This window comes from Anolis carolinensis, chromosome 6 (genome assembly GCF_035594765.1).
Source record: "Anolis carolinensis isolate JA03-04 chromosome 6, rAnoCar3.1.pri, whole genome shotgun sequence".
Taxonomy (NCBI): Eukaryota; Metazoa; Chordata; class Lepidosauria; order Squamata; family Dactyloidae; genus Anolis; species Anolis carolinensis.
Genome location: NC_085846.1, coordinates 38,115,062 through 38,178,581, shown reverse-complemented (window position 1 = coordinate 38,178,581; position 63,520 = coordinate 38,115,062). Strand labels below are relative to the sequence as shown.

Sequence of the window (63,520 nt, the reverse complement as noted above, 5' to 3'; positions counted from 1 at the left end):
TGTTTCTGCTTTCATTCTGTTTGGTTGTGTAGAATGGATACTTTACTGGTGCATGCCTTTTGTCTTTCTACTTTTACATCTTGGTATGTGCTGTGTGTATTGAGATCTCTCTCTGCTTGTGTGTCAGGAGAGATGTGTGCTTGGAGACTTTTCCCTCTCTTTGAAACCTAAAAGGGATGGAGTTAGTCAGAGTAGCTCAGAGCCAGTTCTTTCTTATTAAGAAATGTTACCATTTTTGTAAATAAACCTTTTGTGATTTTAAAGACAGAACTCTACACTTTTGCCTCCTAAGTTCTACATTCTTTACAGCCACATAGCACTTCATCCTCTGCTTGTTGTGAGCTGAATGCTCACCTATAAGTATACTGTTTTTGCATGTTTTGGATGCTCTGCTGTTTTTGGGTAGTTCTCCCCAACACCCAGAAAATCCTAACAATATAAACCCTATTTGCCTAGTTTCAATAGACCTCACAACCTCTGAGAATGCCTGTCATAGATGTGGGCGAAACATCAGGAGGGAATGCTTTTGGAACATGGCCATACAACCTGGAAAACTCACAGCAACCCAATAAAAGAATTGGCACATGTTTCAAACTCATGTGGACTGAATCCGGACCACCATGTCATTTTAAGTGGCCCTAGGCTGGAGGAGGGGATGTTTAAGAATTCAACCCCCCCCCCCCCCCAATGTGTCAGGTTAAAAAACCTTGATTTACTTATAAATTGGTTAGCCAGTTAAAATTCATGAGTAAACCAGTTTTTTTTTTAATTTGACACATTTCGGCAGGATGGGGGGGGGGGGGTTGAACCTTTAGCCCCCCACCCCAGCTATGGGTCTATGTGGCCCTCCAGATCCTGGACTACAACTCCTATATTCCTCATTTACATTTGATAATGTTAAGGGAAGCTCAACTGCTTCCAATGCATGGTTTGGTGTGATGTGTTTCTATGGGTGTACATATCTACATTGTAGACTGAATGCAATTTTATGCAACTTAAAGTGTTGTGGCCCAATGCTATGGAATCAGGGCTAGCAGTTTCGGAAGGTATTTTGGCCTCTGCCAAAAAAGCTCACCAAACCACAACTTCCATTCTTCCATAACATTGAGACATGGCAGTTGTATCAAACTGCATTAATCATTCAGTGTAGATGCACCCTAAGACTGTAAGCAGGCCACCACAAAAGCTGTTTCAGTGGCTTAAACTGTTGTGCCGGCAGGACTGCTGACTGAAAGGTTGACAGTTTGAATTTGGGGAGCGGGGTGAGCTCCTGTCTGTCAGCTCCAGCTTCCCCTGCAGGGACAAGAGAGAAGCCTCCCACAGGATGGTAAAACATCCGAGCATCCCCTGGGCAACATCCTTGCAGGCGGCCAATTCTCTTACACCAGAAGTGACTTACAGTTTCTCAAGTTGCTCCTGGCATGAAAAAAGCCATTAACAGCCACGGCTACACGATATTCTGAGAACACTAAAAGAACTGCATTGGCTATGCTGAGTCCAAAGTAAAACAAAGACTGAATGGGGTGAGGCAATATAGCAATGAAACCAGAAGGACTCCACGCCTGTTTTGACTTGATCTTTAGCAGGCAGAATTGTTTTTGACCTTGGAATAGAAGAATAAGTTACAGAAGGAGGAACTAAGGAGGCAGGAATAAGGAATGAGCTTATGAGAACATTGTGTTGCGACTCTGCATGAAGTTTTATTGTTATATGGCTTTTTTTTAAAGGTAAGGAGACATTGTAACTTCTCAGGTACTTTCCTAGCATTTGCATCTTTTTTCTTACTAGAGAATATAAGGATAAGGAAGATGGAACACCTTTGGATGCACCTTGAATCTCCAAGAACGTACAAATAACATTCCCGGCTATGGAAAAAACGTGTGACTGTTGTTCAGAGCCACTCTCAGTAATTTTTGATAATTCTTGGAGAATGGTTGAGCTGCTGGGTGAATATGAAAGAGGGGATATGTATCTTTGTAAAGCCACAGACAAGCCAACCAATGTTGATGCAAGGCAAGTCTAAAAGAGAAATAGTTCGTGATCACCAGTACAATACAGTTCGACCTCCTTATCTATAGATTCAATATGATTCCACCTATTCAAGCTCCAAAAAGTATTCTCATAGAAGTGTTCATGGGTGCCATTTATGGTGTGCTTCTGACCCAAATATCATCAAAATATAAGGTCTTCTATTATCCACAGTTTCAAACATGTTCCCCCTGTAAACATAGGAGTTGTATGGTATATATTTCTTCCTAGGATGGATTCTGAGTTTATCAACACTAAGAGTGCCAGGCCAATGTTTGGGTTAAAACACTAGAGCAAAAACAGTAAAATCTACACACCTTTTCAGTTACCAGGTTGATTTCTTATGACACTTTTGTTGGCAACATGGTAAATATACTGGAAAATATTGTTCTAAAGCAGATCTGCAGCTAGTCGAGCAACCCTACCAAGGGATGTTCAATATTTCTTCAATTTGAACTTTGAAAAAAAAATTTGAACTTGGACATTTCAAGTGAAGCACCACAGAGCTCTCTTCCATACACTAATTCATGTTTATAGAAATACTAGCATATGATATACCTGATGTTGCTTAGGTGTAGTTGGGACTGCTTCCTGCCTACTTTCTTCCTTCTCCAGCTCTGAGAAGGCCTGCCCCACAACATCTCCATGGCTGGCAATAACAGGCAGGCTCTCTTTGTGACTCTTTCTTTCCTTCCCCTCTTTTCTTCATATACTTTCTCCCTCTCTTCTTTCTTTTCCTCATTCTCCTACTTCATTTCTTTCTGTTCTCTTCCCTCCTTCATCTTCCCTGTTCTCTCTTCTCTACTTCCTTCATCCTTTCTTCCTTCCCCTTCTCTTCCCGTCTTTCTCTTTCTTTCCTCCTTTGCCTTTGTCTTTCCCTTTCTTTTGTCTTCCTTCCTTCCCCCCTTCCCTCCCTCCTTTTGTTTCTTCCCTCATTTTTTCTGTCTACCTTTATCTTCCTTCCCTCCCTCATACATTGTCACCTTTCTGTGTAACAGCACAGAGGGCCACTTCACCCAGCAACAGCCAATCCTTGACCTAGCAGCTGCCAACCCAGTGACATCACAAAGGGCCACTTCACCTAGCAACAGCCAATCCTTGACCTAGCAGCTGCCAACCCAGTGACATTCCATAGGTCCACTTCACACATCAACAACTGATCCTTGACCTAGCAATAACCAACCCAGTGACATCAGAGGGCCACTTCACCCCTCAACGGCCAGTACTTGACCTAGTAATAGGCAAGCCAGTGGCATCCCAGCGGGCCACCTCACTCATCAACAGCTGGTCCTTGACCTAGCAATAGACAACCCAGTAACATCACAGAAGGCCACTTCACCCATCAACAGACGATCCTTGATCTAGCAACTGCCAACCCAGTGGCATCACAGGGGACCACTTCACCCATCAACAGCCGATTCTTGACCTAGCAATAGCGAATCCTGTGATGTCACAAAGGGCCACTTCATTTAGCAACAGCCGATCCTTGACCTAATAGCCAACCCAGTGACATTACAGAGGGACACTTCACCCATCAACAGCAGATCCTTGACCTAGCAACAGTCGAACAGTGACTTCAATGAGGATCACTTCCTTTAGGAACAGCCTTTGCAGCACAAATGAATGTACATACTTTAGACTTTTACATACAGAGATTGCATTAGGGTGTATGGGCGAAGTGTGGCCCTCCTGATGCTCTTGGACAGCAACACCCAAAATACCTCAAAGGCTGCTGGGACCTGTAGTCCCAAACCCAGGAGGGCTGTACTTTGCCCATCTTGGTGCAGGAGCAGGATTAAACTTGCAGATGACTTAAATTTTGGAAGAGGTGACATACGTGACTGCGGTCAAGATGCCAAGCAGACCGGAGCAACACAACACCAAAACCAACGGGGGTGAAACTGAATAAATGTCAAGCTTTGCATTGATGTGCAAATCATCAAAGACAGAGGATAAACATGACTCTTCAGTAAGAGGCAGCTGCTAATTTAAAAACAACACTACTGCGATTTGAGGCTGCACTGCCCTGTTCAAAAGCAGCAATTCTTTTTTCTATATTAGGCCACTTTGGAGCTTTATTGGAAGCACTGGAACACTCTAATCCAATGATTCCACAGCATTGAGTTATGGCAGTTAAAGCGGAGTCAAATTGAATTAATTCCACAGTGTAGATGACTCCTGGGAAAGGTCTGAAAAGTGACTTTTTTTGGACAACCTTGACAAGGATTCTGGAAACTTAAAAAACAAAACCAAGCCACTTCCCCAGCCTCTGCCCTCTGCATGCTCTCAGAGGCACGCTTCTCTGTTACCACTTCCGGGTGTAATGCCTGGCCTGACCCCGCCTTTGTCTTGTCTTCCCTCCGCGTCACGTGCGATCCCTCGAACTGGACGAGATCATGCGCGGCTTTGAAAAATTGAGGAAGAGGGTCATATGACCGCCGGCTGCGGGGGGAAGGGCCCGCGCTGCAAGACCAACCAATCAAATACAAGGAACCACCGTTTTCCCCGCCTACGCCACGCCCCCTGGGGAAAAGCAACCAATCCCCTTGCGGTAGGAAGAGAGTGCATTCTCTGAGCCATCCTGTGCAGGGCTTTGCACAGCTACAGTGGGAAAGCCTGGGTGAGTTACGTTTAGATTATAGTTGTACTATATCATACTTTTAAAAATCACTGTCAGCCGTTTTGAGTTTAGTAAAGAGAGCAAAAGAGGCATATAGAGCAAAATAATGATGATGATAATCTGTTTTCTCTTTGCCTGGCTTCCAGGATGCATCTACACCAGGCATGGGCAAACTTGGGCCCTCCAGGTGTTTTGGACTACAACTCCCACAATTCCTAACAGCCTACCGGCTGTTAGGAATTGTGGGAGTTGTAGTCCAAAACACCTGGAGGGCCCAAGTTTGCCCACCCCTGATTTACAAGGACATCCTTTGGCCTTCTCTGCCAATAATGAAAGTGGTACCAAACTGCATTAACTCTATAGTGTAGATGCCCCCTGGGTTAGATGGAACTTATCTGTGTTATCATAGCGGGCAGCGTCTACACCGCAGAATGAATGCAGTTTGAAATCATTTGAACTGCCATGGCTCAGTGCACTGGAGCTGTAGCTTTACTTCAATTATCTCTGCCAAAGAGTATGCAGAATTGCATAGCATTGAGCCTCGGCAATTAAAGTATTATCAAACAGCATTCATTCCACTGTGTAAACACAATTTTTCTTGCTCCTCTGCCATTCCTTTGAGGGATGTACTTAGAGCCAGCATTTGCCTTCAAAGGGCCCTTGAATCCATGGATGGAGGATCTCTAAGGGCCCTTCCACACAGCCATATAACCCAGAATATCAAGGCAGAAAATCCCACAATTAAATTGATATATATGACAGTGTGGACTCAGGGCCCTTCCACACAGCCATATAATCCACAATATCTGCTTTGCACTGGAATATCTGAGTCCACACTGCCATATATCCCACTTCATAGCAGATAATGTGGGATTTTATTCAGCTGTGTGGAAGGGGCCTCAGGTGACTCAGTTCAAAGCAGATATTGTGTGTTATTCTGCTTTGATATTCTGGGTTATATGGCTGTGTGGAAGGGCCCTAAATTCTTCCTCACAGCTGTATAAAATCTAGATTATCTGCTTTGAACTGGATTATATTGCAGTGTAGACTCAGATAATCCAGGCTTTCGAATAACAGTGTTAATTATTATGTACGCTGGAACTCAATTGACAGACCCAGTCTTTTGAACTGAACACGCCTATCTGTATTTTATAATGTGTTTTAGGAATACTGATGTAAATTAATAATAATTTTAACTGATTTATAGTGCACTGTACAACTTTTATATATGTGTTTTTTGTAAGCCGCCCTGAGTCCCCTGTTGGGTGAGAAGGGCGGGATATAAATATTGTAATAATAAATAAATAAATAAATAAATAAAGCAGACAATGTGGATTAGCTGCATTGATCATCTGGATTATATGGCAGTATAGAAAGGGCCTTAAAGAGATATAAAGGAGGGTTCATTGCCAGCTTGCCCTTTCTAATAATTTCTCTCGAATAATCCAGATGATGTCCTTTTTGCTATATTAATATATACACTTACTATGTGTGTATAGTATAATATATTAAGACATTACTACATCTTTATTTCCCTGCCAATCTGTGGAAGAGTTTTGTTTAAGGCGAAAAACTTTCTTCAGTTGCTTTCTCTGTCTACCTCCACTTGCACAAAACTGTGCCTTCTGTACTTCCTCATTCAATGGCCCTCCGAGCTACAAATCTGTGCTTCTCCTTTTTTCTGCCTTGTGGAAATGGTTTCCATATCTGGATTATTTGAGGATTTTACTACTTGAATGCTTGTGTACCTAACAGCTCATACAGTGTTTACAGTTGATACTCTTGGCTTCTTTTTCCGAGGCTTTCTGCTTGCACCTGCATGAAGATCTCAAATTATATATCTCTAATTTTTTTGTTTCACACACAGACCATTGTTTATAAAGAGCCTATCAATTCCTGGTTCTTTTCATGGCATAATTGGTTTTCGACAGGCTCTGGTACATCATAAGACAAACTCATGACCTCTTGGAAATCCTCAGGAATGGAAAGGAGGGGGCAGGTTGGGACAAGTTGCAAACCAACTTGCCTATGAGTGCATCTACACTGTAGAATTAATGTTGTTTGATTGCACTTTAAACTGCCATGACTCAGTGCTATAGGACCTTTCCATATAGCCATATAACCCAGAATATCAAGGCAGAAAATCCCACAATATCTGCTTTAAACTGGGTTATCTGAGTCCACACTGTCATATACTCCAGTTCAAAGCTGATATTATGGGATTTCCTACCTTGATATTCTGGATTATATGGCTGTGTGGAAGGGCCCATAGAATCACGGAAGTTGCAGTTTTACAAGATCTTTAGCCTTCTCTGACAAAGAGTGCTGATGCCTCACCAAACTTACAACTCCAGTGGTTCCATAGAATGAGCCATGACAGGTAAAGTGCTATCAAACTGTATTAAAACTACAGTGTTGATGCACCCTATCATTTCTGCAGTGGCCTTGAACATGTGTATATTAAATCATCTGAAGGGCACGTGCTTAATATGCTATGCTATAAACACATAAACCACAGTTATACAATATTTTTATTATTATTATAGGAGCAGGGATTACAGCTCTCATTAGCCTCAGAAAGCACAGGCTGTTCGGAGCTGCACTCCAACATATTCAATAGGACCACAAGTTAGTCAACCCTGCAACCCACCCAAAACACTGCCAAAATGAATCAAGTTATAATAAATAATGTGTGTCCCCCATGGTTACCAAAATCCATGGTTGCTCATATCCCATTATCAGAGCTACTTCTCTCTTTTATGATTGAGTTTCACTGTAGTTTCCCCAGAAGACAAGCCTAAATACCCTAAAGGCATAGTAAAATAATGTTCCTTATATAAAACATCAAGATTTGCTTTTATATTGTTTTGTTTTGGAGTATTTTCAAGCCATGACTGGTTGACTGTGGATATGGAAAGTGGATATGGAATATTGCTCAAGTAGTGTTTCTGTATTCTGGAATCCTGACCGACAACTAGTTTTTTTATGATGAGACTCATGCCCTTGTAAGGCCGTATGCTTGTCTCTTTCAAGTTTGTGTTTGCTTACAATACATTATATCCTACATTTCTTCCAATATGTGGCCCGAAGGTCACACAGTCATATAACCCAGAATATCAAGGCAGAAAATCCCACAATGTCTGCTTTGAACTGGGTTATCTCAGTCCACACTGTCATATATTCCAGTTCAAAGCAGATACTTGTAGGATTTTATTCAGCTGTATGGAAGGGGCCCATGATAGCTCACAGTATGAGCTACAGTTCAGTTTAAACTACGGGTAGTACAAAGAACTGAATAACAATATTTAAAATATTAGTTTAAAACAGTTTAAACTGTACTAATACACATCCCAATTAAATTATATAGTGCAATACATAGTTGTGGGTTCATTGAAACAGCTTGCAACTGGGAGAGAAGGTATACTCAACAAACAACATTTGAAAAAAATTCTGTTCCTGGTTTGAGAGCGTTCTTTCCTGTTTAATTGTGCGGTACTTACTTTGAAAGTAGTTGTTCTACTCCAGAAACTTTGCTTTTGTGGCTGCCACAAACTACAGTAGAGTCTCACTTATCCAAGCTAAACGGGGCGGCAGAAGCTTGGATAAACGAATATCTTGGATAATAAGGAGGGATTAAGGAAAAGCCTATTAAACATCAAATTAAGTTATGATTTTACAAATTAAGCACCAAAACTTCATGTTATACAACAAATTTGACAGAAAAGGTAGTTCAATACGCAGTAATGTTATGTTGTAATTACTGTATTTACGAATTTAGCACCAAAATATCACGATATATTGAAAACATTGACTACAAAAATGGCTTGGATTATCCAGAGGCTTGGATAAGCGAGGCTTGGATTAGTGAGACTCTACTGTATGTTGAATTGGCTGCGACTCAGATATTCATTGAAAAACTATAGCAAAATGTGCTGCAAGATATCCCGCAAAAACAAAGATTTTGCAGTTTAATAAACTTTGTCCATGTTTTTATGATAGAACCAATAAAAAATGACATTTAGAACCTAGGAACAAAAACTGTGTTACATCGTGAATGCTGCCAGCTTCTTCCTTCTTTTATGATTGAGTTTCACTTTAGTTTCCCTAGAAGACAAGATCAGAGCCAGGGAGTGTCAAGGGCAGAAGAAGGGTATTTTGAAGTCCTAACTCTACATGACTGCTTAAATATACTAAAGGCATTAGATCCCCGCTGGTTATGGAACCTAAGCAGGGTAAGCCATTGTTAGTACTTGAATGGGTGGCCTCCAGCAAATATCAGGTGCTGTAAGCTGTATTTCTCAGTTTCTCTAACTCCACCTTCCAAAGTATTTCTTGCCTATGGAATTCCCCTAAATCGACAGGCAACTTGGAAAACACACATACACACACAAAACTTTATTGGAAGCCTGTTAACTTTTCAATCTTTTACAGTTGTGCTTTGCAGTTACTTTGCTGCTGTCACCTTTTCCTCCTCGTTGGTCTGAATAGCCTTTGGGATTTGTTTATGTAAATAAACTACATGTATCGCTCATCTGGCACAACTTCATCCCCACTGTCTTTCCAGGCTAGAACTTCATTTTTAAAAAAGGAATTATTTTTATTTTGACAGTTTTATGACTGGTTCATGTTGCCCTCAATTTGCAGGCGGAACAGTTGTTGCTTTGCAACTTTTCTGTTGTGCTATTTTTGTCTTAAAGAGTTTTGACAACTTATTTATTGATTCAGTCGATTTAGATTGTGCCTTTCACCCGAAACTGGGTGTCATGGAACTAGATTGAAAATGGGTACAAGTAAAAGTAGAAAAACAACTTTGTAATGCTAAACCACATTGGAAGAAGTTATATTTCTATAATTGGATTGAAAATAACTTAAACCTGTGCAGGTAAAAAAAGTGCAATGTTCCGCTTGTTTAAAAGCACAGAATAATAATAATAATCTTTATTTGTAACCTGCCCTATCTCCCCAAGGGGACTCAAGAATTTTGCCTAGCATCAGAAGGACAGTTGTGCGAGATCCAAGGACTCACAATCACACAAGAAGCCAGATCAGCACTCTGCAATTTGCCAGAAAGAATGGCTGAACTTTTCACTGCACATGCAAAGGGTTAACGTAGCTGTTCATAAAGTCAGCAGTCTGGCACTGGTGCTAGTAAACTGAAGTTTTCTTACTGTTTCCATTCCATCCAAGTGACTGCAACTACTCTGGTTGGCGCTGATTCCTTTTATTGTCTGCTGGACAAGTCTCTGATTGTGCAAATGCATAAGTCAGTGCAACAGGGCGTCTCTCTGAAAAGAGTCTGAGCTCTTTCCTTTCCTTTCTGCAATATCTCCCCTTTGCCTGTCTGATTTGTTTAACGCAGAGGGTGGTCTGTTGCAGTATCCCATCCTTTCCTCTTCAATTAGAATTGGAACTTAATGGGAGGGGGGGCAGTGATGATAGAAGCAGCTTGTGTGTGTGACTTAGAGAGACATGTTTGTTTTCTGTTGATCTGTACACTAGCATTTATTTAAAACCAAGGTTCAGTGTTCCCTCGGCACTTTCACTAAGGAATCGGGAAATGCGAATAGGTTCCATGAAGCCAGATTCAGCTTTGCTGCATGCAGACGTGTCTGCGTTATCACTAAATACGTGTGAGAACACTCTTGTTTGTTTCAACTTCCCTTTTGTGCAGCTGTATGTGGGAAGTTTTTTCTTCTTTTTGCTTTATGGAGCAACCTGAAGAAATGCTATTCCTCTTGCAAAACGATCAGACTGTGGCTCCTTTCAACCACACAATTATATCACTCTGATTTCACTTGAAATGCTATGGGTTCATCCAATAGAATTTTGGAATGGGTCATTTGGGGAGATGGTAGATCTCTCTGACAGAGGATTCTAAATATACCATGAAATTACAGATACTAAAAGGCCATAGGATAATAATATTCTATACTAATAATATAATATATTGTATATTCATATAATATTAATAATATTATAATGTAATACAATATAATAATAATAGACTATTATAATGGTATATTTATATTACATGGAATATTACTAATAATATTACAATATGGTGTCGTAGTACAATATAGTAATATATAATTCTTATATTGTACTATACAAATAATATAATATATTGTATGTATATATAACTTGTAAGCCGCCCTGAGTCCCCTACGGGATGAGAAGGGCGGGATATAAATGTCGCTAAATAATAGTAGTAGTAGTGGCAGTAGTAGTAGTAACTTTATTTTTATATCCTGCCTCCATCTCCCCAAAGGGACTCAGGGTGACTTACAGGGGACAAGCCCGATCCAACAAAAATTTAAACCAAACATAGATTAAAACATATCTCAATAAAATCAACAACATTGCAATAAGACAATAACATAAAAATAGCATCATCAACAGCCAATAGTCTGAGCAGTAATGGGTACTGAAATTCGGGGGGGGAAGGGAATTGTGCAAAAGATTTTCAGAACATGGCTGGTGGACAAAAAGGCAAGGGCCGATAATAAATTAGAAGTAAAAGAGCAATGTCAGTTTAAAACGCTAAACCTATTGGAGGAAGGACAGGGATAAAGTCCGGGAACTGCTGGTAGATATAGTTGGGGACTGACTATCTTGTGAACTGCTTAATCGAAATGCGCAATGGAATACTCACGTTTTTAGCTCTTTAGGGAACGTGGACAGAGTGGGTGTCAGTCTAACCTCCCTGGGGAGAGAGTTGCAGAGCCGGGGGGCCACCACAGAGAAGGCCCTCTCCCTCGTCTCCACCAAACGTGCTTGAGACAGAGGTGGGAGCGAAAGAAGGGCCTCCTCTGCAAATGTTAGAGCCTGCGTGGGTTCGTAGGGGAAGATGCAATCATGAAGATAGGCTGGTCCTCAACCGTTTAGGGCTTTGTAGGTAACCTGCACCTTGAATTGGGACCGGAAAATTATTGGCAGCATTTACTTTATTATCAGTAATGTTTGGTTTGTATACGTATTTTGTATTGACGTAAAACTTTCTCAGGCATAAAGGGGTCCCAAGTGGGGAAAAAAACTTTAGAAGCCCTGGTCTAGATTGCTATTCTAGATCACAGTGCATGCTATGATGTGCATATACAAACATATGCCCTATTTTCCTCCAGCAACTCACATACATAGTCTTGGGGATGATCTATGATGAGCTATATCCTGAACTCAGATTTAATGAATGTATTTAAATAGTCCTTGCTAGTTGGCTGCTTTGTCAGCAAGCTGAATTGATTATCTCTAGATATATAACTTATAGGAAAAAATATAATGTTGTGACTCCTCAAGTGGAGGTTGTCCCCACTTTGTTGACAAATTATTTTTAAGTTCTCAGGACCGAAGTCATTATATTTGAGCAGGTATGTGTTCTGGGACTGCAGTTCCCAGGGCCAAAGATCAGGGATTCTGGGAAGTGAAACACTAAAGCATCTGGACGGTGAATGTCCAAAATACACTGCTCTTAAAAACAAGCACTGTTTTATATTTGCTATGGATATGGACTGCAAAAGGTTTTGTGTAGTGCTGCACTTTTGTATGATACAATTCTAGAAGACACATAATGCTGACATGCCTTGTTTTTAAGTCTGGTTTCACCTAGGATAATGTTTGATCTCCTTGCCCTGTGATACATAACCAATTCCAAAATACATAAAACAATGAATTTCTCAGGAAGCCTTGGTACTGTTGCATTTGGAGAAAAAAAACAACAAACCTTCTAGGTGCCGTATAAGGAAATCAAATCAAATAGTATCCCAGTGATAAGGTGCATTTGACAGTGTTTCAATCTTCTCTGCCTAAGAAAGGTGCAAATAGCCTCATCCAAGACAGAAACAGCCTGGATCCCAAGGGGAGTTATTTTTTTCTTCCGCTAATGGATCTGACATTTTATTGCTTGGATTTTATGGCTCTTTGTTTCCCAGTGCCCACAAGAAGGGAGTGGCCTCTGCCTGAATTGATATCTCGGATCATCTTAACCAACAACAAAAGCGGCACCTTAAGTCAAAATGTAAGCCTGTGATTCTCATATCATCCTTTTTGGTGTGATTTTTTTGCCAGATGAAGAAGCCAGTGGAGCTTTATTAGCTTACATGATGTACATATTTCATATTTTCTTTGTTGGCGTACCAAAGACATTTGCTGTTTCTTGAATTTGTCATATTTTGTTGCGTGGCCAGCTTACTTACTTAGGCGATCCCTCGTAGCCCAAGGATGATGGTCCTCCAGTTGTAGCGTCTTGGCTGTGGATGCGTAGTTGGCTGTGGAGACCTATTCTTGATCCTCATGTTCTTCCGCAATGAAGACATCAGTTTCAAGACAGAAGACAGTCCTGGTCAGGGTTGGCTTAATGCGCCTTCCTCTTGGCACGTTTCTCTCTTAAGCCCTCTTCAAATTCCACAGCACTGCTGGTCACAGCTGATCTCCAGTTAGAACGTTCAAGGGCCAGGGCTTCCCAGTTCTCAGTGTCTCTGCCACAGTTGTTAAGGTTGGCTTTGAACCCATCTTTAAATCTGTGGCGCAGCTGGCTAGTAACCAGCTGCAATAAATCACTACTGACCGAGAGGTCATGAGTTCAAAGCCCGGGTCGGGTTAAGCCCCCAACCATTAAATAGCCGGGCTTGCTGTTGACCTATGCAACCCCGAAAGACAGTTGCATCTGTCAAGTAGGGAAATTTAGGTACGCTTTATGTGGGAGGCTAATTTAACTAATTTACAACATCATAAAACTGCCAGCAAAACACAAGGAAAGGAATGAGGAAGTACAGCCACTAGTGGATAGTGAAGCAACAGCTCCCCCTGTGGCCGGAATCGTGAAGCTGGAAAAAAAATGTTAAATGCCTCTGTGTCTGTCTATACTGTATGTTGTTTGTCTGTTGGCATTGAATGTTTGCCATATATGTGTTCATTGTAATCCGCCCTGAGTCCCCTTCGGGGTGAGAAGGGCGGATTATAAATACTGTAAATAAATAAAATAAATAAGATGGGCTGTGTGGCCAATATAGCTATTCCATAGAATCATAGAATAATAGAGTTGGAAGAGACCTCATGGGCCATCCAGTCCAACCCCCTGCCAAGAAGCAGGATATGTTTACACTTTGTTGTAGACTATGGATGGCTAATGCATCAGGAAAAATTGGGGCTATTGAATTGGATCCTACAGTGTCTGAATAGAATATAATATTCTGTACTGGTTTTCATCCTTCCCCCTTGAAATGTAGCTCTCATGCTACAGCCATTTTCAATCCAATGACACATAGGAGGCAGTTGAGAGGGTTGAGGGAATAATATCTTTTCTCCCAGTTGGAAGATTGCATGGAAATATTGCATGCTTGCCTCCAGACTCCACAACCCTGCTTAGTAAATGACTCTGGCAGTATGTTCCAGAGCTTTAAAACTGCCTTTTTAGATATTTGAAAACTACCTTATTGGATGGAGTGGAATATTTTACAAGGAGATATTGAGTACCTCCTTCTGCGACTTCAGTGAAAGAATATACACTCATGTCACCCAAAGGATTGCAGCCAGAACATCCTATCTTACAATAACTGGTGTGATTTGGAAGGCTACATATAAACTCATTTCCACTCAAATGAATATCTCTCTGTGGTTTGTTTGCTCTGATACTTTCAGAAAGTTTCGTTTCATTTGAAGCCTCCTGGAAATGGAGGGATGGCAATCGTGAAAGAGGTTACAAAAGACACAGGCTCTTCTTCTCTGTCCCACCCCATTCTGCTTTGGGTTCCCTTTTTGGTGTCTTAAGTTCCTCTTTCACTGGAACAGCTGTGCTTTGAAAAAACCTTACAGATTTTTTTCCTTATAATATGAGATAGATATTTTTCAGGTTTATAACCAAAGATTGGTCGGGGTTCTTTTTGGATATTGGAAAGTTCCTACAGTGCACCCCAAAAATCTCAGAGCTAGGAGGGTTCCCTTGCACCCCAAAATAACTTTTGTTGTGCTTCTCCATGATGGGAATGTGGTTTCCATCAAGATCTACAGAAAAGCTTTCTAATTAAAACGACGTATTTGGGAGTATAGTTATCAGAAACCTAAATTGCCGTGGTATTTGGCCATTGTGGCTGAGGGATTCTGGGAGCTGTGATCAAAACTGAACTTTTGTAAACTCATCTGGATGAAAACTAATGTCCCGTGTATAGAAATTAAGTGAGGAACTGCAGAGGTCAACTCCATAACAAACTTTGGACTACCCCGAATGATGTAAGGACAGAACCGAAACACTGTTACAATGTTGTTTTGCATTATTTGTGTCTCAACAAGTACTTTCCTCATTAGTTATTAATATTTGCATATATTAACTTTTATAGGCATGGAATGAAAAAATATATTCAAAAATATATTTCATTATATCTTGAGAATGGCATTTCCTTGACCTTGTTGTATGATGGAGATGTGAAACGTATGACAGACTACAGTTCCCAGTAGATCTTCCTAGTATAACCAATAATGCCAAGTCATGGGCATTGTAATCTAATAATGTAGGAGCCACGGTGGCAGAATGGGTTGTGCTGGCTAGACTGCTGAACTAAAAGTTGCCGGTTCGAATCCACGAGACAGGGTGAGCTCCCGTCTGTCAGTTCTAGCTTATGGGGACAAGAGGTGTCCCCTGGGCAACATCTGTAGACGGCCAATTCTGTCACACTAGAAGCAACTTGCAGTATGTTCTCAAATCGCTTCTGACATGCTTAAAAAAATCAATAATGTATGTATCGGTTATGGTCACCCCAATCTTTGTTGCTAACTTCTTCATATACTGGCAATTACTGGCCAAAAGCAAGGTTTTGTTAAGAAATGATGCATTGAGATGACAATATATTGAGAGAAACAGAGTGATTGATTTGAGGTCAACCAACGTTTATTATAATGAACAGTTCCTTGCTCATTTCTCAATAAGTCGACAGTTATAGCTGCATTTGACTCTATCCTATGCAGCATTAATGCATTGATCCAGATATGATGTTGAGATTCTTTGTACAGAACACTCTCTTGGAAATGTGAGTGTATGACCTATGGAGATCAAAGCTAAATTTGAGAGATACACACTTTCTTATTTGTACATTTTGTCCAGGGTCACCATACTTCAAAAATATGTGTCCTTCTAAAGAATGTGTGCACCTCTCAGAAAGGCTGCTCTTAGGCAGAAAAAATGAAATACAAAGACAGAATAGGGGATTCCTGGCTCGATAGCAATACAATAGAGTCTCACTTATCCAAGACTCACTTATCCAAGGTTCTGGATTATCCAATGCATTTTTGTAGTCGATGTTTTCAATATATCGTGATATTTTGGTGCTAAATTCATAAATACAGTAATTACAACATAACATTACTGCGTATTGAACTACTTTTTCTGTCAAATTTGTTGTATAGCATGATGTTTTGGTGCTTAATTTGTATAATCATAATCTAATTTGATGTTTAATTGACTTTTCCTTAATCCCTCATTATCCAAGATATTCGCTTATCCAAGGTTCTGCGGCCCGTTTAGCTTGGATAAGTGAGACTCTACTGTATGTGTAAAAAGACCTTGGAGTCTTCGTGGACAACAAGTTAAACATGAGCTAACAATGGAGTGCGGCAGCTAAAAAGGCCAATGGGATTTTGGCCTGCATAAACAGGAGTATAGTGGCTAGATCCAGGGAAGCCATGTTACCCCTATATTTCGCCTTGGTCAGACTACATCTGGAGTCACACTGTGTCCAATTCTTGGCACCACAGTTTAAATGAGATGTTGACAAGCTGGTATGTGTTCAGAGAAGGGCAACTGAACGGATCAAGGGTCTGTGGAACAAACCCTATGAGGAGCGGCTTAAAGACCTGGGTATGTTAGGCTGCAGAAGAGAAGACAGAGAGGAGACATGATGGCTATGTTTAAATATGTGAGGAGAAGTCATAGGGAGGAGGGAGCAAGTTTGTTTTCTGCCGCCCTGGAGACTAGGATGTGGCTTCAAACTACAGGAAAAGAGATTCCATCTGAAATTTAGGAAGAACTTCCCAACTGTGAGAGCTGTTCAGCAGTGGGACTCTCTGCCCCGGGGTGTGGTGGAAGCTCCTCCTTTGGAGGCTTTTAAGTAGAGGCTGATGGCCATCTGACGGGGGTGCTTTGAATGCAATTTTCCTGCTTCTTTGCAGGGGGTTAGATTGGATAGTCCATGAGGTCTCTTCCAACTCTGTGATTCTTCCATACAGAAGACCCCAGTAGTTATTTGAGGCTGTAAACTTGAATTATTTATTGAAGCTGCTCATTCAGCTCTGTATCACACTTTGCTTGGAATAAAGAACCTGGAACCTAGTTGTACCTCATACTACAGAAAAGTTAATTGAAGAGCAAATGATTCTGGATGCGCTGAGCCAAACGACCCCCTTACAAGCACAATTGTTTCGGTTTTTAGAAGGTCTGCCCTCACCTTGCATGGATGCTGTGTTAATTCAAAATGTTTTGCTTTGCCAGCTTTTCAGCCAAACAAAGACTCCAGTTGTTCCTAAAAGGTTAAATTCTAAAAACAAACTCAAAACAGTGTGCCTTTCAATAAATTGGAACAGAGATATGCATGGGAAAAAGAGAGACGGAGTAGGATTTAGAAAAATTACTTTTTAAGATTATAACTCCTTACATTTTCTTGAATTGGCACTTCCAGGTTAGGTGGCGGAATCTGGGAGTTGTACATCCAATTTGTAACTTTTCAAAGCTCTGAGAGGCTCAGCGGCATTTGTGAATGATAGCCATTGAAGCAAAGTTGCTTTTTAAGCATTCCACAATTTTTGAAAACAGCTAGCCTACAATGTTTATTGCTAAATGTTTAATTTTTTTTCTAATTTATTGTGTGTGTGTGTGCAGTATGTTTTTAAACTGCTCAGAGACCTCTGGGCAGTCTGAATGCATAATAATTCTGTTACAGAAAAGGAAATTAAACATTTCAGAAATCAAGTTACTCCAACACGGGGATAGCAGTGAAGGCCAGATGCAACCTTCTCAGCAGCCCCAGCTGCGGTCTCTATTTTGGGCCAAGACAACTGTCAGGGAGGAATTTCCCTTAATCAGCCTTTTTTGCACCAAGCCTTTTCACCACGTGATGCTTTTGCACTGATTTCAGGACTGTCACATGAAGCTATTTAAGTCAACTGATCACCCAGCTGAGAGTCGTAATGCTGCTATTGCTACACTGCATCACTTGATAAATGCTTTCTGGTGTTAGGCCTCCTTGAGTCTTGGGCATTTCACAGTGGTGTAGATCTATATTATAACTGACTGCTGCATCTATTTTTTTATCCTTCTAATTTCAGTTTTATATCCAAGATGTGGGCACCATTGATAGTGTATATAGTGTTCTGTGGGACGGCGTTTTCTCTACGGTGCCCAGATGGAAGTCACTGTGATGGATCATCCACTTGTTGCCAACGCCACGGAGAGGATGGGTACACCTGCTGTGACAAACCTCAGGTAATACTACTACTACTAATACTGATTACTGAAATCATGTTTTCTGGGTTAAGCATTTCTCCCACACACTGTAAGTAAATGCCATTCCCTGAAAAGTCAATTATTGAAATATTCATATAACAACTTTTTTCTTCTAGTATTGTATATACTCGAGTATAAGCCAATTTTTTCAGCCCTTTTCTTATGACTAAAAAACCCCCCCCTCGGCTTATACTCGGGTGAGGGTCCTGGTTGGCTTATATTTGGGTCAGTTTATACCTGAGAATATATGGTACATTTATTATTTTTCTCTATTATTATTGGTATTATTGCATTTATGATTTTACTCTATTATTATTACATTTATTATTCTACTCTATTTATTATTACAGGTATTCTTTTCCTGTATTTATTATTATTAGTATTACATGTATTATTTAACTCTATTATTATTTAAAGGATACATAAGCACATTTACATTGAAGAAGATGAGAATAATGATTTAATCAGAGTTAGACAGTCTTATCTTAAATTACAGTTTTATGTACATATTCCAAAACATTTAACCTACTGATGCCTCAATTAATGTAATTTTATTGGTATCTTATTTTTATTTCTGAAATTTACCACCCTCGGCTTATACTGAAGTAAATGATTTCCCAGTTTTTGTGGTAAAATTAGGTGCCTCGGCTTATATTTGGGTTGGCTTATATTTGAGTATATACGGTAAATACAGTAAAAATATTTATTTTAGGAAACATCATTTTCTAGAAAATGCTTTCTCCATTTGTGGAAGACCCCTGGCATATCCGCGGCTTGAATAATTTGGCCCTAAAACCTCCCTTTGACTTGTCACAATGTTGATTTTAAAAGATCAGAGGTCAAAGACCTTATCGTGAACAACAATGGTTTGCTGGCTCCATTCTATGAACATTTTTGTGGTAATTTGTAGATGAAGGATAAGCAGATCATTCACATTCTGCAAGTGGTACACATGTTGTGTTGGTGTGCTTGCCTCTGTTTTTGTATATCTCTGCTTTTCCCTTCCCTCAATAGATACAGAAGATCAATCCAGAATTTGGGTAGAAGGCATTTATCTGAAAAACATACTGGTTATAAATGGAACCTGGCTTTCTGTTTTTGATGAATTGACAACCTGAACATTCAGGATTATTTTCTGATGAAACCTACAACTCTGAAATATATAGATACAGATATATAATGTAAATTAAACATTTTACCAAAAATGATGACTAAATATCATCTTCCTCGCTAGGGAATTAAAATGGGATTCAAGTAATTGAAATCGAGTCTTTCAGGGAAATGATTTAAATCAATTTGTAAATGAATTCACTCCCTTGTTAGGTCCAAACCAGCCAAATGAGTGTATAAGTGGATTCAGTTTGTCAAGAGATTTCCAAAGTATTTCTTTCACTTGCCAATTCACCTATTGTAATCCTACTTGCTTTATTCTAAGACCTTTTATTCCTGGGAGCATGTTTTAATTTACAGTTGCATAAATCTAGCACATTTTGATGTCTTAGTAAAGTAACCCTGAAATTACAAAGTAAAGGATGGCCAATTAAGATATCTCTTTCTCCAGTTAGTTGTCTTCTATGTAATTACTAGTTCTGCTTTAAATTGCCCTCCTCTGTGGGTCAGATGATGAGCTAAATCAGTGATATAATTAGTAGCCAACAGCCTCTTGGTTGAAAAGCAAGAATATCTTGATCCAGATAACATTCTGCCTCTTACTTACGGTAGTTTGAAAAGGATTTCAGCTAGCTGTGTCTCTAGGAACTCGCGTGAAAGCTGAAGTTTGGGAGCTGCAAGATTTCAAAGGTTCACTTAGTCTGCTTTTAACTTAGATCAAAGGTATCTTTATGGTAGAAGTGAAGAAAGTATGCAGGCAGTCTTTGGATCCCACTCAAAAGCTGCCCACAAGTTCTCCCAAACCCCCAATCCACTTTTTTGTTTACATTTTTGGCATGATTTTTGAGCAATTTTTGCCGAGAGACTATGGAGAAAGTCTCCCAAATGCCTGAAAATGCGCACAAATGCCTCTGCAACCACCCTAGAACTACAAACTATTCCCACATACTTCTGCTTTCCTCTGAAGTCCTGAAGTTTGAAGTCCTGCAGAGAGAGAAAAAATGACATAATAGGGATTTCTGTAGGAGATGCAACCCACAAGGGAATGGACATCCTGAAGTTAGCCACACATTCTATATTAGAAGTTCAGTAATATCAGATAGCCTTCCTGGAGAGAAACTTGAAAATACTGGGAAAAATACTTTTCAGGGGTTGAAATCCTCTTTGTGACTTTAGCTGCCAGAACCCCATATGCAAAGTCCAACAAGATAAGTGTAGTAGTGGAACTTTGTATTCCACCCGCTTCCAAGAGGATCTTGACCTTGGAATTCCAGGACCACAAGATAGCATAGCTGGAGACATTCAGAGAGCTGTACTCCAAAAAACAACAAAAAAACCCATTTTCTTTCTTGCTGTTTCTTTTTCTCTCTCGTACATGTAGGACTTGGAATAAAACAAATTTATAGATCACTGTAATATAGGCTTTTTAATGGACAATGGCTACAAACCACCCAAAGAACTATGGCTATTATAAGCAGCTAACCTTCCTTCATACTGTAGATTTACACTGTTATTTCCTTATGGTTGTACAGTCAGCCCTCTACATTTTCTGTGGTTAGGAGCACAGGATCTCAGCAAAAATGGAAAACCAAAAATTGCTATTTTTGCTGGGAGAATGCCTCTCTGAGAATATATAGTTTTGTTGCACCCTAGTACTGAGGCACCCATTCACCCAGCACCACACCAAAGGCCAGTAGTCCAGTAATAAAATGTTTATTGAGAAAAAATATATAAAACGGGGGAAAAGGTCAATTCCAAAAAAGACAGTCAGGATATAACATGCATTATATGAAATAAGCCAGAGTTCAATAGCAGTAATTCAGAAATGCCAGGGAAAAATTTCAGAACCAAGGAATCCAAAAACATAGAAATAATCCAAGGTAATTTCCATGAACATGAACACAGGAATCTCTCCCAGGTAAACTCGTCAAAGGTACATAGGCAAAGACAGAAACATGAAATAATCTTGACAATTCAAGAATCTGGAACTTGGAAACATGAATAGGAGACTGATTCCCCTTTAACAGTCAAAGCACTTAATTTAAGCCCCTGTAGGTTCTCATGAAATCATGTCTAAGGCACCTGGATTTCAGGACCTTATCTTGGATTCACTGGGAAGATCTTGTTTGCCTGCTTTCCATGCCCTACATTCTCAAATCTAATTTACACTCCCCTGAAAACTCCTCAACCTCCTCATCTTCCAAAGGCTTTTTTCTAGGGATCCAGTACTTTCAGTTTCACCGGTTGTCTGGGAACAATCAAAATAATTCAAAGCATCAGCCGGGTCATCCTGACCTGTCTGCAATTCTCCCTGAACACTGAAATGCTTCATTTAGAAACCCCTCATCCTCTGAATCCTCTGACACTTGCCAGATTACAAGTTACTTCATCATGATTTTGCAGTCAACATCTGATGGATTGTACTGGGGTAGCTGGAAATTCCTTTGTTGTGATTGTCATTGGCTATACCAAGGTGTTGGGGACTATTCGACTGTGGATATAGGGGCTTGGATTACAATTCCCAAACTTCATTTGGCATTCTGACTATGGATTCTGGGAATAATATTCTAAAGAAATAAGTCTTTCGAGATGGATTGTTGAGAGAGTGCCGAGTAGTCACTTATGCGCCTGTTTTCTTCACAGTTTGTGGGGACCTCCCTGCGCATGTTGCCCCCAGACAGTGTGAATGAGCTCTCCAACGTTGTGTGTCCCGATGGCAGCATGTGTCCTGTGGACTACTCCTGTTTGCGTACGGTAGATGCTGCCTTTGCCTGCTGTCCCTGGAAAGAGGTGAGCCATGGGATGGATGATGGTAAGAGTGATACAAGGAGCAGAATTTTCTAACACTTGCCAATTTCTTTGAAGTATAGGCATCCCTGCTTTTTGATGGCTGGTTGCTGTTTTAACAGATACAAATAACACTTATGTAACACAATTTTTGTTCTTGGCTTCTAAATGTCATTTCCTAATTGGTTCTATCATAAAAACATGGGGAAAGTGTATTAAACTGCATCCTGCAGCACATTTTGCTATAGTCTTTCAAAGAATATCTCATACAGTCTCAACCAATTCAACATAGTTTGTGGCAGCCACGTAAACTAAGTTTCTGGAGTATAACAACTACTTTTGAAGTAAGTACTGCACAATGAAACAGGAAATAACACTTTCAAACCAGAAACAGAATTTTTTTCAAATTTTGTTACATAATTGGTCTGACCCTTTTCCTGTCTTTCATAGGCCATTTCCTGTGCTGATGGACACCATTGTTGCCCCCTGGGCTCCCACTGCAGTGCGAAGGGAGATGCCTGTATACAGAGTGAAGGTACTTTGGGACATCACGATAGAAGAGAGGGATCTGGGAATAACAATTAAAATATATTAAGCTACACAGTTAATAACATTTCTGGTTTTAACTGTGTGCTTTTGTTTGAACTTGTAGTGGCAGCTCCTCTGGCCACGTTCAGTGCTGTCCAGTGCCCAGACCATGAGTCGGAGTGCCCAAATGATTCCACGTGTTGCCTGATGCCTGACGGATCGTGGGGCTGCTGCCCAATGCCAGAGGTACAGAATGTGGTTCCACAGGAGATGCACATGTAAATTATGTCATGGCAGAGGGCTTCTAATGTGTGCTGTACTTTTACCTTTCTATGCATAATAATAATAATAATAATAATAATAATAATAATAATAATTTATTTATATACCGCCCTATCTCCCAGAAAGGACTCAGGGCGATTTACAACAAAGATACAGACATACAATACACAACAATATAAAAATACATTACTACACAAAAATAAAATTTACATTAAAATAACAATCAGTAAAATCACAGCAGCTTCCAATTGGAGTTAATAATGTCGTAGGTAACATAGACCATGATCAGGAAAAGATGAGACTGTACAGTATATATACGCATGTCTTTTTTAAAAAAGAAACTTTTAAAACTTTTACACAAGAATTCACCCAGATTTTTCTTTGTGTTTTTGTACTCAGCCTTGGTTTTCAATTGGGGAGAAAGGCGTGATATATACTAATGTGCAAGTCTAGAAATATGAGTCATAAAATCCAACCCCAAAACCTGGGTCAGTTTATCCACAGGTCAATGGATGTACCTTCACCTATACACAATACACACACATACACACATATGTGTGGCTTTCAACCTGTGGGTCCCCAGGTGTTTTGACCTTCAACTCCCAGAAATCCTAACAGCTGGTAAACTGGCTGGAATTTCTGGGAGTTGTAAGCCAAAACACCTGGGGATCCACAGTTGAGAAACACACACACACGTGTGTGTGCGTGTGCGTGTGTATGTATATAACCATTCATTCTTTGGTAAAGGGATAAAGGGGCTTTTTGAATGTCTGGGCAGGAAAACAAATATGTATAATATAATATAAATTGACTGCATACATTAAATTCAACAGTAGTCCTTTTTGAAGTAGGCTGATTGAAACAAATGGAATGTGCTATATATACTCTTGCATTCTCAGGTATAGGTCGAGGGCAGGTTTGGGTGCCAGAATCACATTTTGGACCTTCCTTGAAGAGACCGTCCAAAAAAAGTGACCCAGAAGTTACTTCCTTTTTTAAAAGTCATTTTTGAAGATGTGTTTATTTATAAAGACACATACTGCCTTTTTTGTACCTCCTCCATAAGTGCTCTCAAGGTGATTTATAACAATAACATAAAATACAAGAAAGAAAAATTAGACCATAGGAACAAACAAAAGATAGCACAGTTAACAGAGAAATTAAGCCCACTGAAAACCTGGCAGAAGTTACTTTCTCTTGTAAAAGAAAAGCCACTTCTGGAACTAAAAATGTCATGGGGCAGAAATGTCTGACTTCTTGAGGATGTTTGGTGCATTCACGAGCAATATATGTGTCTGTATCTGTATTCATATGCATACACAAACACACACCTATATATATAAAAATGTAATGTGCATAATTAGGACCAAGTTAACAACAAAACCACTGGGCCAAATCACACCAAATCTGGCCACAAAACTAATCACTTTCCAAGGAGTGATCATTAAAAAACCCCAAGAAAACAGAAACAAGGCCAGAAAAATCCCCAAAAATAAAAAATAAAAACATTATGTGCTTGCACAAGAAATCTCCCTACAAAGAAAGTAGCCAGGCTTCAAAGCGGCTCCTTGATTGAGGGTGCTACTCCAGCTCGCCAAACAAGGATTCCCCTAGGTATAATACAGCCAGGCATTGAAGCTGCAAGGATATTCAATGAAATTCAGCCAGACCAGCAAAGGATTAACCTTGGTAGAAGGCAGCCAGGCTTTGAACCAGTGATACTACTCTGTATGATTGAAGCTGACCAACTGAAGATTGGTACTATGAATATTAGTACCAAGCAGCCAAGCTTTGAAGCAGCGAGGCTACTCATTGCAATTCTAGCAGCCCAAAAAACCATTCCCCTGGAACGCAAGTACCCAGCCTTCCAAGCAGCAAGCCTATTCCGTTGCATTCCAGCTTACCAAACAAGGATTCCCATAAGAAGAAAACGGCCAGGCTTTGAGGCTGCAAGGCTATTCACTTCTCTTCCACCTGGCCAACAAAGGATTCCCAAACGCCACAGCAACGCGTGGCCGAGCACAGCTAGTATATATATATTACTCGTGAATGCATTAAACATCTTATAGGAGTGGACATTTTTCCACCTTGTGCTATTTTAGATCATTAAGAGATCTTTTTATATATTGTGTCTCTTCTAAGGCCCCCTGAAGCTAGTTCAGTCCCCTAACCATCTGCTGTTGCTTAGTTATTAAAGAAAACCTTGTTCATGGCATCATGGTTTTGATGGTAGAGCACATGCATCCAGTGTCACCTTAGAAAGTTGAATCTTCCCCAACTCTGTGTAAATGGTTTTTATGTTGAAAGATATGTTATGAAGCAACCCACACTTAAGGTGACATTGGCACGGTCCTCAAGAATGCCATGGCCTCATCCTCTGAATGGAAAGTTTACTGGATAAGGAAAAATCCTGTTGTTCAGTAGCACAGCAATGGTGGTGTTGGATTCGTGTAATGTAGCAGAGCTGTGGTGCAACACTGTGAGAGAACTGCAGATGAAATGGTTTCTGGTGATGCATGTAAGCTTGGCCACATCCTTTAAGACAGTCATGTCCCCCACCCCATATGTATTGGCACCATATGTCTCATCATCCAAACCAACTAGGTTATGAATGGAGGGTATAGTTGATATCTCTGTGGCTGCCAAATTGAGAAAAGTGGGTGAAAGGGAACAAATTTGTTTCCAACAACTATCATCCAGTCTCACCTCCTGGTAAAGGTCTATCAAAGGTCTATGGAGCTGTCTTTAGGAAGTCTTTTGTCAATCCTTGATGTCAAATGCAGAGTCGGTCTGACTAATGATGAAGGACTCAATGAACTGAGAATTTTTGCCCATTATGATACAGTATGATACAATTCTGTCCAAAGAAAATTCTGAACAGCACAATTTGCACCATGTGGACATAAAATAAAAATCTGACCTTGAGTCACCAACCACAGGATGTCTTATTTAGCAACCAATTCCACATTGTTTTAGAGATTCACTGTATGTTTCCTGCATGTTATGCAACATGTGATATTGCAGCAGCAGAGAGCTGCAAATATGTGAACTGAAGAAATAGTTGTTGTTGCAGCTTACAATAATGTATGTAAAATGCCATTTAAAAACATGGAAATTAACTCAAGCCATCAAACTGTAATAAACGCAGCAGGAAAATATAATCCAAATAAATGTTGATTTCTCAGGAACCTATGCCCACTGACAAATATAGTATGTACATCAGGCACGGGCAAACTTTGGCCCTCCAGGTGTTTGGGACTTCAACTCGGACAATTCCTAACAGCCTACCGGCTGTTAGGAATTGTGGGAGTTGAAGTCCCAAACACCTGGAGGGCCAAAGTTTGCCCATGCCAGATGTACACACACACACACACACAAAAACACACACACAGCGCAATTTCTTGGTTGTTTGACATAGAAGCAGAGGGATAGTATTAAATAGCATATTAATAGCATATTAGATAGCATATTAAAGTCCACCATTTTTCCTTTAGGCTTCCTGCTGTTCTGACAAGATCCACTGCTGTCCTCATGGCACAAGTTGTGATCTGGCTCATGCGCGGTGCTTCTCATCCACTCAGGAGCAGCCTCTTTTGAAGAAGTTCCCAGCCAAGAAACGAGCTCTGGTGTTAAGTATGGAGCACTTTAAACAGAAATTGGGAATCTATCACTTGGGAGTGCTTTAGTTATGTATTTCTGCATGACAGGGGGTTGGACTGGTTGGCCTTTGTAGTCTGTTCCAACTGTGGAATGGAATTTGAGGCTGGCACTAACACAAGGCAGAGCGAGGTGGCTGCATGAGGCAGATTTGCTTTTACTTATTTATTACGATGTTTATTTTTGTTGTAAAGACATCTGTAAGATTTTCTGTTTTCTGTTTTGAAATAACACTACCAAACAAAATTTGGAAAAATATATCTTCCTGGTTTGAAAGTGTTATTTCCTGTTTAATTGTGTGGTGCTTACTTTGAAAGTAGTAGTTATACTTCAGAAACTTTGTTTCTGTGGCTGCCACAAACTGTGTTGAATTGGTTGAGACTCTTATGGCATCATCATCAAAATAGATATATTAATTGAAAAAGTATAGGAAAAGGTGCTGCAGGGTGTCCTGCAAAAACAAAGTTTTTGAAGTTTAATAAACCTTTTCCATGTTTTTATGATAGCACCAGTTAGGAAATGATATTTATAAGCCAGGAACAAAAATCATGTTACATAGTGCAATTTGAATGCCTTTGGCAGCTGAGCAACCTGATGTGGGGAATAGGTGCCATTTTTTGCTTAGCAAAATGCCTTCTATCAGCCCTCTTGGACTCAATTTAATGCATGTAGGCTGGTTTTACGTGAAGCTATTCAGTTACTAGCTGCCCGTTCATTTTGCAGAGTCTGCACATATCTAATCTCTTCATTTACCTTCATTCCTGCACACAGGTCTGGCTCAGAAAAATATCTGTCCAGGGAAACAGTCTAGCTGTCCTGACGTTGCCACCTGTTGCCTTCTCTCGACCAGCCAATATGGCTGTTGCCCTTTACAGAACGTAAGTACAAAGAAATGGTTAGGCACTGGAAAGCTGGAGAGTTCCAGTCCAGGAACAGGAGCTTCCTGCAAAGCATTGCAACATTTGTTTTTGGAACTACATCTCCTAAAGCCATTCCAGATGGTTTTGTTTCTATGTCCAGCTGCTTGTATGCCACTTTCCTTTAAATTTCTCAGGCATAGGTAGTATCAGAAGAGAGCCTGGACAGTTGAGGGCAAAGAGACAAGGCATTAAAGCCTACTTCCTGAAGTAAGCATTTCATACAGGGGAGGCCTTTGCTGAAGCTGGAATGGTTGCTTTCACTAATATAGTTTTTGGGAGTTCTTTGTATTTTTGAGTTGTTTGCTTACAAATCATTTCATGGTCTTATATTGGTTGTAAATTATGGTTGTATATTAATGTATGTTGATGTTAGGCTTGTCCCCATGTAAGCCACCCCGAGTCCCCTTGGGGAGATGGGAGCAGGATATAAAAATGAAGTTGTTGTTGTTAAACTCTTGCTAAATCCACAACATTTCATATCTGTTCTACCAAACAACCAAACAGTTTTTGACAGAATTTGGGGGAAAAATGTCTTTTTTAAGACATCTTAAAATTTATGTAAAATATATCTGGCTACTTGCTCTACTTTCAGTAGGCTCACAGCTAATAGAACTTATTGTAAGTTATGAATGTATGATTACGGTTTGAAAATCTAACAAATTATAATCCATCATGTTTAAAGAGCACCAAGTTGAAAAAGAGTGTTTCTGCTGCAGTGTGGATTTATATTCCTTAACGAATTCCTCTAGTGGCCTTTGATCAGCTTACACTCTCTGTTGTGATTTTAGTTTCTGTATTTGTTTTTAGAACAAATTTAATTGCTATATTTCATGGACGCTATGTTTTAATTTTATCAAATAGTTCAACTGTTCATTGGCCCAGATGATTGGATCACGAATAAGTATAAAAATAATATTTATTTGAGCCCTCCTTCCTAATTGTCATATTTCATTGAGATAGGCTTTTGGCTGGCTCCAGTACCCACCAGGCTTGCCCTTTCCTCCTTCTTTCTCCCCATTCAGGCTGTGTGCTGCAGCGACCGTCTTCACTGCTGTCCACAAGGCACCACCTGTGACCTGCTGCATTCGAAATGCACAATGACCTCTCGCTGGTCATGGCCCATCACCCGTCTCTCGGTGGACCTCCAAAAAGGTGAGGAGGGCTTGCTAATAGACAATAGCACATGATGAGAGATACCTAGTAGAATGAGGATGCCAGAAGAGAAGCTCACTGGGATGGTGAAGGACTAGCAGCAAGTCCTTAGTTAGAGCAAGTGCCTAGTAGCCTAGAACAGCAATGTTATTTTAGTAGCAGAATGGAAGACAGAGTCCTATAAGCATCTTTGTTATTCCCTATTTGAAAAAATGCAATGTATAAATGCAGATTGCGGTGGCTCCTCTCGAAAGAGTTGTCCTATGCAGTTAATTTGTTCAAAGGAACTCATATATGGCTTATATCCCATATGGCTGCACCTTACTTACACAGTCTGCATGCTAAAATCTGTGACAGCTCCCTCTGGACTCACTTTGTCACTTTGCTTATTCCCTCATCACTGCTAATCCATAATTCCTGGCGAACAAGGGAGATTGGGGAAGCATCCAGCTATGTTCCCACAGCCTGATGCCAACTGAGGACATCTTCCTCCAAGAACTTCTGGGGTCCTCTGGATGTCTTGGCAGATGAAGTCATCAGTTTGCACCTGGCTGTGGGAACACAAGCCCCTCTGTTTTCCAGCAGCAACAAAATTGCTGTGGGAGGACTTCCAGAATAACACTAGTGAGTCCTAGGTGGAGTTTTGGTTATTGTAGAAGAAGAGAATAGACGTTGAGTTCCCCCTTATCTGAAATTCTTGGTACCAGAAGTTTTCCAAGTTTTGGACTCTTTTTTGGAATACATGTATTTTCATATATGCGGTGATTGAAGGATGAGGAAAGGAGGGCTAATCATACATCTAGCATCCACTGAGATTTTTCTCTTGACAGAGGAAAGAAAAAACAGGGAAAGAGATAGGAAGTCTGTTTACACAAGACCTAGCTGTTGCTTTCCTGGCTATTGGCACATTGTCTACCTTTTTAGCAGAGTATCCAGGAAGGGATGGAGAAATCTTCTGTCCTACCCACTCCCGTGCATCTTTTTAATTCTCCCTGGATACAGGCGGTGTTACTCTGCACTTGCCCTCATGTCCCATTTCCAGGATGCTTTCCCCACCATTGGTTTTTTTTATTTCGTGTCAAAAGCATTGCATAATAAATAAGTTTAAAAGCGATAAAATTAAGGAATCACAAACAGCTAAATAGTTTTAGACCAAAAGTGGGCAACAGCAGTTGCATTGTCCGTAGCTTTGAACAACTCCTCCTCTGTGCATGAGGCAGGGCATTGTGGGCAAGCATACATATGAGGAGTTTTTTGTTCAGCTCCACAGTCACACAAGGTGGAGGATTCCTCCAAGTAGTGCCATCTTGCCCGGTTGTCTTTTGATCTGCCCACTCCGCTTCTCAGTCTGTTTAGGGACTTCCAAGTTGCCCATTCTTGGTTTGCCCCTGGAGGCAGACCCTCATGGGGGGCCATCCAGTTGGGATTGCCTGGTTTAGCTGCCCAGAGGGAAACCCTTGCTGTTGCTGGGGGAACATCAAGAGGAGTGGTGGTTCTCATGAAGCTTCTCCTTGACTTGAGTCTACTGGGAGGAGGCTGATAGTCATGCAGTGGGTGGCTTTCACAATGTTCGAACTTATTTCTCTCACCGTTAGCAGCAACTTCCCGTCGCACTTCAGGGGGGGGGGGGCAATGCCAGCTAGCTTATAGAGTTTATCAACAGGTGTAGGTTTAAGGCATCCTGTGATTATTTTGGAGATTAAAGGCAATCATGGAGGACGGAGCTGTTTATAGCTGCTAATGACCAGTGTATATTACCTCCAGCATGCCTGGGTGCTCACAAGAGGGAGAGGCCTGTTGTGTTCTTATCCTACTTGAGGAATTCCCATAAGCCTCTGACTGGCTACCTTGGGAGATGAATGCCAGACTAGAAGGGCCTTTAATGAAATCCTGTTGTGCTTTTTTTTTTTTGGACCACTGCAGCTCATGATATTCAGTGTGATTTAAAGTACAGTTGCCCATCTGGGAACACTTGCTGCAAGAAAGCCTCAGGGGAATGGGCGTGCTGCCCCCTGGAAGAGGTAAGAAGGGAGGTGGGATCTCATCCATGGTTAGAATGTGGGCTGTTATTCCTTGTGCCCGGGAATTGTGGGGAGTTTAGTGACAAAAACACCTGTTTTGCGTGGTATACAGTCCCATAATCTCATTCTAATATTGCTGAAGGAAGAATCTTCACCAGGTTGAGGGACTTGGATGTAGGGAAAATTTGATGCCCCAAACCCTCTCTGGGCCAAATGATACCAAGGACACAACCAACCCACCAATATCTTTAGAGCTGCGTTTAAAACCCTGGCTACAGCTGGGAACTCAACTTTCTGTTACCTTCTGTATAAATTTGCAACAATGACTAAAAGTTTGGCCCTCAGATAATAAAAATCAGGCTAGAAGGAAGAACAGAAAAACAATGTAATCAAAAGGAAGAACGGAATTATATATGGATGTCTCCAATCTAATGGATGGGAAGTCACTAAATTGGATGGGGTGGGAGAAGGGGAGAGTATAACCAAATACAAATATAGTATAGATCTTAGGAGGTATTGTTCTGGTTCGTGCATATACCAATGTATATAGATTTTATTCACTGTTTTGAACATGTAAATTGAAAATTTAAAAAATATATTAATCTAATTGTTTCCAGTGGTGTGGACACCTTGCATACCCCTTGTATCCAAATTGCTCTATGATTCTGAACTTATTTGCCCACTGTGTGTAATTTCCAGGCTGTATGCTGCACAGACAACATCCACTGCTGCCCAAAGGGCTACCAATGCAATCTGGCAGAAGGCACCTGCGAGAAAGGAAGCAGAAATATCCCATGGGTGGCAAAGACAAGCACAATATCTACAGCAGCCTCTACTGATATGATCGTGCAATGTGATTTCCAGACAGCCTGCCCAGATGGCCAAACTTGTTGCCGCCTAGTATCAGGCGCCTGGGGCTGCTGTCCAATACCACAGGTATATCTCATTCCCCACCTTCTATGATGGGCATTATTCATGTGGCTGCTCAGTCATTATTGCATACTGTACAATCCCCATATCCATGGTGGATATATTGCTAGGCTATGTGTGGATATGCAAAACCATGATAATAGCAAACTCTATTGAAATGGAGGGCTTGGAGTCCAAGAATACTAAAGAGATGCACTAGAGCTGTGGTACTCAACCTGTGGGTCCCCAGATGTTTTGGCCTTCAACTCCCAGAAATCCTAACAGCTGGGGCCGGGCTGTGGCGCAGCTGGCTAGTAACCAGCTGCTATAAATCGCTACTGACCGAGAGGTCATGAGTTCGAAGCCCGGGTCGGGTTATGCCTCTGACCATTAATAACCCCGGCTTGCTGTTGACCTATGCAGCCCCGAAAGACAGTTGCACCTGTCAATTAGGGAAATTTAGGGACGCTTTATGCGGGAGGCTAATTTACAACACCATAAAACTGCCAGCAAAACACGAGGAAAGGAATGCGGAAGTACAGCCACTACTGGACGGTGAAGCAACAGCTCCCCCTGTGGCCGGAATCGTGAAGCTGGAAAAATGTTAAAAATGCCTCTGAGTCTGTCTAATGTATGTTGTTTGTCTGTTGGCATTGAATGTTTGCCATATATGTGTTCATTGTAATCCGCCCTAAGTCCCCTTCAGGGTGAGAAGGGCGGAATATAAATACTGTAAATAAATAATAAATAAATAAACTGGCTGGGATTTCTGGGAGTTGTAGGCCAAAACACCTGGGGACTCACAGGTTGAGAACCACGGCACTAGAGGAACTAGAAAATGCCTAGAGAAGTCAGACTGTAACTATGTCTATTTTAACTGAATTGTTTTGCTTTGTTATGATGTGGTTATTATGTTTGCAGTGTTTCAAGTTGTTGTATGTTGTTTTGACATTTGACTTGTTTTTGCATACATGTTGGAAACGGCCCGGAGTCCTCTCGAGGAGATAGAGTGGTATATAAATAAAGTTTTATATTATTACTATTTTATTATGTCACAGCAAACAAGATAGATATGCTGGATTTTGTATCCAGATTTTGTATCTGATTATTATTATTATTATTATTATTGACACAACAACATTGTATGACACAGCAAACAAGATAGATATGCTGGATTTCGTATCACAAAATCACAAGTCAAACACTTCCCAAGCGTTTAGGACTGTGTGATATATTTTCGGATGATGCGCGCAGATCCCAGTAGGGTGGCCTTTTGCAGTTGGCAGATCGGAATTTTGTCAATGTCTATTGTTTCCAAATGCTGGCTGAGATCTTTTGGCACAGCACCCAATGTGCTGATCACCATTGGGACCACCTGTACTGGTTTCTGCCAGAGTCTTTGAAGTTCAATCTTGAGGTCCTGATAGCAGCTGAGTTTTTCCTGTTGTTTTTCGTCAATGCGACTGTCACCTGGGATGGCAACATCAATTATCCAAACGTTTTTCTTTTCTACAACTGTGATGTCTGGTGTGTTGTGTCCTATTATTATTATTATTGTTGTTGTTGTTGTTGTCAATTTGGACATAGATATATGAAACTGGGGGCAATGGGCCTGTGCATACAGGGATTGTACTGTATGTATTGTACTATTTGCTTTCTAGGCTTCTTAATCATTAATATGGAGCTGAGAAAGTACAGGGCGTGTCACATCTGGATGATTGGAAAATGAACTCAAGATCACAGTGTTGCCATCAGGAAAATAGAAAAGATCACAGTTTTGAGTGTATAAGTAAATAACAAAAGGAAACATCATTACCTGCCAAGGTGCAAATCTTAACTAGCGATCTACAGTTGAACTTCTTGTTAGTTTGACTTATGTCTTGCATTTCTCTTGCCAGCGCTCTGTATTTTCTGAGAAGTTCCCTTCCCTTCTCAGTTTCGTCCCCAGATTGGTTGCCTAGCTTGGCAGTCTGGCAGTTCTCACACTCTTTCAGTATTGACATTCAAAATAGTTGGAGGGTCAGGTGAAGGTGGGTTCAGCTTCTTGGAATGTAATCTTCCTCCTTTTGCTTTTTGTCTGTGTACATAATTACTGATTCCATCTATTTCAGACCTCTGGTATTGGAGGCAGTCCTTGATAATGCCCACTTTTTGGCCAGACAAATAATTTCATGATTTCCAAAAGATGTCTCATTTGTGCTCTCGGGTTCTCTTGTGTTTTACTTATGATCCAGGTTAGGTATCTCTAACTCCATTCTCTTCAGGCCTATTAGACTATATTTCCAAATATCCACAGTGTAGAGAAAAGGAAAGTGTTGGAAATTTGATTACTCTCCCTCAATGCAGTGCCCTTCAGGTATTTCAGACTATAACTCCTATATAAAAGCACCACATTAGGGAAGTCTGACCAAAAGTTTCTACTAGCCTCTTTCTTCCTTTAAGGTATTTAAATTGGAAAGAACAGTTTTGATTTAGGTCCTCAACCAGAATTCTATTACATTTGGTTGATGGGATTCTGGCCTCCCCAACTAGAATCAGTAAAGTGTCCCCTCCTTCTGTCCAGTGGACCCAACAATTGTATGACTTCTCTTTCACTCTGCAGGCTGTGTGTTGTCAAGATCACATCCATTGCTGTCCCAATGGCTACTCATGTAATCCATCGACTGGCTCTTGCTTCAAGAGTGGACACCATCTCCCTTGGCTGGAGAAGAAAGCTGCTATCTCAACCATCACCTCTGAGATCCAGAATGTCCGGTGTGATGATGTGTCAAGTTGTGCGGATGGGCAGACATGCTGCCACACTGCAACAGGTGGCTGGAGCTGTTGCCCTCTGCCAGAGGTTGGTGTGTATGTTTGTGTGTCCTGAAATTTCTAAAATCACATTTTTAGGTGAATCTCTTAACCAGCATGGTTATTGGCCATTTTATCTGGGGGATTCTGAAAATTCCCATCCCAAAAAAACTGCCACTTCATTTGTGGGTTGGGCAAGCATTAGGCCTCTGGAATCTAATGCCTTTCTGACTTAAACCCCAAGAGCCAGCAGGCTTTAAAATGGTAACTTTGAAAGCCCAGAACCTGGGAGTGTTGAGGTTCACCTCACAGTGATTTAGAGCATCATGACTCCTATCAGGGATAGTCTTCTCTTTGATATAAGTCATGTGTCACTTCTTAATTTTCTGTGCTTGTTGAAGGCCATTTTTGCAAGTCTTCCAGGTCTTAAATCAGGTTTTCACTTCACCATCTAAACCATTTATATGTTGTGTCTTGATTTGATTTGTATGCTATTAATTGCCATGAAGTCAACATTGACTTACAGCGAGCCTGCTCATGTCTTGCAGATTTGTGAATCAATTATTTCAATCTTTCTCCATTTCAGTAGGATTTTGCCACTGCTCCTTAATATGAGCAAGAAGTCCTTGCCCATCTACTGGAGATCTCCTAGATCCTGTTTTGTTAAGCTTTCCATTGCCCTAATTAGAAAGGAGTACTTGCTGGTTAGGGCAAGAGTGTTTTTAATAAGTTTTAATAAGTTTTAATAAGTTTTAATAAGTAATACGGCGCTATCATATTGCCCGTATGTGTGGTTACGGCTGTTTTTAGTGTATATGCTTTTGAATTACCTATAATTCTATTTATAGTTCAGTGTTATGTATTCATGATAAAGAATTTGATCTGTCCTTGTAAGCCAGGGGTCCCCAAACTAAGGCCCGGGGGCCACATGCGGCCCATCAAAGCCATTTATCCGGCCCCCACGGCACAAAGGCAGAAGGGGGTTGGGCTAAATGACCCAAGGGTTCTCTTCTTCTCTTCCAACTATTATTATTATTATTATTACTATTTTATTATGACACAGCAAACAAGATAGATATGCTGGATTTCATATCACAAAATCACAAGTCGAACACTTCCCAAGTGTCTAGGACCCAAAATGAACAGTCACAGAAATATACAATGCCAGAAAACTGCACAATTATTATTATTATTATTATTATTATTATTATTATTATTAACATTGAGGCTGGGAGGCCATTTGTCAGGGGTGCTTTGCTTGTGCTTTTGGTGCCCAAAGACAGAAGGGGATTGGACTCAATGGCCCAAAGGGTCTCTTCCAACCCTATTTATTATTATTATTATTATTATTATTATTATTATTATTATTATTATTATTGCTTGGTGGCCAACTATAGACCGGCCCTCCAACTGTCCGAAGGATCGTGAACTGGCCCCCAGTTTAAAAAGTTTGGGGACCCCTGTTGTAAGCCATATGCATTCCAGGCCTGGGAAGATATGAATTATTAACCATTACAGTTGGGAGTTGTTTCAAATCGTGGGCCTGAGAGCAGAGCTTGGAAAAGTTACTTTTGGAAACTAATGCTCCAGCTAACCTTGCTGACTGAGGCCCCTTCTAAATTGCCATATAAAATCCAGATTATCTGCTTTGAACTGGATTATATGGCAGTGTAGATTTAAATAATCCAGTTCAAAGCAGATAATCTGGATTATCTGCTTTAATTATCTGGATTATATGGCAGTGCAGAAGGTCTGAGTGTTTAGGGAATTCTAGTAAAAGATGTGTGTGGAATGGAGGCAGCTCATTTCTCTGAGGTTATTTTGCTTCTAATATTTTATGCAATGGTATCTCAGATAATCTTTACTGCTACGTCTATCTGATTAGATAGTTCCCTGCAATTGGCTTCCTTCAGCACCCCAAGATGCTGTGAAATTCATTCAGTCTTCCTCACAAGTCTGAAATTGGTACTCAGTAGTAGAGCAGAACTTTGAAACTGGGGCCTCTTGAATCAGAAACAAAAAAAATTTCCCCCCACGGCACCATCCTGTCTCTTTATCCACCACTTGCCCAGAGGGTTGGGGGTAACAGTTTCTTTGGATTATAATTCCAAGAATATGTTGTCAATATGGCTATGTTGGTTGGGAGTTTCTGAGAGCTGTAGTCATAAAATCATAGATGTGGAAGAGACCCCAAGGGCCATCCAGCCCAATCCCCAACAGTACAGGAACACATAATCAAAGCATTCCCAAGAGAAGGCAATCAAGCCTTTGCTTAAAAACCTCCAGAGAAGGACATCGCCACACTCCAATGCTGCACCATATTCCATATTCCTCTTACTTTCAGGAAGTTTTCCCTTATGTTTATATGGAATGTTTCTTCCTGCAATTTGAATCCATGGCTCCAAGTCCTAGTTTTCAAAGCAGGAGAAAACAAGCCTGTCCCATCCCAAATACAACATCCTTTCAAATGTGTGTGTGTATGTGTGTATATAATATATGGCTATCTAGCCCTGGTGGTGGCGCAGTGTGTTAAAGCGCTGAGCTGCTGAACTTGCAGATCGAAAGGTCCCAGGTTCAAATCCCGGGAGCGGAATGAGCGCCCGCTGTTAGCCCCAGCTCCTGCCAACCTAGCAGTTCGAAAACATGCCAATGTGAGTAGATCAATAGGTACCGCTCCGGCGGGAAGGTAATGGTGCTCCATGCAGTCATGCCGGCCACATAACCTTGGAGGTGTCTATGGACAACGCCAGCTCTTCGGCTTAGAAATGAAGATGAGCACCAACCCCCAGATTTGGTCACGACTGGACTTAATGTCAGGGGAACACCTTTACCTTTACCTATCTAGTCCAACAGGAGTAACTTTTCAAAGCTGTGCCTCCTAAGAGGAAGGGGTTTCTTTGTTGTGGGTATGGCCATAAAAAGAATGCTTGAAGAAAGAGCCTGGGTATGTGTGGGTAAGAAGTGTGCTCAAACTGTTTGGCTGGCCAAATGGGCGCCGCAAGGGTGTCCTGGAGTTATTTTCATAAACAAGAAAGCAGCATTTTGGCAGCCTTCTGACTTCTTGTGCCATTCTTTTCCAACCTGTGGCTTCTTTCTTCTCCATAGGCAGTCTGCTGCGCTGACTCTTTCCATTGCTGCCCCAGTGGGTACTTGTGTGATGTTGCACATGGCTCCTGCATCAAAAGCCAGGTCCCCTCCCAGCGCCTCTCCATGACTCCTGTTCTGAGAAGGCAGGTTGGAGAAGTGAAATGTGACGACCAAACCAGCTGCCCAGATGGACAGACATGTTGCCGGCTTTCCTCGGGCCAATGGGGTTGCTGTCCTTTCCCACGGGTAAGCAAGTTTCAGGAAGGGAATCTTGGAAGACAAGGCATGGAGGACCCTCCAGATGTCGAGGACTGCAAGTCTCATAGCTCCCAGCCAGCAAGGCCAGAGTCTGGGATTGTGGAAGCTATAGCCCAATGGCTTCTAATGAGACTAAAATATGTTTTATTTTCTTTTTTCTTTGATTGTTTTTATTTCTTACTGTGACTGTGTTATTGCATTGTTCTGTATGAAAATAACCAGTCATTTTACATACATTTGTTGTTTTAGGGATAAGCAATGTAGAAAGTATCGGCCAAAACATCTGGAAGATGCCAGATTGTCTACCTATGTTGCGATAGTCCGTTAAGAATAACTGGCTGAAGTTGAAAGCTTGTATTCTGCCATTTCTTTCTGCTACAGGGAAATCTCACAAGTGCTGAATCCCAGTAATTCTTCCTTGGTTTATAGTGAACTGGGCCTTTGTCACTAGGCAGATAATTTTTGGAGTCCTTGTTAACATCATGTTCAAACATTAACAGCTGTGCAGTAGTGCAGAGAGGCAGTCAGTACCTATGACCATGTTTGCTTTAAAAAACCAAACAAACAGCTCCTGTATCAAATGTTAGCTTAAGGATAGGAAGATATATGAAGGCTGAGAAAGGACTGGGGGAGTGAATTTTCTTTGATAACTTGAACAGTTTTCATAACACTATGTAACAAAATTAGAAACATTTTCTGTTCCCAGTTTAAAAGTATTATTTCCTGTTTAATTGTGCCGTACTTAGTTTGAAAGTAGTTGTTATACTCCAGAAACTTTGTTTTTGTGTCTGTCAAAAACTAGGTTGAATTGGTTGAGACTATGAGATATGCATTGAAAAATTATAGCAAACTGTGCTGCAGGATGTCCTGCCAAAACCAAGTTTTGACAGTTTAATAAACTTTTCCTTGTTTTTATGATAGAACTAATTAGGAAATGACGTTTATAACCTAGGAACAAAAATTGTGTTACATAGTGTAATTATTGACCCACAGATGGGTCACACTTGTCCAATTTGATTTTCTTTGTTTACTTCTTTTGGAAAAGCATGAGATTTTAGAGATCATAACCTTTTGGAAAACCAGAATCTCCATAATCCTTTTGGAGAATAATGGCATTCATAACCATTTGAAAATCATAACCTTTTGTAGAAGTGCCAAAAACTTGTTTGAGTAAAATCTTATTTTCAGTGGTATATTATGCAAGGCAATTTGGCTTTCAGTTAGACTGATTACCTGGTTGTCTCTGATCTCTTAGGAACAGAGATTATGCCAATGCACAAAATATAGCAGTTCTTCAGAAGTGTTTTTTTCAGTGCCCAAAAGCATCTACTCTCCCATAAAATATCTTGTTTCTATATCATGCTCTCAAGAGACAAAAATAGACTTCACTAATATTAACATCTGGTTTACTCACAACCTTCATGTATTCAGCATACAGGTATGTAACTTGTCAATCCAGCTACATATAGATTTGAAGTAATTTATCTGTGCAGATAACACAGAGCATCTTTCTTATAATCAAGAGCAACATTAGTTTGCTCTTAACAGTCCATAGTCTACATGGCATCTGGTGGAGTCTGTGCTTTAATGGAGTCTGAAGTCCAAAGCATCTCATGGCTAAAGCATTTCTGTGTTCTAAAATGGAGTCTGAGATTACAAAGTAGTCCTAGATATGATCATGTGGTATGTAGCCCCTCCCATAACCTCAATAAACATAGAGTAAAGGGAAAACTGCATACCAAAATATACAGTAAGCAAACAGAATCATATACAAACAAATTGTTATCAATAAAACATATGGCAGCAACAGGTGTCAGGATTCAGCACTCCAAAAGCTCTCAGGGCAGCAGTAAGATATGTCAAGGTTCAGCACTATGAAAAACTGTGTACTATTCCCAGTTCCAGCACAGAATTTATATTCCCTTGTGGTTAAATAGGCAATCGTTCGTTAATTGACTGTCTAACTGTCTCCCTTGCAGGCTGTCTGTTGTGCAGACCATGTGCATTGCTGCCCCAGTGGCTTCATGTGTGATCCATCCTCAGGCGTCTGCTCGAAGTCTCAGCATACTCTGCCCTGGGCACCCAAGCTTCCAGCCCAGACGCAGCAAAGCCAAGACATCCGTTGCAACAATACTGCCAGCTGCGAAGAAGGGCAGACCTGCTGCAAGGGTGTGTCAGGGGCTTGGAGCTGCTGCCAACTACCCAATGTGAGTTCATTCTGGTTTGCCATATGTGCTGTGAGTAGTAGAAAATGTGGGTACAGCACTGTGCCTATGTTACAGGCTCCTGAGACTCTCCTGGGCATTGACAAACCATTTTTAGAATTATTTTGGGAAATTTAATAGCGGGACATTTGAGCGCTTATAAACTGAAAGCTGAGATCCTTAAGATGACGATTTGCATGCCCAGGACCTATGTTTGTTGTTACACCCAAAGTATGGTTTAGAAATGTTGGGTGCTATAGACCCCTCATCATACATAATGATAGTGGGTGATAGGAGTTGCAATATTGCAACATTTATTTCTGTAATCAAATGAGAACTGATAATAACATTTCCAGATATCTACTGAGATCATCCTGGTATTCATTCTGCTACATGGTAATATGTTAATGGTGGATTTTTTAATTGGTTATTAGGCCTGTTCGTAGGAGCCCCAGTGGCCAAGTGTGTTAAAGCACTGAGCTGTTGAACTTGTAGACCAAAAGTTCCCAAGTTCAAATCCCGGGAGCGGAGTGAGCGCCCGCTGTTGCTCCAGCTTCTGCCAACCTAGCAGTTTGAAAACATGCTAATGTGAGTAGATCAATAGGTACCACTCCGGTGGGAAGGTAACGGTGCTCCATGCAGTCATGCCGGCCACATGACCTTGGAGGTGTCTACGGATAACACTGGCTCTTTGGCTTAGAAATGGAGATGAGCACCAACCCCCAGAGTCAGACATGACTGGACTTAACGTCAGGGGAAACCTTTACCTTTACCTTGGGCCTATTCCTAAGGTTATTTGGAGCATCAATTCAGAAAATTGTATTGGATCGACTGCACTAGCTCTGGTTTCTTAGATTTAGTTATCCTGGGTTTCTATTTGAGAACATATGGGTGTTAGTATATGGCATATGTTCTATAGCTAAAAAACCAGAGCTGATGTGGGAAAATGGGTGCCATTTTTGGAATCGGGAGGTCAGATTTATCCAGAAACAGGGCCCCCAATTAGCTAGAAATTAAGGCACCAAAATGTGTGTTGTCCAGTGTAATCATTCAGCAATGATAAAAAAGCACATTCAGGCATATGTTGAACTTTCACCTGTGTGTGTCACAAACAGGATGCCAGCCTTTGCTTGCTCTTTAGCTAGGTTAGCAATAGTGTCTGTTCAACAAGTCCCAAACTGAGATTGTTCTCTCCTGCCTTCCACAGGCTGTTTGCTGTGAGGATCACCAACACTGTTGCCCCTCTGGCTACACCTGCAATGTTGCAGCTCAGAGTTGTGAGAAACAGCACAAGCCCACAGTTCTGCCTTCAGGGGACCTGCTGATGTCTTCCCAAGTTGCCATCACCACTTTGGATGTGTCTTGTGGTGACCAACACTACTGTCATTATGGACAGACCTGCTGCAAGGCCAAGTCAGGCGGGTGGGCTTGTTGCCCCTACGACAAGGTCAGTACCTGAGCCAGGCAGTTTGGAGTTGAGTGTTTATAGCATTCACTACGATTTCAACAAAATTTCAAGCATTACAGCCATCCATCTTAGTTTAAAAGTTGCTTGGGATAGACAGCAGCCCTGTTCTTTTTTTCTCCCATACCAATTTGCCTACTTCTTAATTTTTTCATTTTTGGATGTATGTAAATGAGTATTGTGGGAGTAGCTGTAAAAAGTCATTAATAAAAATGGCAAATTATTTTTAAAGGGGTGACTTTGGAACATTGATCAATCAAAGGGACTGAAACAGTAACACAGGGATAAAATCCCTGTGATATTCCAATTGCTCTTGGATTCCTGGTTCCATCAGTCCCAGCCAGTCTATCCAACGGTGAGGAACAACCTCTGCCTGCAGGGGTTTTTTAGTTTTTCAAATTATGAAGAACCAATGGGTTAAACCTTTGAGCCGGTTGAACTGCTGGCCTGAAGTTGGGCCGCTGACCTGAGGGTTGCCGGTTTGAATCTGTGAAACAGGGTGAGCTCCTGTCTGTCAGCTCTAGCTTGCAGACATGAGAAAAGCCTCCTAGCTGGATGGTAATAGATCCGGGCGTCCCCTGGGCAACGTCTCTGTAGACTGTCAGTTCTCTCACATCTAGAAGCGACTTGCAGTATGTTCTTAAGTTGCTAAAATAAAACCCATGCCCCAAAAGCAAAAGGGAAATGAACCCTACCTTAGGGGGCTAGAAATTGGTCTAGTCATGGTACTGTTAGTGAGCTTCCAATTTTTACAAAGGAACTTCATGTGTTTAAAGAAAGGGTTTTGTCAAGACTAGTACAACTTCTGGACCTGCAGGAGAAATGGTCCTGAACTTACTCCAAAAACAGTAAACTAGATAATGGTGAATCTGCTGGAAGTTACCATATAGTTGCCCTAGCGGCACCTAGCAATATCTTTCCATACATTTTGATGTCCTTCAGGACAGCTCTATCATAACCTTCAGCATAACTTGCCTGGAAGGCCTAGAAAATTCCTAGAGACGACGCCTCTTGTTGGGTGTGAGTAGATGAAACTTTGGATACAGGTCCCATGGCTACTGGGGCTGCACTGTACAAATTAATGGCATGGGGGTTTTTTTGTGTCAGTGGTGACTTGAGAAACTGCAAGTCGCTTCTGGTGTGAGAGAATTGGCCACCTGGAAGGACATAGTCCAGGGGACGCCTGGATGTTTGATGTTTTACCATCCTGTAGAAGGCTTTTCTCATGTCCCCGCAAGAGGAGCTAGACCTGACAGATAGGAGCTCACCCCGCTCCCCGGATTTGAACAGTCATCCTTTCGGTCAGCAGTCCTGCCGGCAGAAGGGTTTAACCCACTGTGCCACCGGGGGCTGCAATGGCATGGTGTGGGGTGAATATCCTGAAGGTCATTTGAGGCCACTGGCTGCCATAGCTTCATGCTGTAACGTTCATGCCCCTTCTCTTTTCTCCCCTTACAGGGAACCTGCTGCCGTGACGAACTCCATTGCTGTCCACCTGGTTTCTATTGCTCCATTTCGGGATTTGAATGTTACAAGAAATGGCCCCTCCGTTGGGACGCTGGTGCCTTCTCCTCTCGCTCTTCCCAAGCGCGCCCATTGCTTTGAAGTGCCTTTTGGGGTGGACTTGCCCCATGTTTGGGGGCTAGAGTGCTTCTTTCAGGGAGGGGCTTTTCTGGCCCAGAGGGAGTCCTGGTTTTTTTATACTTGTTGCCTCAGGGGTTGGAAGAGGCTTCTCCTTTCTCCTGCTTTCAGGTATTGCCTGAATAACAAGCCCACACTCCTGTGGACAGTTCCTCCTTTTCTTGCCTTCTGGCATTTCTGGTTCACTTCCAAGCCCAGAATCATCCTGGCCGCCTCCTCCAATCTTGAAAGAGTTGTCATGTTTCCTTTCTCTTTGGAAGATTTATGGGGTTTAGTGTCTTTTAAAAAAAATTGCCATTGCTCTTCCAATATTTTTTAAAGTTTTGTTTTACTTTCATGCACTTTCTGAAAATAATAATCTGCACACTGGATTAGCAGCTGCCATTTTTCCTGCCATGTCTGAGCGTGTAAGGTTCCACATATCGTGTTGCAAAGGCTTTTGCTGGGAGAGAAAGCCAACCCTTTGTCTTTTTTGTTATACACAGAGTTTTTGGGAAAGAACAGGGGTCCATTGCTCTCAGGGTCAGGTTTCCCAAGCATCTTGAGCCTCCTTAAAACTAAGCCCGCCTGCAAAGACATCCCTGCCTCCTCCCATCTTGAGATCTTGCAGTGTTGTTTCCCACTTGCCTTTTTCATTCTGCAGCCTTTCCTTATACACATCATACAATTTTTAAAAAAACTGTAAGGAGATACAAGTTTGGTGCCGAAATCGGTTGGGACAAGCTGTGTATGTTAATATACTTTGGATGCAGGTCTGGATTTTACCGCCTAAGAACCTGCGGGAACGTATCTTAAAACCCCTGCATTTAATGGCTTATCCTGGGGTGCTATATGCCCCCCTCCCTTGCAGTACGGGAACAATCAGTGCTTTTGCACTCTCCCTCTTTCTCTTTCTTTCTTTTTCTTTCTTTCTTCCACCTGTGTTAATCAGAGTCTCTCCACTTATCAGAGACAGGGATGATTGATTTTATTGTGTTAGCAAACTTTGATACTGTGGTTGGAAATACAAGAGTGAGAAATCCAATAAATTGACTGATTTAAAATGTGTTGACTGTGTGAAGTGAAGGTTTCAAGTTGAGCATCCCAAGGAATCAGAACTGTATTAAATGATCAAGAGCGAAGGCATCTTTAAGATATTGGTTGTCCCTAGACTCTCTCGGGAACAATGAAAGCTGTCCATGATCTATCCCAGTGGTTCTCAACCTGTGGGTCCCCAGGTGTTTTGGCCTACAACTCCCAGAAATCCCAGCCAGTTTACCAGCTGTTAGGATTTCTGGGAGCTGAAGGCCAAAACATCTGTGAACCCACAGGTTGAGAACCACTGATCTATTCTGTACACACTTTTTTGGGAATAAGGTACACCAGATACGTGGAGGCGACTCCATGCACATCGTGTTTGTACAAATTTAAGGATGCTTAAATAACACTATGTAACAACATTTGTATTTATTTATTACATCATTTCTACCCCGCCCTTCTCACCCCTCAGGGGACTCAGGGCAGCTTACAATATGAGCATATACATCAAAACAATTTATATCACGTTTAAAAATCCATTTAGATTAAAAATTACATTAAAATTAAGAACTTACATTTAAAAACCTAGATAGTTATACATATAAATATACATTCAGGCGAATTTCAAGTCCAAGTGGGGGCTATCAGTGAGTCATATAGTTATCATATCTCATTTCTACTTCTACTTTGAAAAATGTTCTGTTCTGTTCCTGCTTTGAAAGTGTTATTCCCTGTTTTAATTGTGTGGTACTTACTTTGAAAGTAGTTGTTATACTCCTGAAACTTCGTTTTTGCGGCTGCCACAAATTACGTTGAATTGGTTGAGACACTGACATGTTAATTGAAAAACTAGCATAATGTGCTGCAGGATGTCCCACAAAAATACAGTTTTTGCAATTTAATAAGCTTTGTCCATGTTTTTATGATAAAATCAATTAGGAAATGACATTTATAACTGAGGAGAAGCAAACTCTGGACTCCCCAAGTTTTAGTCCCATGCTCAAACTACTGCACTATGCTGACGTAGAGCACGTTGCAATAGTCCAATTTGGATGTAACCAACGCATGTACCACTGTGCCCAGGTACGATGTGTCCAGGAGCGGGTGCAGTTGGCTCCCAAGCTTTAACTCTGGGAAGGCCGACCTAGTCACCACCGCCACCTGGGCCTCCAGGTTTAAAGCAGAGTCTAGGATGACCCCCAGACTGTGTACCTGAGGTTTCAGGGGGAATGTAACCCCATCCAGCTCAGGTTGGAATACTGCTCCCAGGTCCATGTTTCGAGACACCAGTAGTACCTCCATATTGTCTGGATTGAATTTCAACTTGTTTACACTCATCTAGTCCATCACTGCCTTCAGACAACAGTTCAAGGACAGGACCGCTTCCTTAACATCAGGTGAAAAGGAGTAGTAAAGATGGGCATCACCTGCATACAGATGATACCGAACTCCAAGACTCTGGATAATCTCTCCTAGTGGCTTCAGGTAGATGTTAAATAACATCGGGGATAAAGATGAGCCCTGTGGGACCCCACCTTCTGGGACCGGTCCACGAGGAAGGATCAGAGCCACTATTGGACAGTGCCTCCTAACTCCATCCCCTCGAGTCTCCCAGTCGATACCATGATCAATGATATTGAAGGCCACTGAGAGGTCCAGGAGAGTTAACAGGATCACACTGCCCCTGTCAAGCTCTCCCTGTAGATCATCCACCAAAGCTGTTTCTGTTCCATGTCCTGATCTGAAGCCAGATTGGAATAGATCCAGATAATCAACGTCATCCAGGAATCCCTGGAGTTGTTTAGCCACCACCTGCTCCAGGATCTTATTGATAAACGGCAAATTGGATACTGTATACCAGGGGTCCCCAAACTTTTTAAACAGGGGGCCAGTTCACAGTCCCTCAGCCCATTGGAGTGCCGGACTATAGTTAAAAAAAAACTATGAACAAATTCCTGTGCACACTGCACATATCTTATTTGGAAGTAAACAAAATGGGAACAAATACAGTCTCAATGTTAATAATAATCATCGTCATCATAAAAATAATAGAGAGGGTTGGAAGAGACCCCTTGGGCCATTTAGTCCAGCCCCCTTCTGCCTTTGTGCACCAAAAGCACAAGCAAAGCACCCCTAACAGATGGCCACCCAGCCTCAATGTTGTTAATAATAATAATAATAATAATAATACATCACACAGCCCTAAACACTTGGGAAGTGTTCGACTTGTGATTTTGTGATACGAAATCCAGCATATATATCTCATTTGCTGTGTTATACGTTTTTGTGTCAGTAATAATAATAATAAATACGTTTGGAAGAGACCCCTTGGGCCATTTAGTCCAGCCCCCTTCTGCCTTTGTGCACCAAAAGCACTAGCAAAGCACCCCTTAATTATTATTAAATAATAATTAAAAACCATTACAAACAAGCAAAGCTTTGGAAGGCGCGGGAGGAGGCGGGAAAGGTGCGCGGCTTTCCCTCCTCCCTCGTGCCACACATGCCTTCCTCAGCAGAGGAGGGAGCCACCGCCATGGGGGCTGGATAAATGGCTTCGATGGGCCACATATGGCCCCCGGGCCTTAGTTTGGGGACCCCTGCTGTATACATTCAGTCCACTGCCAGCCACATCGTATCTTAACTAACTAGTGGAACCATGTGTTAAACATACTAAGATCGAAGTTGGAGTTGAAGAAGTCGGTAGTTTTTAAGAAAATGTAAACAGGGAGATTATGATTTGTCCAAACCACTACAGTAGGTGTATATAACAGAGAGGGAAGAGTGTATTTACTAATCTGTGAGAAGGAAAGGAATTAGGATGGTAATCAAAAACATATCCATTTACTTAGGATATATTTCTAAACGCACAGCTGAGAAGGGGACTGCGATGACGGGGTTGTGGCACAGGCCGGGCTGTGGCGCAGGTTGGTTAGCAGCCAGCTGCAACAAATCACTCTGACCAAGAGGTCATGAGTTCAAGGCCAGCTCATGCCTGCGTTTGTCTCTGTCTCTGTTCTATGCTATGGCATTGAATTTTTGCCTTATATGTGTGCAATGTGATCCACCCTGAGTCCCCTTCAGGGTGAGAAGGGCGGAATATAAATACTGTAAATAAATAAATAAATGACCCTCCAGACAGTACTGGGGAGCAACTCCCATTATCCTTCACATTTGGAAAAACTGCCCTGGGTTGATGGTAGTTGCAGCCCAACAAAAGGCCAGCTTTAATTTCAACAAAGATGGTAGATGGACAGATCCATTAACCCTTGCATTTTGTGTCACAGGCCTAACATTTTGGATGCCTTTGGCTTTTCTCTTCCTCCCCATGGTGCTGCTCTGTCCAGTTCCACAAGTGAAGGCAACAGGAAGAATATCAGGGAAAGGAAGCCAAGTGGAGGAGGAGGACCTGTCTGTCAGTCACAGGAAGATCAGCGGAGTCTCTTTGGTCTTGTTTCTGTCTGCCTCCCTTCCTGGGGTGAAAGGGCAGCTGCAAACAGTGCCATTTTTATCTTTCCTGCCTGTCTTTGCACTTCCTGCAGTCATTGTAAAGCTTTGAGGTTTTCCCACAATTGTAGGCTGGCTCGGCTCCTTCATGGAAAGACAGGCAGTGGCATCAGTAGTATATTTCATCCATAAACATACAAAACAAACCAACAACCAGCACCAAGGAATGGGACAGGAACCGCAGCTTTCAGCACTTTGTTTCATCTCTGCAATCGGAAAAGGGCGGAGATCTTACGGCAAAGACTGATTTCCTATAAAACTGGGACTAGACTTCAATGGCAGTCACATCAGTATGGAATATCAGTATAGCACTTTGTAGCACAAGGCTTTGTAGCTGGATATGGCATAAAGATGTAGATGCCATAAACCACACATTCGGAATGAAAAGACAAAAAGTCACACAATACTTCAGTCTTCCTGGGCATTGCATCTTGGATTTCGGGACAGCTATCCTCGAAGAAAACAACACAAAATACAAAGGAAGATTGTGAAAATAAACAGCTGACTTGGAATGTATTTACACATTTCAGTCCATCATTAGATTGAGCAAAAACAATGGTTCTTTGGCATAATACATATAGCAAAAATTAACACCCCAATCCCATGGTGTTCTTTCTGATCAAAGTTCATGACATGCAGGTGGGATAATTGGAAATAATAATAATAATAATAATAATAATAATAATAATAATAATAATAATAATAATATACTTGATTTATATTCCGCCCTTCTCCCCAAGGGAGGGGACTCAGAGCGGATTACAGCATGTAAACAGACACAAGCAAACATTCAATGCATTGTTACAATGAAATACAAGGAGACACAAATACACAGACAAAGGAAAGGCTTCTCCTTTCATTTCCGGCTCTGGAAGCAGTGCTCAACTCCGGTTCTGGAGGAGGTGCTCTTCTCTATTTCCAAGCCAAGTAGCCTGCATTGGTCAAAGACACTTCCTGATCAGGTGGTCAGCATGATTACCCAAATGTGATTTACTCACATTTGCATGTTTTCAAACTGCTAGGTTGGCAGGAGCTAGAGCTTACAGCAGGAGCTCACCCCATCCTGTAGATTCGCACTGCCAACCTTCAGATCAGCAATTCAGCAGCACACGAGTTTAATCCGGTGCCCCACCACAATAAGTTAAAGTCAGTCCTCCATATCCACAGATTCTGCATCCACAGATTCAATCCTACATGACTTGAAAATATCCTCCCTCCTAAAAGAAAAACTCAAAAAGCAAACCTTGATTTTGCCATTTTTTTTTTTAATCTGGGGAGCAATTTACGTATGCTTGGATTTTGATATCCAGGAAAAATTCTTAATCCAAACCTCAGCAGATACCACTACCTTAGCAAGTTTGATGAAAAATTGACTTAGCAATGTGTTCCTTTGTAAAATTAGTACATTGCCCACGTTGATAAATTACATACACAGTTTCTGGTCAAAGGAAATTTAGTATAATGCCAAATGTTTAACTTTGTTTATGGTTTTTCTATACATTATAACTGTATTCTCAATTCGCTTCTGACATGATAAATAAGAATAAACAACTCCCGAATAGTGACTAAACTACTAGAGCAAGTGTCCCCAAACTTTTTAAACAGGGGGCCGGTTCACGATCCTTCGAACCGTTGGAGGGCCGGACTATAGTTGGCCACCGAGCAATTATTATTATTATTATTATTATTATTATTATTATTATTATTATTATTATTATTATTATTATTCCAGCATATCTATCTTGTTTGCTGTGTCATACAATAAAATAACAACAACAACAACAATAAAGAGGGTTGGAAGAGACCCTTTGGGCCATTGAGTCCAATCCCCTTCTGCCTTTGTGCACCAAAAGCACAAGCAAAGCACCCCTGACAGATGGCCATCCAGCCTCAATTTTTAATAATAATAATAATAATAATAATAATAATAATAATAATAATAAAGAGGATTGGAAGAGACCCCTTGGGCCATTGAGTCCAATCCCCTTCTGCCTTTGTGCACCAAAAGCACAAGCAAAGCACTCCTGACAGATGGCCACCCAGCCTCAATGTTAATAATAATAATAATAATAATAATAATAATAATAATAATAATAATAAAGAGGGTTGGAAGAGACCCCTCGGGCCATTGAGTCCAATTCCCCTTATGCATTTGTGCATCAAAAGCACTAGCAAAGCACCCCTGACAGATGGCCACCCAGCCTCAATGTTACTAATAATAATAATGTGATTTTGTGATACGAAATCCAGCATATCTATCTTGTTTGCTGTGTCATAAAATATAATAATAATAATAATAATAATAATAATAATAATAATAATAATAATAAAGGTTGTAAGAGAAGAAGAGACCCCTTGGGTCATTTAGTCTAACCCCCTTCTGCCCTTGTGCCATGGGGGCCGGATAAATGGTTTTGATGGGGCGCATCCGGCCCCCGGGCCTTAGTTTGGGGACCCCTGTACTAGAGTATTCTCATCATGCAAGAAAATCTTTAAACCTTGCAGAGGTTTTTGTTCTTTTAACACAAGCCCTCATGTGGTAAGATCAAGGTACCACAGTAAAAATGTTGCTGTGACAGAAGGAAGAAATAATGAAGAAATTTTCTCTGTTTGACCACAGAGTGGTATATTATTTATATGTAACCACTGCCAGGAAAGAGGGCTTAATGGGAGAATTTCTGCTGATGTGTTTTATATATATGGAAGATCTCAGAAGCAAACAAAAAGCCTCGGGTGGAATGAACAGAAGACATATCAGGAAAGATCCTGGTATCATTCACTTTGTGGGTATCATACACTGTGCTACTCCTTTTTAATGAATTATTTCCAACTCCCATTTGATTACGCTATGCAACAAAATTTGGAAAATACATTCTGTTCCTGGTTTGAAAGTGTTATTTCCTGTTTAATTGTGCAATCCTTACTTTGAAAATAGTTGTTGTACCCCAGAAACTTCATTTTTGTGGCTGCCACAAACCACGCTGAATTGTTTGAGACTCTGTGAGACCCCCTATGAGAATGGGAGAAAAACATTATTTTTTTAACTTGAGAAATCACCTCTCTAGAAATTTCTAGGCCAGTACTTTCACACTTGCTTAACCTCAAAGGGAAGCAGTGGCAAATCTCTGAACAAATCTTGCCAAGAAACACTATATAGAATTGCCTTAGTATAAAAAAGATCTTGAAGACACCCTTCAATAAGTATGAGTATATATGTATCACCCAACTTGGAATAAAGTTCTATGCTTCTGATGGAATGGGTTGCTAACCATGAAATCTTATGTGCCATAATAAATATAATGTACCGTATATACTCGAGTATAAGCCGACCCGAATATAAGCTGAGGCACCTAATTTTACCACAAAAAACTGGAAAAACATTGACTCCAGTATAAGCTGAGGGTGGTAAATTTCAGAAATAAAAATAGATACCAATAAAATTACATTAATTGAGGCATCAGTAGATTAAATGTTTTTGAATATTTACATGAAGCTCAAATTTAAGATAAGACTGTCCAACTCTGATCAAATCATTATTCTCATCTTCTTCAGTGTAAATGTGTTTATGTATCCTTTAAATAATAATAATAGAGTAAAATAATACATGTAATAATAATAATAATAATAACAGGAAAATAATACATGTAATAATAGAGTAAAATAATAAATGCAATAATAATAATAATAATATAATATCAGAGTGAAATAATAAACGTATTAATAATAATAAAAATAGAGTAAAATAAATGTAATAGTAGCAACAATAATAGAGAAAAATAATAAATGTACCATATATTCTCGAGTATAAGCTGACCCAAATATAAGCCAACCAGGACCCTCACTCGAGTATAAGCCAAGGGGGGCTTTTTCAGTCTTAAAAAAGGGTTGAAAAACTAGGATTATACTCGAGTATATACAGTAATTATATAGTTTCTAACCTTTTTTTACTACACTTGGATTTTTAATTGACATTATACAAATTCTTCAGAAGTTTGATTTTTTTCTATCTGCTTTGGTAAGAGAAGGTTTGCACGTTTCAAAGGCAGCAAATGCAAGTTGAAGCTATTTCTGCCACTTGAGAAATATGTTGTCTTTGCCCTAAGATAAGAGTGCTCTAGAACAAGCCCCTTCTTCTCCCCATAAAACCAAACCCACACTAAGGCCCTCCTAAGGGGTCAGCTGCTCTTGCTTATTAAAATGATAATCCTCATCCGCTTCCTTTGTCCCCTTCAGCCTTTCACCCTCAGCCCAGAGATTGGGCTGACTTTGCAAGACGGTTTCAGAGATAAGGAGTGATAGGAAAAGGCAACGGGGGGCCCTTTTGGAAACTGACATGCCATCCTGTGAAAAAGTGAGTGTGGATACATGATGGGATGCTTGTGGCTCAGAAGATTGGATGGAGCCATCTGATAAGAAAAAGAAAGATCAACACCTTCAGGTTTTTTTAATGATGTCCCTTATAGGCAGAGCTCTGGAACTTGTTCACACTACACGCTTATAACACCACTAGCTAAACCCGGCCATGCTTCGCTGTGGCTCAGTATGATATGTAATGAATGTGAAAGTAAATAAAAGTATTGTAGTGAACATAGATTCACTGAGAAAACACATCATTCGATTCGATTCCCTGCCTTATGTTGCTGTGTCTATGTGGAATGAAATGAAAGGAAGAAAGATGTTTTTACCAAAAATAATTTCTATTGTAAAGCATTTTTGGTTTGTCCGTTTTCTGCATACACATTAAAATCAGATGGTTTACCAACTGTGGAGCGTGTGACGTATAATTGGCCATAGGGGAAGCCTTTGTTTTCTAATTTCAAACTGCACACTTGCAAAGATTGCCCCTGCGTTTTATTGATAGTCATTGCGAACGCAAGGCGAATTGGTAATTGAAGTCGTTTGTACTCAAACACCATGTTGTTCAGCATGAGTAGGATTCCTAGGGCAATCACCCCCAACTCCTGTGTGTATGTAGTGTTGGCCATGATGGGTCTGTGTGCCAAGTTTGGTCCAGATCCGTTGTCGGTTGGGTTTAGTGCACTCTGGATAAGGGTGAACTACAACTCCTATAATCAAGGTCAATTCCAACAGACCACAGCAGTATGTTCAGTTGGTCATGGGGGTTCTCTGTGCCAAGTTTGGTCCCGGTCCATTGTCAGTGAGGGTCACAATTTCTCTGAATGCTGGTGAACTATAACTCCTGTAAGTCAAAGTCAATATCCCCCAAACTTTTCCTGTATTTTCTGTTGGTCATGGGGAGTCTGTGTGTCTAGTTTTGTCCTGGTCCATCATTTATGTGGGTTTCTGTGGTCTGTTGAAGCTGGAGTTTTATTGGGTGAAGATACTGCAAATCCCATCATTCGTGGTCCTCCTATTGGCACCAGGACATGAAGTGGGTAATGGGGTGCCAAATCTGGTCCATGTCCATCGTTCTTGGGGGTCGCAGTGGTCTGTGGGAGCCAATTTGGGCGAAGGTACTGCAAATACCATTATCCGTAGTCTGCCTTCCTCTAACCGCACCAGGACATAAAGTGGTTCATGGTGGGTTTGTGTGCCGGGTTTGGTCCTGATCTGTCATTGGTGCAAGTCGCAGTGGTCTGTGGGAGCTGAAATGATTGAATATACTGCATATCCTATCATCCATGGTTCTCCCTCCCCCAAACTCATTTTACTCAAAAAACATGCATGTATGGGACTGCAACGTTGTGTCAAAATTTCAAGTTAATTGTCCAACTACATTTCGAGTTCTGCGTGCACAAACATATGTAGGCTGTATTTATATATATATATAAAGGTAAAGGTTTTCCCCTGACGTTAAGTCCAGTCATGTCTGATTCTGGGGGTTGGTGCTCATCTCCATTTCTAAGCCGAAGAGCCAGTGTTGTCCGTAGACACCTCCAAGGTCATGTGGCCGGCATGACTGCATGGAGCACCGTTACCTTCCCACCGGAGTGGTACCTATTGATCTACTCACATTAGCATGTTTTCAAACTGCTGGGTTGGCAGGAGCTGGAGCTAACAGCGGCCGCTCACACTGCTCCCAGGGTTTGAACCTGGGACCTTTCGGCCTCCAGCTCAGTGCTTTAACGCACTTCGCCACCGAGGCTTCTTTTTATATATACAGACATCCCAAATTAACAACCATGGATCCAACCTACAGAATAGAAAGGGGTATTTGGAATTCACAGCCAGAACGTTCTAGTGCCTCACCAAACTACAAAACTTAGGGCCTTTCCAGACGGGGCCTATATACCACGATCTGATCCCAGGTTTTTTGTTTATCCCAAATTATCTGGCAGTGGAGACTCATATAATCCAGTTCAAAGCAGAAAACCTGTGATTGGATCCTTGGATATAGGGCCTGTCTGGAAGGGCCCTTAGAATTCCAGAAGATATTGCCATGGCACTTAAAGTGGAATCATAGCACTATAACTGTGCAGTGAAAAGATTCCAAGTATTTATATTTAGAAAGAGAGTCATGTCATATTTATGTCTGGATCCCTTAAGCTGTTTTCACTGAATACCCAAAAATGTAACATGACATGACAAACTGGCATTTATCAGTATGTATGGCATATAAGACTTTGTGAATAGCTCGAAGCTCCTAGTTTATTAGTGTTCTTTTAATGGGGACTGTAGGGATGTCCTGAATTTCATACTGCATCTGAAATGGATGAAGTGTAGGCTGGATCTACACTGTCCTGTGCCCTATATTCCAGGATTTGAGCCCAGATTTTCTTCTTATCCCAGATTATCTGGCAGTGTAGACTCATACAATCCAGTTCAAAGCAGATCAGAACTTGGGATATAGGTAAGTGTAGATCCAGTCATAGTAGGAATGTTTGACAAACTGAGGCCCCTTCTACACGGCCATAATATCCAGATTATCAAAGTACATAATCCACATTATCTGCCTTGAACTGGAGTATATGAGTCTACACTGCCATATAATCCAGTTCAAAGCAGATAATTTGGAATTTCTATGGCGGTGTAGAAGGGGCCTGAGGTTCTTCTCTATATCTCACGGGGCGGGGAGGGGGGGGGGGGAATCTGCATCAGGTGGCAGGTTGCATGTGATCTGGAAGCCAGAAAGGCTTCTGTTCAAATTTCACCTGAGCTATTCTAATTATGTGCAACCTTCAGAAATCTTTTTTTTTTTTCCTCTGAGACTCAGCTCCTATCAGCAGTATTGGGAAGATACTGAACATAATGGATACTGACCTACCTTCCAGAGTTATCATAAAGCAGGAGTGGTGAACTAAAATGCTTCAGGAGAGACAGGTTGCTCCATATGCTGTCTTCGTATGCTTGATGATGTCCCCTTATTAACATACTTGTTTGTTGTTTATTCGTTCAGTCGCTTCCGACTCTTCGTGATCTCATGGACCAGCCCACGCCAGAGCTTCCTGTTGGCCGTCGCCACCCCAGCTTCTTAAAGGCCAAGCCAGTCACTTCAAGGATACCATCCATCCATCTTGCCTTTGGTCGGTCCCTCTTTCTTTTTCCATCCTTTTCCCCCAGCATCATTGTCTTCTCCAAGCTTTCCTGTCTTCTCATTATGTGGGCAAAATACTTCATCTTTGCCTCTAATATCCTTCCCTCCAGTGAGCAGCCGGGCATTATTTCCTGGAGGATGGACTGGTTGGATCTTCTTGCGGTCCAAGGCACTCTCAGAATTTTCCTCCAACACCACAATTCAAAGACGCTTATCTTCCTTCACTCAGCCTTCCTTATGGTCCAGCTCTCGCATCCATCGGTTACTATGGGGAATACCATTGCTTTCACTATGCGGACCTTTGTTGCCAGTGTGATGTCTCTACTCTTCACTATTTTATCGAGCTTGGCCATTGCTCTTCTCCCCAGAAGTAAATGTCTTCTTTCCTGCTTCTTAGCAGGGGGTTGGACTAGATGGCCCATGTGGTCTCTTCCAACTCTACTATTCTATGATTCTATGATTCTGATTTCCTAGCTGCAGTCTGCATCTGCAGTGATATTCACGCCTAGAAAGATGAAGTCTGTCACTGCCTCCACGTTTTCTCCCTCTATTTGCCAGTTATCAATCGGTCTGGTTGCCATGATCTTGGTTTTCTTGATGTTTAACTGCAGCCCGGCTTTTGCACTTTCTTCTTTCATCTTGGTGATAAGGCTCCTCGGCTCCTCCTCACTTTCAGCCATCAGAGTGGTATCATCTGCATACCTAAGGTTGTTAATGTTTCTTCCAGCAATTTTAACTCCGGCATTGGATTCATCAAGCCCCGCACGTCGCATGATGTGTTCTGCGTACAAGTTGAATAGGGAGGGTGAGAGGATACAGCCCTGCCCTATTCCTTTCCCAATCTTGAACCAGTCCGTGTTCCATGGTCTGTTCTTACTGTGGCTACTTGGTTGTTACACAGATTTCTCTGGGGACAAACAAGGTGACTTGATATCCCCATACCACCAAGCACATGCCACAATTTATTATGATCCAAACAGTCGAAGGCTTTAGAATAATAAAACAGAAATAGATGTTTTTCTGAAACTCCCCAGCTTCCTCCATTATCCAGCAGATATTGGCAGTTTGGTCTCTCGTTCCTTTGCCTTTTCTAAATCCAGAAGGCTGGGATTCTGGAAGTTGCCATCAAGCAATATAATTTGAAATTCTACACTGAAGCTGATCTAAGACCTAGCCCTTGCTAGAGGAAGCTTTCCCACACATTGCTTCATCTAGGAATTAAGTTTAGCTCATCCAACCTCTTCCTCACACTGAAAAGGAGACTGAAACTCCCAGCTATGTATCGGAAAGTGTTTGCTCAGATGACAAACCTCCATCCAATTGCTACTTTATTCCTTCAGGTCATTTCTGAGTTGGTTGTTGCTATTGTTAACTGTCATTAAGTTCAACTTCTGAGAACCTCATGAATGAGAGACCTTCAAGTTGCTCTGTCAACAGCTCTGCCCAGGTCTTGCAAATTCAGAGTTGTGGCTTCCTTGGTTCTTGTGTTGAGCAGATCCACCTGTATTCAAGTATTCGTTTAGGAGCTTTTAGCAGATTTGTGATCTGTGCAAGTAGCTGGGTGTAATTTATTTATTTATTTATTTCTCACATTTATAACCCGCCCTTCTCACCCGAAGGGACTCAGGGCGGCTTACAATAGTGGCAACAATTAGATGCCCATACAAACCAATATAAAAGAGCACATAAAACAGTTTAAACTATTAAAATACATTATGAATTAAAAATATACATTTCAAACATAAAATCAGATCTGTTCTTCCTCATGCTTTGCCTATAGTTCAGTCCATGTCATTTTCACCATTTATTGATTAAAAGCCTGGGCACACAGCCATGTTTTTAAGGCTTTTCTGAAGCCCAACAGGGTTGGAATTTGATGCATCTCTCTTGGGAGGGTGTTCCACAGCCGGGGAGCCACCACCGAGAAGGCCCTGTCCCTCGTTCCCACCAGCTGCGCCTCCGAGGCAGGTGGGACCGAGAGCAGGGCCTCTCCAGATGATCTCAGGGATCTTGCTGGCTCATAGGAGGAGATACATTCGGACAGGTAGATTGGGCCGGAACCATTTAGGGCTTTATAGGTCAAAACCAGCACTTTGAATTGGGCTCGGTAGCATATCGGCAGCCAGTGGAGCTGGCTTAACAAGGGGGTGGTGCGCTCCCTGTAAGCTGTCCCGGTTATTAATCTGGCTACCGCCCGTTGTACTAGTTGGAGCTTCCAGGCCGTCTTCAAAGGCAACCCCACATAGAGGGCATTGCAGTAGTCCAAACGGGATGTAACCAGAGCGTGGACCACCATGGCTGAGTCAGACCTCCCAAGGAACGGGCGCAGCTGGCGCACAAGTCTTAGTTGTGCAAATGCTCCCCTGGCCACTGCTGAAACCTGGGGCTCCAGGCTCAGCGATGAGTCCAGGAGAACCCCCAGACTGCGAACCTGTGTCTTCAGGGGGAGTGCAACCCCATTCAGCACAGGCTCTAACCCTATTCCCTGTTCGGCCCTACGACTGACCAGGAGGACCTCTGTCTTGTCTGGATTCAATTTCAATTTGTTAGCCCTCATCCAGTCTGACACAGCGGCCAGACACCGGTTCAGGACCTGAACAGCTTCCTTAGTGACAGGTGGAAAGGAGTGACAGAGCTGGACATCATCTGCGTACAGATGACACCGCACCCCGAAACTCCAGATGATCTCTCCCAGCGGTTTCATGTAGATGTTGAACAACATGGGGGATAGTACTGAACCCTGCGGGACCCCACAAGACAATGGTTGTGGGGCCAAGCAGGTGTCCCCCAATGACACCATCTGGGAACGCCCCTCCAGGAAGGACTGGAGCCACTGCAAAACAGTGCCTCTGAGCCCCATCCTGGCGAGGCGCCCCAGAAGGATACCGTGAAGGCCGCTGAGAGGTCCAGCAGAACCAGCAGGGACACACTCCCCCTGTCCAGTTCCCGGCGTAGATCATCGACTAAGGCGACCAAGGCTGTCTCGGTACCATGCCCCGGCCTGAAGCCAGACTGTGCTGGATCTAGAAAATCAGTGTCAACCAAGAGTGCCTGGAGTTGTGCGGCCACCACACGTTCCACAACCTTGCCCAAAAAGGGGAGATTGGAAATAGGCTGAAAGTTCTCCAATTGAGTGGGGTCCAGTGATGGCTTCTTCAACAGCGGTTTGATCACAGCCAGTTTGAGGCTCGCTGGAAATATGCCATCCCGAAGGGAGGCATTCACCACCACCTTCACCCACTCGGCCAACCCCCCTCTGGCTTCTCTCACTAGCCAGGATGGGCAGGGGTCTAGGATGCATGTGGTAGATGAGTGCAAGAAGTAGACTTATGCTGACAGAATTTAATAGAGAAGATGGAGTAGTAATACTAGGTGAGAGAAGTAGGGAAGACATTGTGGGCGAGGAAATGGGGAAAATATCAGAAACACAGAAGGGGAGCAGGGTCAAGTTGCAAAGTATGAAGAAAGATACAGCTGCAGAATAAGAGAGGGAGGCGTTGAGGGCCCTTCCACACCGCCCTATATCCCAGAATATCAAGGCAGAAAATCCCACAATACCTGCTTTCAACTGAGTTATCTGAGTCCATACTCAAATAATGTGAGATTTTCTGCCTTGATATTTTGGGATATAGGAAGGGCCCTGAGAAGGCACAAGGCAAAGCAAATGAGTAGACAGGAGACTAGAGGAAGATGCAAGGAATAAGGTACAAGGTGAATAAAATGCAATGGAACCAAATGCGATTTGTAAATTTATCCTTTTCCTCTATGAAGGAGCCCCCGATGGTGCAGTGAGTTAAACCGCTGAGCTGCTGAACTTGCTGACCGAAACATCAGTTGTTCAAATCTGGGCAGTGGGATTAGTTCCCGCTGTTAGCTCCAGCTTCTGAGCTTCAGCAGTTCAAAAACATGCAAATGTGAGTAGATCAATAGATACCGCTCTGGCAGGAAGATAATGGTGCTCCATGCAGTCATGCCGGCCACTTGACATTGGAAGCATCTATGGACAACGCTGGCTCTTTGGCTTAGAAATGGAGATAAGGACCAATCCCCAGAGTCGAACACGACTACTTAATGTCAGGGGAAAACCTTTACCTTTTACCGTTCCTCTATACAGTAGAGTCTCGCTTATCCAACATAAGCGGGTTGGCAAAACATTGGATAAGCGAAAATGTTGCATAATAAGGAAGGATTAAAGAAAAACCTATTAAATGTAATTTTACATTATGATTTTACAAATTAAGCACCAAAACATCATGTTTTACAACAAGTCTGCCACTTGTTTGGCAGTGTGTGGGCATGTTGGCCCACTGCGTGTTGCTCCCTAGAGAAACAGCTGTGGATCCGGGCGGGAAGATAATACAGAACGTTGGATGAGCGAAGGTTGGATAAGCGAGACTCTACTGTATTTTTCACTATGAATCTGAAAGAAAAAAGAAGCAAGCAATTAGGACAAGATTTGAAAGTCTGGAATATGGCAAAAGAAGGCAAAGACGACTGAGGGCCCTTCTATGTAGCCCTATAATCCAGAAAATCAAGGCAGACAATCCACAATATCTGCTTTGAACTGGATTATCTGAGTCCACACTACCATATAATCCAGTTCAATGTGGATTTTATATAGCTGTGTGGAAGGGGCTTGAGTGGGCAGAGAAGGGAGGGAGTCAAGAATGAAGCAAACAAATTCACTCCATTTGTCTTCAACTTGGGGATGTCCTTGCACAAGGATGATAAAACTCTCAGCATGATTCATCTCAATTTCCAAGCCAGTAATGATTTCCCTTCCTCTGTTTTTGTCCCTAATGTTTTGTGTCTAATGCCGACATTCGCTCTGTGCCCAGAAGCATCACAAACTGCTGTCCGTCCAGGCTGGTTCCGCATTACTTACCATCTCAACGCTTGCGAGATTTGGCTTCCAACCAGCAAATTTCCCCCCTCCAGTCCTGAATGCCTTTTTGTTAGCATTACATTGACCTTCCATTTTTGCACACAATCTACATTGTAAAGCATACCATCAATCTATTTCCAGAACATAATTTAAGGATGGTCTGACCCACTTCAGAGTCTGAATTGCATGCATTAAAATTAACCGATAAACAAGAACATTTCCGTGTACATTTATATAAATAAAAATGTAAATGTCCGTTTGTAAGGGACCTCATATCTCCAAAACTACCTTGCTCATTGCTTTGAAATTTGGACACATCATAGCATTTGAACTGGTGAGTGTTTTAAGGTCTTCATATACCTACTATGGAGCCCCAGTGGCGAAGTATGTTAAAGCACTGAGCTGCTGAACTTGCAGACCAAAAGGTCTCAGGTTCAAATCCTGGGAGTAGAATGAGCCCCCACTGTTAGCCCCAGCTCCTGCCAACTTAGCAGTTGGAAAACATGCAAATGTGAGTAGATTAATAGGTACTGCTCCGGCGGGAAGGTAATGGCGCTCCATGCAGTCATTACGGCCATATAACCTTGGAGGTGTCTATGGACAATGCAGGCTCTTCGGCTTAGACATGGAGATGAGCACCAACCCTCAGAGTCAGACATGACTGGACTTAACGTCAGGGGAAACCTTTACTTTTTTTACTTTACCTACTACTATACACATGTCACACCTGAGACATGTAAAACCATGCTTTGGTTTACAATCTGTGCCATCTGCTGGACAAACAAGCAACAGCAGCTGTACTACAAACAACTGTTTAAGGAAGGAGGAGAATGGCATGCGGAGATGCTGAGGGCTGAGGCAAAACCTGAAGCAGCAAGGAAAGGGAAGGAAAGAAGGTGGCAGAGGGGAAGAAGGACCTTTCCCTTCGCCTTGGAGACAGGCCACGATCACCTCCAAGGCAATGGCAGAGGCGGATGAGGCCTGCAGGGAGGCCTGAGGTTGACTGACAGGCAGGGAAGGGAAGCGAGGCATTTAGGAAGAGCTTCGTTGTGCTTTGGAGGGGAGGGGGGCGTTGCTTCCAAGGCAACGGTGGAGGTGGAAGAGACTTGCAGGGAGGCCTTAGGCCTGAGTGTGAGTGACTGAGAGGGAAGGGAGACATTTAGGAAGAGCCACCCACTAACAAGAACAACAACACTAACAGGGCGGAAGGTGCACTGGGGTCGCTCCCTGTGAGGGACTCCGAGGCATGGCCTAAGAGGAAGCCACACCCCCGTCATTCTCCCCAAGGGGAGGGCAGAGAAAGAAAGAGATCTATATCCATCCATCTAGCCATCCATCCATCGATAGAATTCTGCGGTTTACATCTTGACACGGATTGCTTCTCACATGGACAATAATATGTTGTGTGAACCAGAGTCACCAAACCAGAAAATCTCTATATCTGCACAAACAATGGAACAACCACAAATATTGCCTACCCACAAGCATTGTGAAATCATATATATCTGAAACCTGAAAGCTATCAGGTTGGGAAAGGCGGGCTTAAAGCATGTGAGCTTATCCCACAACTAATTCAATTTCAGTGTTGCATAATCTAGTTTCTGAATCCAAATTATCTGCATTCAGATAGATTATATGGTAGTGTAGACATATACTCCAGTTCAAAGCAGATAATCTGGATTCAAAAACTGGATTATAGGCCAAAATGTTGTATCTTCTTTCTATACAGTCAACATCACAGTTTATATAATCATTCCTGCTTATAACTCTGTGGGACAGTGGTTCCCATCCTGGGGTCCCCAGATGTTTCTGGCCTTCAAACAGCTGGTAAACTGGCTGGGATTTCTGGTAGTTGTAGGCCAAAAACATCTGGGGACCCCAGGTTGATAACCACTGCTATGGGCAAAGTAATAATTTTGGGAATACAACTCTAATCCTTCTTTCATACTACTATATTAAAATTGTAAGTAATTTCCAGCTTTCTATGACTCTTATATCCCAATTTAACATTGTTGTCTCATACTGCTTTCAACTATATACTAAATTTGATACTAGGTTTGTGTAATAGAAGGGATGGGCTGTTTCAGGTGAAAAAAACATGGCGGTTGAGCCCTTGCTGTTACATCTGTCTGGAGAAGTTGAACAAGCCGAACAAGCAAAAGGAAAATAGCTAAAATGGATCCGTACACAAGTCTAATTGATACTGTCTGCGTATTCTGTTTTACAAACACACACATATAAACATACACACTTACACCTATCAATAGGATGTGCCATCATCAGAATCACGTCCCACCACATGTATCTTTTAAAAGACCTTACCCTTTATGGTTTTAGTGCTTACTGAGATTGCTCCTCCACCCCTATTTTTGATCGCCCATGTACCTCCTAGGAGCCTTATTCAGAGTTCTACACAATTTTACCCTCTGAATGTTTAGTTATTATTATTGTCCTGGTTTTAATTCTGTTGATGAGTTTTTATTGTTTTATGTAGTTATAATGTTTTTAATTGATTGTTCTGTGTTTTAACTTGTGTTGTTGGGCTTGTCCCCATATGTGCTGCCCCAAGTCTCTTCGGGGAGATGGGGGCGGGACACAAAAATAAACTTATTATTGACCGGGATATTCACTTAGATACTAATGATGACATCCTATTTACATACTTAACTACAGCCACTAGAATTAGTTTTGCCAAAAGATGGAAGCAAAAGGAAATACCGAATATGGAAGAATGGCTACAGAAAGTGAAAGAGATAAAGGATATGGACAAACTAACTTTTTTATTAAAGAAAAATACAGGGACTCCGATAAGATATACAGACTGGACTAAAGTAGAAGAATTTGAAAGAAAAAGAAGTTGAAGGATAATAGTTAAAGAATAGAAGGATGAATCTTTTTTGTACCTTTCTCCGTAAGATTTTCTTGTAAAGCAAAAAATCAATGACTAAGCCAATAATAAAGGACAACATCTCTTTTTTTAGTGTTTGTCCCTATTGTTACAGAAAAAGAGGCTGATTCAATATTGTTATTTTTTGTATCACCCTCTTTTGTTTATATAGAACGGGAAACGCAAAGGCGAAGATGGAAGTCATTTTTATCACTTTCACTATATTTTTTATTTTTTATATTATTCTTATTATTAGTTTTTTCCCTCTCTTTTTTCTTCTCTTCTTTTTTCTTCCTCACTTTCTGTCAAAAATCATTGTTCTCACTCTTTCGCTGTTACTTAATTATTATATATACCAATAAAATTTATTTTAAAAACCTTATTAATAATAATAATAATAATAATAGGCTTTCAACATCCTTGCACATCCAGACATTATCTATTGGCTTTCTGCATCATCCAGTTTCTTTTAAATGAATTCTAAACACTTGGAACAGAAAAATATCTAATTCCGACCTGCCTTGAATACCAAAGTTAGATGCAAAGTTCAAATTCTCTTTTCAAAGGAGAAAAACATTATGTACCTTGGAAAGCCATACCTTAGGAAAGAGATCCTGTCTCACAATGTTACACTTCAAGTATTCAGTAGCAGGGAAATGTATTCTGCATGTGCGTTATTCTCACTTGACATTTTCTTGAGGTGACACAAAAAACTTTGGGGCAAAAAAACCTTCCTTCTGAGGAGGCCTTGATTCTCTAGAGGGTAGGATATGATTCTAGGCGAAAGAAA

At 41.5% G+C, this 63,520-nt stretch overlaps 1 protein-coding gene across 1 annotated transcript; it reads left to right on the top strand.

Annotated features, from left to right (window-relative positions):
• The first annotated feature begins 4,547 nt into the window (after window positions 1-4,547).
• On the top strand, window positions 4,548-43,989 carry grn (granulin precursor). Its single transcript, XM_062984190.1, has 15 exons — window positions 4,548-4,648; window positions 17,954-18,110; window positions 21,885-22,031; window positions 22,479-22,563; window positions 22,681-22,802; window positions 26,333-26,471; window positions 27,267-27,373; window positions 28,438-28,567; window positions 30,491-30,588; window positions 31,288-31,524; window positions 34,100-34,336; window positions 37,393-37,620; window positions 39,612-39,839; window positions 41,044-41,283; window positions 42,760-43,989. Exons 2-15 carry the CDS (start codon window positions 17,967-17,969, stop codon window positions 42,904-42,906), a joined length of 2,289 nt encoding a protein of 762 aa, XP_062840260.1. The 5' UTR covers window positions 4,548-4,648; window positions 17,954-17,966; the 3' UTR covers window positions 42,907-43,989.
• Window positions 43,990-63,520: the final 19,531 nt, after the last annotated feature.

Bases quoted from the DNA above. Each gene is read 5' to 3' on its own strand.
- grn (XM_062984190.1), top strand. From the start codon at position 17,967: ATGTGGGCACCATTGATAGTGTATATAGTGTTCTGTGGGACGGCGTTT. The intron at 22,032-22,478 runs GTGAGCCATGGG...TGTCTTTCATAG, and splicing joins CCTGCTGTCCCTGGAAAGAG to GCCATTTCCTGTGCTGATGG. The intron at 31,525-34,099 runs GTATATCTCATT...TTCACTCTGCAG, and splicing joins GCTGCTGTCCAATACCACAG to GCTGTGTGTTGTCAAGATCA.